Below are 61,622 nucleotides of genomic sequence, written 5' to 3'. Positions count from 1 at the left end.
GGAGGCAATTTTAACCAACAATTCGCTGGACCTCCAACCCCCTCCTCTTGGAAAATACCTTGAGATGAGAAACCCAAGACTCAAACCCGAGACCTTGGGGAAAACTCACCCCCAAGACCCACATAATGTATTTACAAAACTCTTTCTAGTTTCTATAAGTCTATAACCATAGAAATATACCATATGAAATTTGATAATTCTTATTATTCATATATTCAAACATGTCACCATCTTAAATAATATCTTAATATTTTTCTAATAATAACTATAGTAATAAGAGTACTATTATCATTATTATTGTTATTATAAAGGTCTGATTAGTGACAACCCATATGGGCTATTGTTAACATGTGTAAAATAATTATATTTTTATCTTAAAATCTTTATATATAATAAAGAATGATTGTTTTTTAAACTATTTTTAGAAACAATTATAATGTGGCATGTCTATAAATTTTTTTAAAATGTTTTTATTTTATTTATGATGTCATATCTAATTAATAAAAATTTAAAGATAAATAGTCAATTAAATATTTTCAAAATGTTTTATTTTATTTATGATGTCTACAAATTTATTCTTTTATTAGAAAACAAAATAAATACTTTTTTATATAATATCATAAATGTTTTTTTTATGTTTTATTAATGCAATAGGTAGTAATATATATAATTATTGTGTTAATCAATTTAATATCTTCAAGCCGAGTTATAATATATCAACAACGAAAATTATATACATTTTTTTAGATTTTTATTGCTTTTAAAATTTTATTAAAAATGTCCGGGTTGAAGCCGGACTGATTAAATAGTCTAAAAGTGAACTTAATTTTAATTTGTAAGTTACAAATTTTTTTTAGAAAACACCAACAATAGTCCTTAGCATTTTCCTTCTTAATAACCATAAAAAAACAAAATCCATTAATTGATTATTAAGCTTGAAAGAATTCACATGTTAAGGATATAAACATGAATATATCCTTTCCAAAAATAGACGATGATAACATCTACTTTGGATCTTTCTCCATGTTAGACACTTTCTTTTAAGTATAAAGTGTACGTAGACATATATCATTTTAATTTCTTTGATTAAATTTTGAATTTATTATCCTGAATGAATTATTTAGTGGTTTTAATCATCCAAAAAGAATATGTAATGGTCGCGTAAAGGGAGATCAATAGATTTTTTATTTCGACCAAATGTTTCTACATGAAACGGACAACTTGTCTTTCGAAAAACCGACGATCCAACAAGCAATACTTTTTATTCTTTCATGAATGGGAAAAACGTATATATATAATGAGTTACTAGGTTTGGGATAAAACTGAAAGTGAAAAATAAACCTAGACAAAAGAAAAATCACAGAAAAAGGTTATATTGATTTGATATGACATTGAGAGTCACGAGTACAATTTCTGAATCACCTACGACATGTATAATAAAAGTAAAAGTTTGTATCACGTCATGTTGTTTTTGTGCATCAGAATGAATTGAAGTGAGTCACTTGCGAAGCTTGCGAGACATACATTAGAACATTATCGGTTTAAACCGCGTGACCCGAAATTGAAAAACCCCGAAAAAATCGAAAACCAAAAAACCGATGTATACGGTTTGGTTATGGTTTTTAATATTCATTATCCACGGTTAATCGAACCGAATTTTGATATATGCCTACATATAATCATATATATATGAGTGTGTGTATTTACACATATATGTATTACATGAATATATCATTTACATACTATTTAACGAACTTTTTATATTTGATACCTAAAACTTTAACAACTTTACTAACTTTATTTCACATTCTATGATTACCTTTGGGTATTATAAGTATAATTTTTTTATATATACAACATCTTTTAAAGAAAAGTTGTTAACTTTGTTTAAAATATTTATCAAAAATATTAGTAATATTATATAAAGTGTTATAAGATGGAGAGAAGAATTGAGAGAAGAGAAGAGCTATTCTTATTATGTGAGGGATTACAACCAAAGTCTTGTATTTATAGGCTAGAGAATACATAAATATGGAAGTGAATATCTATCTATATTTAATATTATAATACTCCCCCTTAGATATTCACAATATATTATACGCAATGTGATGCTTGCTGCATCATTAAAAACCTTACCAAGAAAACCCAGTGGGATAAAAACTCGGTGAAGGGAAAAGAGTGCAACGCGTATAATACTCCTCCTCATTTGAATATCCGTCTTTGAAAATATCGAATGTCAATCTTGTATAAATGAATCAATAATCTGCCAAATTATTGCTCGATCAGGTTTGATGAAGATTGAATATGTCACCGTCTTGTTGATCATATGTCGAGATTAACTCTATCATTGTTTGAGCTTGAACTATATACACCACATTATCTTCAAATGATAACGTTGAACATTACTTGCTAGTCTTGAGGCTGCATTCTTCTTGGGTGTCTTCATTATTGATCTTTGACTATGACCATCTTCATAGCTAGATAATATAGTTAACGAGTGCTTGATCTCCATGAAATCTTGTAATATCATCACTTGTGAAAACTAAACTATTCATGACTGTGCTTCTAGCATCAACATATCCAATCACCGCAAGTGAGCTCTTTTGATCAAATAGTCTCATATCTCATGTATCAAAGTATGTCTTCGGTTTCATCCACCGATAGCTTGTTGATTCGGAGTCATTTATTGTTAACACATCTATAGAATGATGTAATATCGGGGATATGCAATAATCGTTAGTACTGATAAAATACATCAACATCCCATTTGCGGTTCGAAAACCGATAATAGCTTAATGAGTAAGCATTTCCAATATTAAAACTCTTTGACAATAGTCTCATTTAATTTATGCTCGATTTTTCGAGATAATACAACACTAAGTTGTATTGTAACATCCGCAAATTTTGACCCTTTGATTTTTATGTAAAATGCTTAGTAAATTTAAATAAAGAATGATTTAGCTCATTTGAGATTAAATAATGGGCAAAACGCTTAATGGGTCACTTGACCACTCGTTGGACGGTATGATTTTTAGACGACAAAAAGGGGCAACGGTTTATTTGAGCTAGTAGTGTGTGAAGCGGGTCAACCCATGACCCAAGACCCGTGACCCAACCCCATCCCCCTTATCCCCCTCCAACCTCCACCACCCCTTTCATTTTTCCCCATCTCTTTCTCTCTCTATCTTTCTCTCAAGAACACATACACACAATCTCTCTCTCTCTCTAAATTCTCTTCATCAATTAGTGTATCTCAAGCTAGATTAATGCAAGATTAAGTTTCATCATCATCTCATCTTCATCATATCAAGAGTTTGGGTTTCAAAGTGGAAGAAAACACCCATTCGGGTCAAAGTCGGGTTTGAACACGCGGTGAAGGCTTTGGTAAGTTAAATTCATCCCATAATTATCATTTCATGTTTATTTACATGTTTCTAGTTGATTGCAAACGAATTCGGGTCACAAATCGGGTTGGAAAGGAAAATTAGGATTTCTAGGGTTCTAAGGAATTAAATCCAAAAATCAAGCTTGGATCGAGTGTTTGGATTGGATTTGTGAAGTGGGTTGAGTCTAATTATGTTTATGTATGTACATTTATGTTCAAATTCGAGTTAGAAAGGTCTTTTGGTTGATCTCTAGGGCTAAAATGGTGTTTGGATGTGTTTGGCTCGACTTCCTGCTGCTGGTGCTGATCTGAATGGGCTGCGACGCAGTCCACATGCTGCGGCGCAGTTGAAAGGAGCTGCGAAGCAGTTAGATGCTCGACTTTTTGACTGCGGCTCAGTCTTATGATGCGGCGCAGTTGGGGACCTGTTTCATCTTTTCGTTTCCCAGCTTCTTTTCTAATGTCCTAGGATCGTCCCGACCTTTCCGGAATGTACTCTTATGACCTTATTGGTGCCATACACAAGACAAAACATCCGTTCAAAGTCGAGAGTCACTTTTGGAATCAAACTTGAGATTTTAACCCAAACTATATAAACAAATATACTTATAACTTTTGATCCGTAAGTCCAATCGAGTCATATGACCTATCTTTGGAATCGTATAAGAGTCTACTTTCTTGTAGTAACATTCATTTTTCATGAATCTTCCTCCATTTTTAAAAATGTCGAGTTGAATGTGTCTTGTACTTACGCGGGAAAGCGGTTAAACGTCTAAGAGTTGTGACTCGACCTTAATCTTACCAAACCAACTTGTTTAGGATCATAGAAGTTGACTTTGATGATAATATGATATTTATTGCTAGGTTGCGGACTCGTAGCGGTTGTTGAGCGTTTATAACTCTTTGTTAACTCTTTATCGTAGCTTGGAAGCCAAAGTGAGTTCCGTAGTTCCCTACTCGCTTGAGATTCGGGCTGGAAAGTGCACCCATACGTGTTTGTTTGTTTGATTGATTTATAAATAGTTTGATGTTTCTAATTAATTTATTTGCACTGGTTATGATTGATTAGTGTGTGTTGAATGTTGATTGAATTATGGATTGAGCGATGGATTGTTTGATGAATTGATTGATTGATTATGCATATGATTGGATTATAGTAGTTATTAGGATAGTTGTGCATACACCGGTTATACTTTCAAAGAGTTTGGTATGTGGTGGGAAGGCTGCGGGTGACCCTATATATAAGCATCGAGAACTCGTTGGAAGTAGAATCCTCTTAAGTGTATGTACGCATGGTTTTGGTTGGTTGGATTGATGGATGATTATTGATGGAATTGTGATAGAGGCAACACACTTAAGCTTCGATATGGATATTGGCTATTTTGTGGGACTTTGTGGTAAACCAAGGTTTGGGGCGGTTTGGGGAAATGCATTTGGGATGCATTGGTTGGTTGTTGATGGTTCTAAAGGCAAGTTGTTGAACCATAAGGCCACAAATGGTTCTAAAGGCAGGTTGTTGAACCGTAAGGCCACTCTACTAGTAATAGTTCTAAAGGCAGGTTGTTGAACCGTAAGGCCACTCTACGAGTACTTGGGACATTGGCATGCATATCATACGCATTGGACATTGACATGCATATCATACGCATTACGACATCGGCATGCATATCATACGCATTTGACTTTGACATGTATACGATTCCTATTTGGCATTGGCATATTATGTGTTTACCATCACACGCTTGTTTATATTGTGAAATCATGATGGGTTGATAGTGTGGTACGTGAAGGATACTTGTATGCTTGATCTTCCTTATATGTATTGTGATTATTGTCGATGGCTCCTTGTGATCCATCGCTACGAACTCATCAACCTAGTGTTGACTTTGTTTAGTGTACTTTTCAGGTATTCATGTGAAGTTGGAGTATTGATTGGCTACTTGTCGTTTCTGCTTGAGCTTGGATTGGGACTCCCATGGATCCATGATCCGTTGTCCATTTATGTGACAACCGTCATCTGAGCGTTTTTCCCGAGGTACTTTTCCGGTCGTTTTAGTTTGTTTTGTTTAAGTACGTCATTAGACTTTAAGACTTTATCGATGGATTAAGTTGAATTATGTTTCTTTTGGGCTTTATGAGCACCTAGACTTTAGAAAAATTGCTTGTGGACTCGAGAACAGAAGGAATACTAGTTGTCTTGTGGAAATGCCAAATTAAATGAAATACTTAAAATATAATCAATTAAAGATTTAATAAACAAATATGGTCATGTTTATATCCGTCTGAAAGCTATTGAAAAATTACATTTAAATACATCGACAAAATATATTTACGGGTCTCGAGTTTTCTTAAAATATCGAGTCAAACGAATTTTGTGAGGGTCAAAGGAGAGTCAACTCGGTCAAGGGTCAAAGGTGGGAACTAACAAAACCCTAATTCTTCCCACTCCTCCCCTCATTTTTCACACACACACTTCCCACACTCCCTCCCTCTCTTCCTTTTCTCTCTAGGCCGTCCCCTTCTCCCTCTCCCTCTCTTTTCTTGGCCGCCACCCACAACCACCATCCAGCCGCCGCTCTACCACCGTAAATCACCACCACTTCTCATCTTTTCTTCTTCTTTTTCCTCTTCTTTCATTACTTGGGTAATATATGCTTGGATCTAAATGATTTTATGTTTGTTCTTCATCAAAAGTTGATTTTGTTATTTATATATGTATATTTCGGATATGTGTGCCTACATACACATAGATCCGAAAAGTGGTACAAATATATACGTTTAGATCGGTTTTGTACATGTATATATGTATATAAACCCGAAAACCCTTTTAAAATCTGAATTTCTTTTATATACTTTTAATTATATTTTCAGATGTATGTATGTATGTATGTACTCATAGATCCGATTTTTCTTGATAAATACCTATATTTCGGTTATATAAATATATATAAGGCTATAGATCCGAAAACCTTCTTAGATCCGAAAAGTATGGACCAAAATCATCCAAATCCGGAAACCTTATAACCGAGATCCATGAAATCCGTGAACAAAGATCCTAAATCCATCATCTTGGGTAAGAGTTGTGGTGTTGTTTCTGATTTCGGTATTGTATGCATTGTTATAAACCGAAAATTGTATAGATCCATGGGTAAATTTGATTTCTGAGTGGTTCTTGTTGATTTTGGGTTAGATTTAGACTTGTTCTTGGTTATTTTGATTAGATATTACTTAGATCCAAATTGTTTTTGGTGAATTTGGTCTAAGAATGTGTTATTCGGGTCGGTCAAAGCTGTTTTCTAGTCGGTCAAAGCTGTTTTCTAGTCGGTCAACATCGGTCAAAGCTGGTCAAATCTGTTTTCTAGTCGGTCAAAACTGGTCAAAGCTGTTTTCTAGTCGGTCAACACCGGTCAAATCTGCCGGATTATGATTTTGGGTTCAAAAATCAGATTTGTTGTTAGTTTAGGTATTATTTTGGTTTGATGTGGATTTTTGGTTAAAGTCAAAATTTATTTTAGATTTGATTAAGTCAAAATTAATGTTTTCTAGTCAAAATTAAGGTTTCTTGGGCAAAGTTAATTATGATTAGTCATTTCGAGCCGTGCTTATAATTGAATCAAAAAATTGTCGTAATATCGAAGTGATATGGACTTATATATTTATATATATACAATAATCAATTTAACATGGACCTAAACATATATATATCATCGATTTAATAAGGACATTGAATATATATATATATATATATATTTTTATATAAATATAAAAATTAATGGACTTTGTAAAGATATAACAATAATCAACGTCTATCGGACCATAAAGACTTTCCATACGAGGACTTGACGTGATATAGACATTAAAATGTGACATTATTAAAAGATTATTTCATTTGGACAATCTATAAGGACAACATGACTATTATATATATATATATATATTATGACATTTGACGAGACATAATGGCATTTCCTAAGACACTAGTATAGGACATGGACTTGTGCAATTAAGTAAGTACTTACTGGACGACTTGCGAATAATGTAGGACTTTTGGACAGATAGTAAGCTTATTTCAGGTACATCTGACTGTTCGTGTTCTTGTTCGTTGAACTAGGGTACTTATACTTGTGCTGCTTTCAGGTGAGTTTCGTAGCCCCTCTTTTTATAAGTTTTTGGGGTGAAAAGTATATTTGTTCTTTTTAAACAGTTTTGTCGATTTCTGTTTATGTTCAATATTGCGCCTGTGCGTATAGGGTTACTTATGCCATTTGACGGGCTTCTGTCTTGTTGTATGTGTGTGATTATGTGTTTGTTGTTGTGCTTGATGTCGTGCTTATTTAACGTGCTTTATATGGAGATTTGAGACTATGGACTAAGGCAGGTACCGTAAAGCCAGACTTTGAGACATTGAGACTTTGAGTACTTCGGGTACATTGAGTACCTTGGACTTGAGACTTGGACTTGAGTCTTGTGTACCTTGACTTATATGGCGTAACTCTGCTCTTTATATATTGAACAAATACTTATTTTGACTTAAAAGAATCGACAAAAGGACTTCTTTCTTGACTAGACTTTTTGACAAAAAACCTACGAACTCACCAACCTTTGTGTTGACACGTTTTAGTATACTTTTCAGGTACTCAGGCTAATCAGGGATAAAAACTTCTATGCTAGGACTGGACTTTGGAGATTTAAGCTCCATTGCTTATTGTCAGACTTTAAGGCTACATGCCTTGGACTATACCGTTTATGGACTTATTGTATTGAGTTGTTCCAGCATAATTATGACTTTGAACTCATGTTTTGGGAATATATTTATTATATTCTATTTCATTTAGCAGTATCTATGTAATTTCATGTCGTGCTGTACTTTTTATGACACCTCATGTTTCCGCCATAGGTGGGGTGTTACAGAATGGTATCAGAGCCATGGTTGTAGAGAATTAGGTGAAAAAGCCTAGACTATAACCTAAGAACCCCGTATAGCATTTACGATAGGAATCATAGATGCATTCTAGACGTGCTAACGTCGCTTATATTTCGAGTTCATATCCTATTGAGACTTATTATCCCTGTGTTTATTTGACTATGGCTATCATTTGGTGACTGTGTGCTTTCGGTGTTATTGTGATTACTTATGTGTATTAGAGCAAGATGAAGTGATGGCGCTACCTAGTATCGCATAACGATAATCATAGAAAAGCCTGATCAACTGTTCTATGATTACCGCCATGCCTTGCGACAGTTATTGACATCAATGATTGCACTTGTAGTGAGAGTGTGGTAGCTACCCTGGGATGTTTAACGGGTGTTGGTTAGGTGGAGGGTTAGCCGCTGGTATACCCTGTATACATACCGAGCCAATACCTAGAGATCATACCAGTACCGTGATCCAACCTTGCATTAGATGTACTAGGGGTGTGGAGGGTTAGCCGCTGGTACACCCTGTATACATACACCACTAGTGCAACGAATGTAGGTGTTAGATTCGGACCACATTTTAACTACGATTTAGGGTTATATATTATTAGTATATACATATATATTGCATTGACATGAATTGCATGACTAGTTTAAGTTCTAGATAGCATCCCTTAGACCATAGGACGAGAGAGCTTGCTGAGTGTAACATGTGACATAGACGTTGACATTTTCGAGCCTTTCATCGCGTCTAACGTCCTAGAGATATACTAACGTGTGTGGAATAACGGTAAGAGGAGAGCTACTGCGAACGGAGACGATGGTCGCGGTTATTCAAGTCATCAACGCTGTCCTGACACAAAATACACGGATTGCAACGAAGGAAGGACCAACTTGTAATGAAACAGAGGATGCACAGTATGAGGAAGCAGTGAATGAAGAGACCAGTGGATACGATGAAGATGCTGACGAGAGAGTTCGTATTGGAAATGTACTAAGAGAGCCTATAAGTGGTGTGAGATATTTACTTGCAAATACTTCAAGATTTGTGGTGTGCAAGATTATGACCACAGAAGTGGAGAAGTCAAGATTATGACGACAGAGGGTTATTATAAAAGGTTCATTGAAAAATTTTCTAAGATTACGTTGCCGTTAGCGCAATTGACGTAGAAAGATAGGCCGTATGTTTAAGACGAGAAACAAGAAAAAGCGTTTCAGATTTTGAAGGATAGGTTGTGCAATGCGCCGATTTTAGGTTGTGCAAAAACTCGGGATGGTCTAACCGGTCATGCCAAACAATAATAACAAAATCATGGTTCATAAACTTTTAGTTATGACCATATGTTGATTCAAGTGCATTTTGCATTATATAGTTCATATACAACGATGATACTAAAGTGTAACATTTACTTTTAAATGTTGTCCCTTTTGATCAAATTATATTAGCTATCGAAGTAGCTCTTTATGAACCAACAATATGTCAATAATATGACAATCTTGAATACATATATAAATGTCTTTGAAGTGAAATAACGACATATTGTATATAGTCGTTTTTCTTTAGTCACTGATAATTTGGTCACTCATTGTGACAACTCGTGTTCATAACGAAAACACTATGATAAGTGAACTCTCATGATCATTTGATCATATAGAAGTCGATCATTGCTAGTGTCATCTTGTGTTCTTAAGAAACACTTTGATTTTTAAATTTCTATGACCATGACACATATTGATCATTCCGATCACATGTAATTGCATTCACTTTAGTGAATGGATACCACACCGTTAAACGGCTTTAGAAATATTTTATCATATTGCTACTTCATGAGCATCCATGTGAAGTTGTACTCGAGTATATTTGACAAATTTCAACTTCATGTGCAACTATTTGTAGTGAGTCTTTGGAAGAATCACATGTTTATGATTATCATAGAATTCTTATGACCATTGTCACAAATTTTGATGTGCTCTTATAATGGATCTTCGTGATTATATCACACATATTTGGTGATTCTTTCTTCAAGAAAATTGAGGTGTTTCAAAAACTTGAAGTTTTCATATGCCAATTCATTATAGTATTTTATGTCAAATTTTTGACATAATCATATGGATATTGATAATCCAACCAAACTTTGATCCAACAAAATCAAAAGTTGTATATTGTTGCACAATAATTTATAGTAATGATTCCCAACGAATAATCATTAAGAACTTTTGAATTACATGACGTAGTTTATTGAAATGACAAGCAATGTCAAAAAAATTGATAACTTATAGCTATTTATGCTTTGAATGTGTTCAAAGAATCACACAAGAACCTTTTGTTCTTTATTATTTATAAACTACAAGTAGTGGTAATCAATGGCATATCCATATCATTCTCTACGGAGAATTTTAAAACAACTTCATGTCAAATAAACATACTCTAGTTATGATATTTTTTAACACCCAACATTTAAGAATAAGGATTTCCAAAATTTTTTGCCTAACGGCGTTAAAAGAAGCGGAATTAACTTTAAAAGTCCAAACCAGTAAAATCTGTTTGGTTTATTCATTAAATGGTGTTACTAGCCATATCATCAAAATAAGTCTAAATGGAAATCCATCGGTTGCCTAACATTAAACAACCGAGCACATCATCAATACAAGTCATTATTATCTAAACAATAAGCAAATGTCTAAAGCGAGCAGCCACTATGGGTAAACTATAACCAGCTTCAAGATCATCTACCCATGCCTCACATCTTCTCACATCTACCTGCTCACTATTGTTGGACCTGAGGGCACAACACATTTTAAAAGAGAAAGTGTTAGCTAACGAATTAGCTAAGTAAGATAACACATAAGTTATGAAACGTTTGTCCATTTAAAACATTATATAAAAGTCATATTAATTCGTTAAGGCACATATCCTCAAACATATCATCACACTTACATATCATATCATCAACATCATTCATATTAGGATGGGTCATCCTAAATGTGCCTAGTCATCTTTTGTATCATCACATATCACATTTGAACATCTTTATAATTGTGACAAAAGTCACGCGTCTCATATAACATATGCATCTCGTTAAGTGTGACATAAGTCGCACCCGACTAGATGAACCACCATTCAGTAGTGCATCAATGTCGTTAAGGAATGGCAAGCCAATCCAGGAGTAATCCGTATGTTCAAAGACATTGGTGGTTAATCACGCCACCCGGAGGTACTCAAACCACGTAATTATGTTGCAAGGAGCCACCCAAGCAACCATATACGCACTCACCGGGCAAGGGCAAGTATGGGTTAAGCTTAACACTTTCACATCAAATTTACGAGCTCGATTTCACATCACATATAGTTTAGGTGTTTACACAACCTAAACAATCATCACATATACATCATTACGTTTGGGCCCTTAAACGTGCACGTGTCATGGAAACTTAACAAGTCTAGTGAACTAGATGAACAAGCCATGTAATCATGCACATTTCACATATCATCATCATACATCACATTTCATAGCGTTTCATTTCATATCATTACATCGCATACATTGTTACATCACGTACATCGTCATATATCATTGCATATCGTATATCATTACAACATTGCATAACATTTATCATCTTAGATCGTACATCATTTCATATCATATCATCTATTAAGCATACATAACATCTCATAGCAATACGTATCATTGGGGTAGCATTTCAGGCTTTTATATGCATCTACATAGCCCATATCACCTCCCGTATAATCCCGAATACCCATAAGCAACCAAGATATCATTAGGGGAAGTTATTATATGAAAACTATGTTTTTGTTGAACCCTCAGCGTGTCAAAGTAGTGTATCTTACCTCAATGGAGTGCACAAGAAATGATAACGTAAGTTACCGAGCTTTGCAAGTATTCCGACTACCTATACTCATTAAACGACATAATGAGCTAATAAATACCCACTCACTTAAGGTCATGACTCACGTCTAAATACCTATAAACATGACTTATGACAATGCTTGATGCATCGGACATTCGATTAATACTTTAAAGCTTACATAACTCGACGAAACTCGGGATACACTCACTAAATTAACCTTTCTGGAAACTTGACATTACAATCATCTTTCAAAAACATTTCCATTAGAAAGTAGACTCTCTCACGATTCCGTGGATATCTTATTTGTCGAAAACGGAGTTACGGTTCAAAAGTTATGGCCATTTGAAAATTCCGTCGCTATTGCGTCGCAACTACCTAGTTGCGTCGCAGCTATGTGTCACTGGTTTCCAGTTGCGCCGCAGCTAGCCCCGATTCTGCACAAACCTCATTGTTTAACCTCCAAAACTTAACCAAACACACCCCAAACGACCCCAAACCTTATGAACGACTTTAACCCTCAAAATTCATCATTTTAAGACTCTAATGATGTCATGAAAACAACCCTTAACATCCAATTGATTTGCAACACAACAACAATCATTTTAGGTTACCGAATTGATTAAAACTCACGTTTTTGACTCCAATCAACCCTCTAAAGACCTAGATCAGTTATGAATCGAATCAAGGGATTGAAAGGACATGAAATCAATGTTATTATACCTGGGATACCTGGAGATTATAAAGAGAATGTAAAAACTTGATCAAAACACTCTCGAATCAACCAAACGAAGATGAAATCGAACAAGGAATTGATTATGGCAATGGGGAATGGTTAGGGCTCAAAGAGAAAAGGATAATATGAGTAATTAGAAGCTAATGGCCTGCTCCAAGACCCTAATCCCGTTTTTTTAGTTTCCACCTATGTCAAAACTAGTCCTTAGGCTTCTTTATGGCTCATATTTAGCTCAAAACACCTATTGGGAATACTTACAACACATTAAACACTTTAAGCACATCAAAAGGCATATAAAACATATCTTAAGCACTTTAGCACATTAATCATTAAGGCACTAAAGCTTGACACATATAACACATTAAACACATATAGTCATTAAATCATTTATAGGCTTAACGGACACGTAATGTTGACTTAACGACCCGAGTCAACCGTTAAATAAAATGTTTGGGATGTTACATATTTCTTTCAAATATTTGACATAATTGCATGGTATTCGATAACCATGTTGCGTAATAAACTGATGTTATTACCAAATCATATAATTTTTGATCCAACAAAATCAAAAATAAGTTTAGTCCATTTGACATAACATGTAGTTATGATTCTCTATAAAGAATCATTAAGAGCTTTTGATTTGTAATAATTGTCAACTAAACATTGAGATTTCTCGTAATTGCAACGGGTATTTCACCGTTAAATATTCAAGCGTTGACACGATTCCAACGAGTCTTTCATCGTTATGTATTTGCTTTTAAAATCCTCATGGAGGTGATTGATGTGTCATATTTTATACCATTTCCCACGTGACTTTAGAACCAATTATTCGTCATTTTGATAGTTTTATATCCAACTTTCGATGCTTTGAAGGTGTGTTGAGTGTTTTCAGGTTGGAAATTGATTAGACGAATGAATTGGTCGATTTTGATGAGTTAAGGAAGAAACGGGAGAAAGATTCGGGTGAAATCAAGCAAAAGATGAAGAAAACAAAATCTGGAAGTTGTAACTGCCGTTAGCCCAGTAACGGCCGTTACATAGGTGGTTTGTGGTTTCTCTTGTAACTGGCAGTTATAGAACTAACGGCCGTTAGAAATCAACTGAAGAGTAACGGTTGTTAGCCCAGTAACTCCCGTTAGACCTCAAGTATAAGAGTAACGGTCGTTATCCCAGAAACGGCCGTTACACGCGTGTTTTGTACATAGGATTAGTTAGGGTTCTGCACATTTGGACGAAGATATAACACAATTTCATGAGTTTTGTCATACTTAGGAATATTTTTGGAGCAAACAAGTGATTAGGGTTTCGCCTGTTTTCAGCTTTGGATTGTAATCATCATTGCTACCGGATTATCATCATTCATTTGGTATAATATGATTTCCTCTTTATTTGTTTGTTCTTGCGTTTATAATATGAATAGCTAAATCTTTAGCACCCGCTTGGGTAGTAAGCATGTCATAGGGTCGAATTGATGTTGCTTGTGAAGGTTGAACGAGGTTTATATGTTTAATCGAAGATCCACATTTACTTGGATTTAAATATTGTTTTCAACTTTTATATTAATTGATTGATAATTGTAATTAGAAGTTCGGGAGAAATTTATGTCATTGTCAATTGATTTACGAAATGGTTAATCGGTCTATAATTAATCTGAAATCGTTGGAGTTCGGGAGAAATCAACGATAAAGATTAAAAACAATTAAATTCATTTTAAATGTGTAGACGTCTATGATAGAGGGATCTGATTAGGCGAATAAGCAGTTCGGAAGAAAGCTTTCAAAAGATTAAATCATAAAATCAACTCAGGAACTTAATGCTTAACTGTTTAGAGGAGAAATTAAGTGCGGGAGCAATAATTATCTTTTGAGCAGTTAAAGTTTCAAGTATAACGGGAGTTCATCTTGTCTACTTTTTGAGTCGTTCAACAAATGCAAGTAACATTTAGACCCGATGATTGGCATGTGAGCTGATCCAAGTAGGTGTTCATTTTTAAATCTGTGTTAAGATTCAACAAATCAAATACTCTTTGCGATTAATCCTATGGGATTACTGACTTTCTTCACTAACTTTGCAACATGACAATTCGGTCACAAAAACCCCCCTTTTATCTGAATCATTTTATTGTAACAATTGCTTATTAAGTCCTTGTGTTCGACCTCGGTTTACCAAGTCAACTATATTGCATACGAACGGGTTCACTGCCCGCAAGTGTGTAGTAGTCAGTAGATAGGTATTTCGTGTTCATAAATTTAAGACTAGAAAATACACATCAAGTTTTTGATGTTGGAGAAAAATCATTGATTTTTCATGCTCTTGCAAAGTGGTTTTATCCAACTTTAATTACGTCTCCAAGATTATTTGGAGATTGATGAATTCGATATATCAATAATAACTATTTCCACCTTTGCAATATTTTTTTTTATTGTAACTACAAAATACGAGAATATGTAGTTACTTGTAGCTCTTGCATAATAAACCTTAGTTTATTAGCCCCATATTAAATTCAATTGTCATTGTAAATAACCGTTGTTATTTACTTTTATGAGCTACAATTATTTATGCTTTGAATAAATTCAAAGAGTAGCAAAGAACTACATGATCTTTTAACATAACTTTGATCATGTTATTTTTTATTCAATCCAAAAAGATGAAACTTTTAAGTTTCTTATGCATAACCATAGTTATGATTCACCTTAGTGAATAACGAAAATATCAATTAGTGAGGAAACCTTCAAGTTTCTTATGTATAACTTTAGTTATGATTCATCTTAGTGAATAACAAAAATAACCACATTCCCATTCACAAAATTAAAATATTAAAAACACATATGATTTCACTATCATCAAATATCACATATGAAAATAGAGGCACCAAATTGAAATAATCACACAAATATGATGCGCTTTATAATATCATCATAAATCATATATAATCCAATCTTGTGAATTATCTAAAAAATGTCCATATATAAATAACCGTAGTTAAATTTTAGCACTTTCCAGTTATATATGTGAAATAGTGTGTATTTTCTGTCTATAATTTTGAAAAAAAAAATAAAAAATAAATAAATAAATCAAGCAACATATCCGATGCCAAGATGAATTTTAAGCAAATCGGCCCATTGGGCAAGCGACTTAACTAAAGGATTAAAACGATCATCGAGATAAACGAGTTCAACGAACTTGTTTTTTTTTTACTTTGTTATGTCTAGTTGTATACAAATAATCATTTATGTTCATGCAACACATTATCTTCTTCTTCTTCGGTAATAATCCAAATACTTTTTGCAAATACAGTAAATAAAAGCAATAACATGATAAAGCAATAAATCTGACGTGATAATGTGAGTAAGAACACTTTAAAGCCTTTCTATCATATTACTTTACCATTTAACCCTTGATGACAAATCTAGCAAATATCCTCTTCTTTTAAAGTGCAAGACTACTTAATAATGACCACTCTAAAATTTTACGTAGTATTAAATTTATGCCATCTTTCTTCAAATATCCACCAACTAGTAATTAACAATCAATACCGTGTGTTAAACCAGATCTATATTTAGCTGTACCACTTTTTCAATGGTTAGCAAAAGAGTAACAAACATATGATTTTACATCCTTTTTTTTATTATGATTTTACATCATGTTTAATAGCACGTATGGATATATAATTATATATCAAGAATTCGAAATCACATAGTGCAATATCAAAGATCTATTTGTATAACACAAATAATAGAAGCATAAAAACATATGTATTAGTTTTTTTTCATATATCCATGTCCTCAATTAAATTGTACTTCAAATATACTTATCCAAATCGAACTATTTGTCGAGCTAAATATGATCGTAATCAAGTTTAGCTACCGTTAATGGTCAATTCAGATAAATCATTCAAACATACATATGTATAACACAAATAATAGAAGCATGAACAAAACATATATTTTTCTTATTAGTTATGATAGTCACCCAAATCCAACTACTTGTCAAGATAAACAAGGCCGTAACCAAGTTCAAATACTGTTAGTAGCGAATTCGGACCATCATAATTCAAAAGAAAAAAACTTGTTTCATTCGATAACTATAACAAATATTAACAAAGATCTGACATAGTATCATAAATCCAAAACGTGATTAAAATACTTGTTGACGAATAATGATTATGACTATAATATAATATGGGTAGCAAAATTAAAGTTTTGTTAATGAAATTATAAGAAAAAAATGATTGAAACCATGAGATGAGTTGCACCTTGACTTGACGTTTCGAAAAAAAAATAATTAACCATACCTCAAAACTTGTTTAATAATAACAAGTGCTAATCAATAAGAGAATCTATTTAATAAATCCAAAGTGATGTTCCTGGAGTTCAAAGAAATCGTATACCTCAATATGAATTTTCAACCGAATTTTTATTATTAGGGTTTTAGAGACTTCGTGCTGATAACGTGTTATAAGATGGAAAGAAGAATGAGAGAAGAATTGAGAGAGGAGAAGAGCTATTCTTATTATGTGAGAGATTACAGCCAAAGTCTTGTATTTATAGGCTAGAGAATAAATAAATATGGAAGTGAATATCTATCTATATTTAATATTATAATATAAAGGACAATGTAAGTAATGATAATGTTAGATAGAAACTTGCATTGCATAAATATAACATACGTATTTAAAATTTAGATGTAATGTATATTTTATATATAATGTAGTTAAATGACTATTATACATAGAAAATTTAATTAAGAGTAAATTACATTTTTCGTCCCTAAACTTGGCGCGTTTTTCACTTTTCATCCCTAAAGTGAAAAAATTATAATTTTGACCTTAAAGTTGGCAGATTTTTGCAATCGACGTCCCTCGCCAAACGATGTTAAGTTTCAGCCGTTAAGTCCCACATGTGCAAAACACGTGAGGGACTAAAAGTGCAAAGGGTGACTAGTTCAGGGACGAAAAATGAAATTTACTTTTCTGTTGTTATCATCTTCATCTTCTCCGTCTAATTTTCGTCGGAAAACTTAAAATGCCGATATCTGACTCGTTTCATCGAATTAGACCACGAAACCACCACCTTACTTCTCAAAATTATTTTTTACCAAAAATAAATGCCTTATTATATATATATATATAATATATATAGGGGAAAGATAATTTGAGACCAACTAAAAAAAGTCCAAAAAAGGACCATTGATTTTCGTAAGTTATACACCACCATCATGATCTACTATGATATACAAGACTTTTTTGTAAAAACACTAAGACTTTTCAGCGACGGGCCCACAGAAAAATCATGTGTAAGTTACTCTTTAATTATCTTGAAAATCATGAAAAGTGAAAAACACGCCAAGTTTAAGGACGAAAAATGTAATTTACTCTTTAATTAATTACAATATAATTTGACTATTATAACTGAAAACTTAAACTTTATATAAGCATAAATTTAATAAATGGTTAACCGAAAATCGAACCGAAATTAACTGATTTTTTCGGGTAACCGATTTGCGGGTAACTGAAAAAAACGGTATATAATATTTAGGTAACTGAACTGAACCGAACCCAAAAAAATAGTTCAAAATTTTTAACTAATCGAACCGAATTGAACCAGTCCAAAAAATGAACATAGTGTAAACTTTTTACAATCTACTGTGAAAATATATTAAAATATTGTAAATTTTTGTTGTAACATAATTTATCCCATTATATTATCTCAAATTATTGACCATTTGGGCTAAAAGTTTTTAAAACAACTACTTTTATAGTTTTATTTATTTCTTACACTTTTGTTTAAGTGTCAATTTTATTCTTTGTACTTGTTTAGGTGCTACAATCTAATTAACTTTAGTATTTGTATTTAAAACGATATACTAACAGGTTATCTATGCATTGCGACGAGAGACAATCAAAATTTATAACGATAGTGGCAACGGTGAAATGTAGGAGGTGAGTGGCGAGTGATGGCGGAGGCGACGATGTCGAGATGTGGGTCCGGTATGTTTTAATTATTTATAAAACGAATGTAAGTATTTTAAGAGATGAGTGATATATGTATAATATGTAAAATGGTATAAATGATAGTAAAAATATGAAACATGTGGCAAGTGTTGAAGAATCTTTTATGCAAGAATTGAAAATAGCAGTTCAAATAATAGAGGATAATTCGATGTATGTAAGTTATATGTAATTTTCAATCTATGAAGCTCACAGTGTTGCTTTTTTAATAGTTAATAGTATAAGTTTAATGATGTTGTATTATATCAACTTTAGTTAGTTACCCATTAATGAAAACTAGGTATTTCATACAGTTCGATGGGCGGTTTTGGTCTCTGAAAGCTTATGCGTTGATGGGTCGACGCTAAAGAAAACCACAAACTTTTTCAAATAAAACAATATTAAAAAAATCAAGTTGCAACGTGTTCGTTTTCTCTTTTAAGGACAATACTACAACGACATAATCATGTTTATGTTTACTCTAAAAAATGACCCAAAGGAAAATCCAAAAAACAAACAAAAAACAAAACTACAACAGAATGTTAAAGGGAAAAGTTTTTTAAAAAAATAATCTAATAATATAAAAGGAAAAAAAAAATATAATGAAAACAAAAAGGTTTTAAAGAAAAAAAATGTTAAAATAACAAAGAGTTAAAAAACGAATTTAAAAAGAAAAACAAATTATTAAAAAAACCTTCCAAAATAAAATCAAAATAGACTAAAATGTTTAAGAAAAACCATCAAATTTAAAAATAAAACAAAAAATGTAAGTAAATGTGGAAAAAAAAGTTACATAAAAATAAGAATTTTAAATATATAAAAAAGGCCCAAATGTTATTTTGAAATCAAAGGAAAAAAAATCAAAAATAAAATATGACGGGGTAAAATGTAAAATACGAACCTCCCAAAATATTGAAATAAATCAAAAAATAATATATGAAGGGGGTAAAATGTAAAACCAAACCTCCCAAAATATTAAAAAAAAAAAGAAAAAAAAAAGGGGGGGGGGGGGCAGTTAGAGTTTAGTTCTAGGTATATTGAGAAAATTGAATTTATATACAACTAAAAAAAACGAATTTAACAGTATAAATAAGTTAAAAGGACAAATGTTGATCAATAATTACGCTCGTTTCAAGAATATGTCAATCCTGTTTTTGTTTATTGGTAAAATTTTATGCCTATGTAAAAAATAAATATAAATCATGTTTCATGTGTGAACATCTTGTTCTTTTCTGTATGGTTTATCATAAAACATGACTTCAACCAAGTTTTTATTTTGTATGTAAATTCTTAGTTTTTTTTTTTTATCTTAAAACCTAATCAGCTGGTAAAGTTTTTTTTAATTGTAACGTTGATGTATATAATTTTTAATCTTTTTATACTGTATCATAATATGTTTGAACTTACGTAAGATTTCATTTGAGCCCATTTACTATTCTATTTGGGCCGTCTCAATAGTCTAGTTGGTTTTGATTGATCTTGAGAGTTGCGTCCAGTTTAAGTATGGACCAAGGAACTTTTTTGTAGCGAACCTTAATGAAGCATTGACGTGCGATATAAATTAGTTTTCATTGAAGTACAAATATATTTTACATATAAAGATTATTTTAAAAAACCTGTACAGTTTAGCAACTTAAGTAAAGTATTGTACATTTTTTATTTTATTTTTGCCAAATTTTTAGCTCAACCGGGAAATAAACTTGCCACTTTTGCTGTTAAAAAAAAAAAGAAAAACCTTACCACTTTTGAAGTGAAAATTGATAAAGAACAGAAGAAAAAAAAAACCAATTTTAAGAACATCACAATATATTTACGACTTTTATATTACAGTAACTAATTAATAACCTATAACGAAGAAAAAATCAAATATAAATGTAACGACTTACTGCAAAGATAATCTAAGAAATTGCCTTAATTACGAGTATTTAGTGTACCTTGATTAGTCAAGGCAAACCATTCCTTGATTAGTCATCGACGTACGTGGCACCGATGTAGCATATAATGCTTAAGATTTATACTAAAGTTAATTAAATTGTTAATCATGCTGTGTGTGATATGGACTTGCATAGAAATCAATAATAGCAGAGCAAATGGAACTTTTATTTTGGTTGGTAAATTATTTATCTATAAAAGCTCAAGTTGATTACTTTTAAAACAATGCAAACATATATGAGGTGCAATGCTAGCATTTTGATATGAACTATGTGAGCAAATAAATCGCCATCAAACTATCTTCTTGTATTTTGCGATTTTTTGGTTCAAAATGTCAACCATGTAAGTCATGTACATGACTTCAATTTCGTTACAAATTTTTTTTTTTTTAAATCTTATATATGCTACCATAAAAAACAGATAAATCTAATATATCAGTAGGAGTTCTATTCTGGACATATTTAGAGGTGGTCACATCTACTATTGTGAATTTGAGTGAGTTTTCCCATCTGGATTTCTGGGTAATAGATTTTTCATCGATAGATTTTAATTGGACATCGTTTACTCAAAATACCTTTTCATATTTCACTATTTTGAAATTTGATTTTAAGTCTTTTTACTTTAATTTAAGGGCATCCTTTCCAAAAAAGACAAGGGTGCAAATATCGCCACTTTCTTTATCTCCCAATTCTTCTTCCTTTCTTCCTTTTTTATTTTTCTTTATTTGAAAGGACGTAGCCATAAGACTTGGGGCAAAGTCCGTTAAGTAAATCACCCAATCACAAATCACGTACCCTCAATGACTTATATATCCCTCATTCCCTCACTAGCTACGTTTTATTAAGATCCATAATGACGAAGCTCAACCTTATCAAATCGAGAATTTTTTTACCGTTTATTGTTTGGGTTAAAATTTTAAGAAATAGAAAGTAAAAATGAAAATAATATAAAATCATACTAAAAGGGGGAAGATAGAGAGGAAGGAAAGATGAATGAGTGAGATTTATCCTTTAGGTATTTTCGGAAGTTGTTTTCAAATTAATCCATACCTATCCGGCTATCCGCTAAGAGATATTTGGCTATAGATATTGTCTAGACTTTGAATTAACGATATGGCCTAGCTTAGAAATACAATTATCAACATTGCACACAATTCGCACATTAATTGCACACAATTCGCACATTAATTGTCCATCATGCGTGGAATTAATTTAAATTCACAACATGATGATCAGTCGGTCACTCATACCACTAGCTAGCAGCAAGGACCTTGCTTTGTGAGGCGAGTTAATCTTATTTGGAGATCATATATATATATATATATATATATATATATATATATATATATATATATATATATATATATATATATATATATATATAAGGGTTGGGTATTGTAAAACAAGTATTAAAGTAAAACAAATAACACATGATCTTGACCCTTGGATCATGGTTAAATTGATGCACAATGATTTTTATGCTGCACGGTGATCGTTAGTGAAAAAAAACCTATTGTTTTATTTGTTTTACTTTAATATTCGTTTTATTTTACCTAAAACCTATATATATATATATATATATATATATATATATATATATATATATTGTAGTCTATGTCTTGTAATATTGGCTAGCTAGGGAAGACGTGCACTATTGTATATCGGCTTCTCCACGCTTTTTGGGAGTTTGGCAATTAAGCAATGTGAGTATGTATATATATGCATAAATAAATTGTGAGCTTGTGAATTGTTGACTTGTGATAATTGTGAATTTATAGATCGAGCAAATCTTACCAACTTACTCATTTGTCGTTGTGTACTTTTAATGGCACGAGAGCAAACCCTGCACACCACATTAAATATATATTTGAAATTTGAGTATATATATATACATGTTGTTGTTTTCCTTAATTTGGGTTCTTATAACAAGTTAAGCTAGTAACATTAATGAATGAGAAATTAATAGCTTCAATCATTAAAAAAAAAAATAATTTATATACAAGTAAATGCAGGGGTAATGAGTTTGTTAGTGATGATCAAGTTACAAATGATTGTTTAGTTGCTTAACTAATATATAGTTACAAATGCTCATATGTATAGGAAAATACAAATGCTCATGTGTATATGTTCCTTCCGCCTCACTATTTCTTAGTTTTACTTTTTGAATTTTTTTTATTTTAACTTTGATCTAAATATATATTTTTTTATCATATAATACTAGATATAAAATATACGAATACATTGAGTGTTTAACAAATTTTCCAATGATATAACTTTAATGAACCACAAGATCACCAATTTTTATAAATTTCGCATGGTTAATAATGGACAAGTTTTAATCGACTCGTTTGACTCATACTCAGGCCACACAACGAAATTGGCATCTCGATGGTCCATCATCCCATATATTATTGTCTAGCCTCTTCTTCTCTGAATATTATTCGTCTGTATGCATGTTTGCACGGGCACATACATTTTTTATTTTGTATATATATATGGACACGTTCAAGTAGAGACGGTACTAGGAAAAAATTTTAAAGGGGACAAACTTAGAAAACTTATGAAAAATAAATCTAAAAGGGGGCAAAATGTTAAAAACCTATATAAAATTTTTAAAATTTTATGAAAAATTTAAAAATACATGACAAAATTTAAATTTGGAGAGGGTCATTGGACCCCCTTGCCCCCCTTTAGTACCGCCCATGCGTTCAAGAAAGTTGTATTATCATTAATTTGTAAATGAATTTATATATATATATATATATATATATATATATATATATAATATGGTTCACTTTATTTAAAATGGATTTCGATTAATTATATACAATTTTAATTGCATGGTAGGGGCCATGCATGCATGCATGCTAAATTACTATATCGTGATTCTATTATACATATATTTAACACTAATTGTTTTAGGGTTAATATATATGAAAGTTAGGTACTAAAGATTTAAAAAGTTGATTAACGTTAACTATAAAGCTTAATCAACATGTTAATGTCATCTTAGGCTTCCCCTATAAAAGCAATACCATCTTCATTATCTTTCTTCAACAATCTCTCCTCCATCCCATTCTCTCTCTACCTTTCTCCCATATATACTTCTCTTTTAATTTGTTTTTTTTCATTTTGAGCTAGCTAGCTATAGGAAAATAAAAAGGAAGTTCTTGAAACATACATATACATATATAAATGGAAAAGAAATCGAGTAGTTCTTCTCAAGACGTTGAAGTTCGTAAAGGGCCATGGACGATGGAAGAAGACTTGATTCTTATAAACTACATAGCAAATCATGGAGAAGGTGTTTGGAACTCACTTGCTAGGTCCGCAGGTAATTAAATACAGTATATATTAAGGCTAATTAACAGTTTTTAATTAAGATCGTACGTATATATACCAGCCTTTTGTTTGTTTGTCAATATATAACAGTTGTAAGTTTTAATTAATTATATGTGATTATTAAAATAGGTCTTAAAAGAACCGGTAAGAGTTGCAGACTTCGATGGTTGAACTATCTTCGTCCCGATGTAAGGAGAGGTAATATTACACCCGAAGAACAACTCTTGATCATGGAGCTTCATGCTAAATGGGGAAACAGGTTAGTAATTAATTTTATCATCATCCCTATACTACTAGCCATTTTAACTTCTGATCTTCTATCTCATCCCTCTTTCTCTCTAATTTAACTTCATACATGTTCGATCGAGTGCCCTTAATTCGGTATGGTATTATGTAAACTTTACATATAGTCCGCAAAGGAGATCGAGTTTTGCAAATTAAATTTAATTAAGTATAACATTTTTGTACACTTATTAAATTCTTTGCCTTCTGTTTTTATATTTCATTTTCAATTAAGTCGATCATTCTCGGGCAATCCATACTTGAAAACAAAAAACTTTAAGTTCCATTAGTTAATTAAACTGATCATGGGTAAAACGACGATTATTCAAGGACAATTGGCGTAAATATTAAGTGGTTATATAAAGAGAACTCTTTAATTACTATTAAAATGTTACTAGCTAGAAACTAATTAAAGGATAGAATAATAAGCTTTATATATAACTTGCACATCGATCACACCAACTACCACAAATTGTGAGCCATAAAAGATCATATCGAGATATATATATTTTTTTCCTGTTTTAGAAGCAACCTTTTCTCATTCCATCATGTGTTCAAATTTCATTTCTTTGAGTCGCAAAAGAAGGTTTGCCACTTTAATTTCCTAAGGAATTGAATTGATAGATTCCTTATTGTATTGGCTCATCAATACAATGGTGGTCCTTTACGTTTAGAGTTTCATAACTACCGTGCACTTCATTTCAAATAATCGTTTATATTTGGAAAACAAACATGAAGCTTTTCGCCATTTTAGTTGTGTATCTAAAAAATTATACATAATGTAAGAAAATTATTTATGTACTTTCTAACCCTGTTTAACATTTACGAAAAACTATCTTTTTTCTGCTTTGAGCGATGTATTTGTACTACAATACATATATATAGTTCTAGAAAAGTAACTCTAGATATAATAACAACATTAAATTTTCCAACATAAAAACTTAAAAAGAAAACAAAAAAAAAGAAAAAGGATTCTCCCAACATTTCTTTTCATTCCTTTTTCTTAAAAAAGCTTGTATAGTTTTCGTTTTTTGACACAAAATAAATCTCTCACATTTCTTTACTTACCATATAAAAACATGCATGTAGTTTTTTTCTTCTCAAATGACGAACGCATCGATGCTCTTGCCGAATGACTCTTTATCGACAAGGCGAATTTTGGGGATCCAAACTTTGGCCAAGAATTTTGAAAAGACTAAAACTTTGAAAGCTTCTTTCTTTTCAAATATATTGATGTGGTTTTGCTACATTTATGAAATAAAATGTGAACCGAGTCTCCTTTAAATATACATTGCTTGAACAGAAAGTGATCTATTTGATGAAATTGGAACGTGGAACATGATAAATTTTAATTTGCATCGTGGAGCATGTTGTATGTTTGGTCCTATATGAGTTTTACATGATACTTTTGTGGGCCATACCATCCATCTCAAATTGAGGGAAAACATATATAGTACGTACGTTGGTAAATATATATATAGATTTGTTTTTAATTTTAAATTGTGGTATCCATCCGAATACTCTTTAGATATATATATATATAGGTCTACAGCTTTATCAAAAAGAAGATGTAGCCACAAAATGGTTGTTATAAACATTATCTTTTAAGTACAAAAATTGGTTATTGTTAGTATAAAATTTAGTTGAGAAATTGATTTTCACAGACACAAATCAATTGAGGATCAAAGTACATGTATAGTATGTATATATAACATGTTTGGTTGCATTTTAGTACGTGGGCCGGTATTATTTTAATATAAAAAATGCTAACGTGAATAAACAGTTTGTATCTTTTATATTAAAACCTCACTTTTTAATTAAATTTTATGTTATGTATACATTAAAGATTCGTTTAGCAAAACTTAATTAATATTACATGTGTACATATATTTTCAAGATGATCTGCGGAGTAGTGATTTTGACATGTTACATATGCATGGTTAATGTTACGCCTTAATTAATTGATGATCGACATAGATCATATATATGAGAAGCTCTAAATTACTCTCAAATTCTTTTGTTACTAATTGTTTCAAGATATAACGTTTTGTAGATGGTCAAAAATAGCAAAACATCTTCCAGGAAGAACGGATAATGAGATAAAGAATTACTGGAGGACAAGGATTCAAAAGCATATCAAGCAAGCAGAAAATAACTTCAGTGGGCAAACTTCTTCAAGCCATGCCGATCATCAAGCGACTACAAGCTCAACACAAACTTGCAACGCGATGAATCCACTGGAAACGTACTCTCCGCCTTACGACAACTTTCAGAATTTTTCAGGTCCATTTCCCACCGAAACGAATGAGAACATGTGGAGTATGGAGGATTTATGGTCAATGCAGTTACTAAATGGCGACTAATTAAATCGTTTTTTACAACACACATACAAGAGTACTAGCTCTTAATAGGTTTATATATATAGCACACATATACACATATATATTATGTTATTATATAAAACATATGCTCGTACTATATAAATGATCACAACAGGTGAAAAACTTGTTTGACTCGTCTTTGTTTATATGTAGTCAAACAAGAACCATAATCATCATCTCGAACTATATATATATATATATATATGTGGTCATTTGTATTGATATAACATATAGTAGTAACTAAAGTCCTTATACATGCATTTGGTTATACAATAAAACCGGCGGATTAATTATATACACGTACGCACGTACTTTTCTTATCCCAAAAACGATTTGATTTTTACCTCTTGACTTGTCTTTTTTTTTTGTGTGTTTTTTAGTAATGGTACTTGATTATGATACTTGCTAAATATATCCACATATGATTTCATCTAATCTTGTTGATTTGATTGGTGGAAACTCAAAAGTACACAATCTTTTGAGAAAAAAAAAATTATAATCATCAAACTAACCATTTTTGCATAAGTTTAGTTATCTAAACTCATAGGTAATTTCTTTTTGTGTTAAGTGGTTAATTATTAATTTAACTTTAATCATAGTTTCTTGATAGTACGTTTTTTATTTTAGTGTAAATATAGGTAAGGTTTAGTGTGGGCTGTTGCGGACTTAATCATATATATTGACACAATATATATTTTCTCTTTTATATATCAAGCAATCTTCATCGAGGCTAATTTTGAGTCGGCATCTAGTTTAGCAAAACGACAAATGAGAACACATACCAAACCCAACCAGTCGGAGAGTTACACGTGGAAAGATGTGGAATGATTTTCATATCTATTTTGGGAAAGTTCAATCGTTGCTTTCCGTATTTATCCGAACTATTGCATGAGTTTGTGAGTGTTGAAGGGAGACGTAAGCCTAACTTTTTATAACCATTTAAGGAAAGTCTTCACATGCATTAATGATGCTATATTTTCACCTATATATTACAATTTATTTTTCTTTAAAAACGGCTTGTTCGAATAACCTCCACTCATTATATAAAAGGTGAATGATATCACTCAAGGTAATTAATTAACTTTATATTATAAATTATCGATCAACTTTATAATTCAACTCATAATCTGTAAATAAAAAGTGCATTTGTCAATAAATCCGGTTTCATTGTCATATTGCAAGCTAATCAAATTGGGAAAAATAGCCATGGTCTGAAAAAAAAAGCCATATATGGTCTACTTCCTGTTAATGTTATCTGTGCTATTAGACGTCTTTAAAATTTAAACTTTTTAAATAATTATCATATTATCTAATATTTATACTATTTAACATATAGTTATTTAATCAAAGTAGTTAGTTTCAAATTAATTAAACTAAAATTTAATTTAATGTATTATTATAAACCAAAAATTTAACATAACATGTACATGCAATACGTGTGAATATATTAAAATAAATCGATTTGTAGCATAATAATACAACTGTCTCGCTCTTACAAAACTATTACTGAAACCGCTATTCAAAACTAGTTTTGGCAAATTAAGCCTCTAGCCGCCACCCACAAAACCTTCTAGCATATATTACTACTAAAATAATTTGAAACATTTAATTCACCCACACGTACGTACGGGTATATGCATTTTTTTAAATCAAACACAAAGAATGTAAGTGAATATATTTTTATTCATTTTTGCACTATTTTCTAATCTCTAAAACATTTAGATTAGAATGCTCAAATATAAATAAACGTAAGACCCATAAGGAAATTAATGAATTGGACCATTTATTTCAATTTCAAATATTTGGAGCTGTAGTGTTGAAACTAAATTATGAGTGGTGATGGAAATTATGAATTACATTGGCATTTGTTAATTATTAAATTATACAAAAAATAGTGTCATTACTTATCAAAAATAAAGATAAAGTTGAGGAACTTCTCATATTACTTAAATATGAACTTAACTCCTGCATTGGTTTATTTTTTTTTAACTTAACTCGATCCTACATTGGTAGTGAAATAAAATTGAGCAAGTATATGATTTAATGTATTACACATTAATTCTATCACCAGTTAGTTTTAGAGTAATTAAGACCTACTTATTGGGTTTTGCATGAACTGGAGGTTTTGCATGAACTGGATTGAAAAATTCACTATAAATAATGTTATATTCGTCTAACACTTTTAGTTATTGTGAACAAATTAAAAATTTTGTTATGCTTTTATATGTGTAAAAATATATAGAACTAAAGGTATGAAGAAATTTATCCACACTAAGAAGTGTGTAGAACTAAATATTCACACGTGGACTTTCATAATTATTTTGTAACACCCCATTTGTTCATAATAATTTTTTGGTTAGCGTGAACAAATGAGATGTTACAATATAATTATGAAAAATTTGAAAAGTCAAAATAGAACATTTAAAATGAGCCGAAAGGTATATTATTGCCTGAAGTCTAAATATTTTGGTACTAGAGGAAGATAGCTATTTTATTACGGGATAAATTGGGAACATAACATGTATACAAATCTTTACCTTCGCGTATTTGTCAATGTATTTCTTTTTGATGATTAATAATCCATGTGTCAATGTCAACTATTAATGTTGCTCACAACTTGACTGCTTGATCAATTAATATTTTAACTAAGACATACAGTACATAACAAGATTTCACACAAAAGACTTTTATGTATACATCTAGCTATATATATGTAAGTCTAAAATTCAACCACAACATTTACTCGTCACCCCATCCACATAACCAAGATAACATATATACACTTGGTTTAGACCTAAATAATTAGCAGAGGATATGATACATAATTACATATGTCATACTTTTAATTTAATCAGGCATCACTAATTTATGATTTGAATTGCCGATTATACAATAATCAAATAATTAATTTATATTCTTATTGAACATGCAAATTAACTTTATGGGTACCAACAAAATACCAGCTCTAATTCATTTTGTCAATTTCAGAAAAAAATGACCATTCATTAAACTAGTAAACTATGTTCTTTCAAGAGTACCTATTACTCCACATTGTCATTTTCAAGCTTATTTTCCACAGCTAGATATGCATAAGCTGAATTACCAAGGACAAAGATTTTATTTATAATTGGAGTTATACGCAACGTGTGATGTCGATATTGAACCGCAAAGTACATCATTTTTAATGTCGTTGTACGTCATTAACAGTAGTATAGAAAAGAAATTATGAATATTTTTGGGGTGAATTGACAAGTATTATTATTTCTGTGGAGTTTTATGGAAAATTTGGGAAGTTTGTTGTGGGCCTTTACTACTACTCAAAGGATACGGAAGCAACTCTCATCACAAATAGACTTTGTGTTAATGTAAATTTATAAAAATTAAATAATAAGAAACTTAGGTTATTGTTTTATGTCACGTGTTTTAAATGATAGAATCATTTGAGTTTTTGACTATGTAAAGGGGTATAGTTTTGTCACGTGGAGGATAAGGTGAATTCACATGATGGGTCGGTTATGATCCGAATATATGCTACAATCTTTTTTTTTTTTTTGGGTGCATCTTTCAGAAAGTATTTTTGAGTCAAAAAGAGAAAATTATCAAACATAAATTGCAGAGTTTGATAAAGGGCCCGGGTCTTATTGGGCCTTGTTTCAATATCCGGCCGGTCCATGCCAATTCGAGTGCTGCTATTAGGGGTGTTTGGTATGATGGAATGGAAAGAGAAGAAAGAGAATGGGAAAGACTTCCCTTATTTATTTGCGATGAAGAAAGGGAATGAGAATGGAGAAAAGGGAATCAATTCCATTCTCTCCATTCTCTACAAATTGTGGAGAATGGGTGAGAATGGAAAAAAAAAATATATATATATATTTTAAGATGTCATATGTAATAAATGTATTATTATTAAAATTTTTAATTTTTATATATATTCATTCTCTGTGGGTCCAAACAACGAAATCTATTCTCTTTCTAAATACTCATTCTCTTTCTTACTATTTTCATTCTCTATGATTCTCTCTGACCAAACACCCCCTTAGATCGAGAGTTTTATACTTTTATCGATCAACACTCAACAGTCTTCTCAATTTATCGACTTCTAAACTAAATAAAGTAACAATAAAAAAAAAAAAAAAAAGAAGAAGAAGAAGAAAACTTCACAAGGTTGAAAAAAAGTTGAAAGCCCAATAGATCCCACTTACTCTTTATCACATAGCTAGTGACCCGGCATTGGAAGGGCGGATGTTGGTTTTATAATTTGTTAAACCTTTCAAAAGAAAAAATAATAATAAAAAAATTAGAATAGTCTCTAAATTTTCTTCAATCATTTTATTTTCAATTTTTGTTACTTTTGTCTTTTATTTCTATTCTATAGTTATCAAATTTTTGTAACCACGATGGAGATGCATAGTAAGGTAAAAGATTTTTGTACTAAGACCGTAAGAGTGCTGTTATGGGTGATAATAAGGCATCTTTAAGAATTCCAAGATGTTTGAGGCCCAAGACAAGAAGAAAATTTGGGCCTTACAATGCAATTTAATTATTTTTAGGCTTAACACAATAAAACTAAATACTATTGTTTCATGTTTCATGAATTTATGAAGGGTGTCCATCTATGAAGGATGAGGAGAGATCATCATATTGTGTGTATAACTACATCATTGAAAATTCTAACTACTAAAGTCGAGCCTTTAGTGCCTCTAAGTTACATATATATTTACATATACTTGTAAGGTCTCCTTCAAGTTTCTTGATGATCAAAAGGTTAGCTTGGTAATTGAAAAAGCATAAGAATTGTATACTTTTCTTTTCTTCCATTAAAGAAGAATGAACTTTTGTAGCATCAATGAATGGAATTGCTTGCTATATATGTATTCACTATAAACTTTAAGCTAATTAAGTCATATCTCATCATACTCAAACAAACGACCACATAATACAAAAACAAACACTAGAAGAAAATGGGAAGATCTTTTGCGTATGTGATCCTTGGTGGTGGCGTCTCTGCTGGTTATGCAGCTCTTGAATTCATTAAAAAAGGCGTCTCGCCTGGTGAACTTTGTATCATCTCCGACGAACTTGTAATTTTCCTCTAAGATATTGGCTTCTGTTTACATTAAGGTTTAAAAACATGCTTAATAATTTTGCGATTATTACAATTCAAATCAGTTTTATATTATATTAACCGGGTTTGAAGCCTTTTTACACTAAAAAAATTCTGTTTCATAGTGTTTAATCACTTTTTACACATTATTTGGTCATTGTAAATAAAAAACTAGGAACAACGTATTTGTATGTGACATACTATTAATTCCAAGTTTTTTATATGTAAATAAAAGAGATAAAAGGTCACATAACACGTCATCATGAAGTATGTCAGAAGACGTAACGTACATACGATAGTAACAGAATTTTGAAAGCATGTTATGGTAGGGAAAACATTTCCCTTGTGCAGTTACTAGTTGCATACTTGCATACATGGTGATCTACTACGTACTCAAATCTCAATGCATTATCTTGTGTAAAACATATATACTAGTATTATGTATATCCATAGTAAAACAGCAAGTGTGTGATAAGGTAAGCAAAAGCAAATGCGATTTACCTCGAGTGTTTGATGCTTTGATTGTTCCAATCTTGAAGTAAAATTTGTTTAATATGTTTTTGCAGGTGGCTCCTTATGAGAGACCTGCATTGAGCAAAGGCTTTCTACTTCCAGAAGGTATCCTCTTGATATATATCTTATGTCGCAAATATAATTTTGTTGAAAGTCATTGATTTATATAAAACCATGCTATTTATCAGCAGGTTAAACTAAAATTCATATTTCAAGCAACATTCCTGGAGTTACAAGTGATTCATAACTAATTCGGTACATGATGTGACAATCTAACGTTATAAACCTTTTTTTTTTTTTTTGGGATTCAGCTCCTGCACGCCTTCCGGGTTTTCATACTTGTGTAGGCGCCAATGAAGAAAGGTTAACACCAAATTGGTACAAGGAACATGGTAAATGTTTCTGATGGTGGCCTTGATTGAGAGTCATTTTTTTGTAGATTATGTTGGCTCAAATATTGATTTTGAACATGCATCAGGAATTGAATTGATCCTGGGAACTCGAGTCATTTCTGCAGATGTTAAGCGTAAAATATTATGGACAGCAACAGGAGAAGCCATTATCTATAATTACCTCATCATTGCAACCGGTGCTCGGGTACTAAAACTTATTCCAGGAACACCGATGGCCTGTCATCCACTTTATTGGGAATTATGTGAATACTTTGACCATAAGTTAGAGGAGCAAGATGGGCGGGTCAGGGATTTGTTAGAGGGTCAAAACTCAAAACAGATTGGGCTGTCATGCTAATACATTTTGACAAATAATTAAATGATCTCCTAAATAATTGAATAGCAAAGTTCACGACTTAGGAGTTTGTATGCATTAAAAATACAATGTGGCAAACTTTACCCGTCTGAGATGTCCCCCCTTTTAAGTCAAGTTTTCTTTCATTTGACCCCAGATCAAGTCTGAGTAAAACACTTAAAGTCATGACATCATAAAATAAATTATTGGTTCATTTGTGTGAACTATTTGTATGACCTACTTATAGGCTTTGAAACTTGAAGAGATTGGCATAACTGGATCAGATGCTGAAAATGTATGTTATCTTCGCGATTTGGTTGATGCAATGAAGCTTGTCAACATGATGAGAAAGTGTAGCGGTGGAAATGCCATCATCATTGGAGGTGGCTATATTGGAATGGAATGTGCTGCTTCTTTGGTAATAAACAAGATTAATGTTTCCATGGTATTCCCTGGATCATATTGCAGTAAGGATTCCAGATTAAACTATTCTTTATAATAACTAATGACCATTACCAACTTGTTCTGTTTCACTGTTTTATATGAGTAAATGACAATGTTGCTAGACAAAGTTTCGGTTGATTTGATTTTCTTAAATGTTTTTTCTTACTGTAGTGAGTCGTTTATTCACCCCCAAGATCGCAAACTATTATGAAGATTTCTACAAATCAAAAGGGGTGAATTTCATCAAAGGCACGGTCTTGTCATCATTTGTGTTCAACTCAGAAGGGAAGGTAAATATTAACTCATCAAGTTTCACGGATTTGATTGTGTGGAACTAGGATTTGAAAATGAAGCTATTAAGTATTAATATGCAATATATGTAGCAAAATGGGCGGGTCAAATGTGTGGTGTAATTATTTAGGTTGGCCCATAAAAGGTTGGTTCTTACTGACCCATTTTTAAAAAATGAATACACAAAAAGCAAGATATGATACTACATAAATGTAAATTAAATGAGCCGACTTCACTTTTGATGACATGTAAGCACTAAACATTAAACTGTTGGACTCAAGTCTTTTTCAATCATCTCTCTTTTCTTCCTTTAAGTTTACTATATAGACTTCTTAACTAGAGGTGCCAGTTTCAACTTTCAACCCGTTTACAGGTTGAGTTGGGCTACGTTTTTCCTCTAACCCGTCAACATCTGCAAAAACGTATTGTAAATGAATAACACTTCCTAAGTTAGTTTATTAAAAAAGATTTAGACTATTATCCTAAATCATAAATTGGTAATTAAATTTAACACTGTAATTAGTTAAAATTTGAAGAAAGATGGTAATAAGTTGTTTGACAGGTAACAGGACTTAACCTTCCGGTTCTATAACATTACTCATATTGACATGAACTTGTTCTGACATAGTACCCAAACTGGCCCATTTCCACTTCTACAGTGTGCCGATAGACTTGTTGTCATACACTAAAAGAGTTCAAATTGCCATGTCTAATATACAGGTGATCGGAGCTAATATGAAGGACGGACGCTATCTTCCTGTAGACTTGGTTGTTGTAGGAATCGGGGCCCGTCCCAACACGAGCCTCTTTGAAGGTCAACTCACTTTCGAGAAAGGAGGAATTAAAGTCAACAGCTGCCTAAAATCAAGTGACGAATCAATTTATGCAGTTGGAGATGTTGCATCTTTTCCAATTAAGCTTTTTGGTGACACCCGAAGACTAGAGCATGTTGATGCAGCTAGGAAAACCGCTAAGCATGCTGTGTCAGCAATAAAGCAACCAAAAAGCACCTCAGAAATCGATTATTTGCCATTTTTCTACTCAAGGGTGTTCTCATTGTCATGGCAGTTTTACGGAGACAATGTTGGGGAAGTTATTCATTTTGGTGATTTCTCGGGGACTAAGTTTGGAGCGTATTGGGTGAATAACGGTCGTTTAGTTGGGTGTTTTCTTGAAGGTGGACGTAACGAAGAATACGAGGCTATAGCTAAGGTGATCAGACTTATGCCAGTTATTACAAACTTGAGTGAGCTTGGGAGGGCCGGTGTAGATTATGTACTAGCCGTGAGTCAAAAACCGCTAGGGTCTCAGTTTGTTCAAGGAGGTGGTTCTAGGCTTGATGTAAAGAAACCAGTATATATGTGGTATGCAACTTCTGGGATTGTGATAGCTGCATCTGTAGCTGCATTTGCATGGTGGTATGCTAACTACTGGCCATAGATCGACAAAAAAAAAGTGTGATAGGTAATTTGTACTACACAATTAAAATATGGTCAAATAAAAAATAAGATGGAAACAAGTCAAACAACGGGCATTTGATCTAGTATGATAAAAGATTGATCTTTTAAAAAAGCCAATAAATTTGTTTATCTGTTTAAACTTTTGAAATATGTGTGTGACTTGATCCTACAATTTGGTGGTTAGAAACTTCTTTTCAAGATCACGAAAAGTCCATTTGAATTTTGAAGAGTACAACCAATTTATATTTATAACGAGCATGGTACCCGCGCAATGCGACGGCGGTAGTAAGGAATGCGGTCTGATGGTAGCGGTGATAGGGTTTCACTTTGCTAGAGATGAAAATGGTTGAAGGGCATAGTTGGTATATCACGTGAGAGGGTGCTTAGCAAGGAAGATTATTTAAGGGTATTTTTATCTTATCAGGTTCTTAATTAAGTTAAGGGGAGAAATCCAATTTCTTTTATAAGGTATTATAGATAGGAGTATATAAATATAACTCGACAAAAGGTACTGTCATATGCAAATACATGAAAATTTGAAAGATTTTAGAACTCTACTCTTAAAAAAAGTCAGTAAAACTTCAACGTCATAATAAATTGCCAAAAACTTAAAAGTGAAGCCTAAATTGATGGATTTTGGACCTCATCTCACGATCGGCCAGCCGCCATCAAAACTACCTTTCCATTGATTGTATCAAGGTCACTTATTTTGACCGTTTCATGTGGTGTTTTGCACTGTCCACGTTTACAAATCAGCAAACTATTTTTGTTAGTTTTGTATCGACTATTCAATGGTTCCAAACTTCTTGATCCTTTTAACTGTCTCTAATATACAAATACAAGGAGTTACTCCATCTTATATATCCATAGTACTTCAAAATTTTAGATGAATGTTTGGTTTCGTGTATCGTCATTGTTTTTTGATTTGATTTATGATTAACCGCGAGAAGGTAACAGTAGTTGATCATTCGAGACCTTTTTATGAGAATGACCATCTAACTACCTAAGTCGTTGAACCTATTAAAGCAGCCCTATTTAGCCAAATCACTATTTCACTAGCCCAATTAGATGTAACTGTGCTGTTACAAAAACTAACTGCTAACTACTAATTACCACTCGCTGTTAAAAAAGAAAAAAATTTGTTTCTTTTTCTAGGAAGACTTCATTTGCATGATTCAATAATAAATTTTGTTAGAAACACAACTGTACAATTTAACAAATTGAACACGCATCTGCGACTTCAAGTCACAAGGTATATAGGGCTAGGTTCCACATGTTAAGGGTTCAAGTTTTTTCAGTTTTTGAACTTAGATATCTACAGTTTAAGCTTTATGTTAAATTTATAAAACAAATTATCCATTTAGAAAATGAAAAACCTATTAACATTATAAATTACAGCATATTCACAAAAGAATATTTATCTTCAGTTCTCAAACAGTAAACAAAAAAGATTTTGAATTCCAACACTTGTAAGGTCTTTACTCTTTAGTCTAATTTTGCCAGCTTTATACCGGGATAAAAGAGGCAGATTTTTGTTAGAGACTAGAAAAAAAAAAAAAAAACCCAAAATTGATCCCGCATAATGTCACCAAAAGGTACAACCGGCCCTGATCACATATATCACAAGAGCCAAAGCCCAAAGCTATCTAAGGTAAATAGTTAAAGCATTTTGACACTCGGATAGTCGGATGTATAATGTGAATGGAACAATTTCGATAATTGACACTTTTACTTCTCATGTTGCCGACACTCGTGTATCCATTGGAAAATTTTGCTAGGAAGTAAGGAAATGTGAAAATCAATCTCATCATTTCTCTATAAATGCTAACTTACATTCGTGCATCTATTCACTTGTGACATTAACCTATCAAGCTTTCTATTTGACAACTCAAATCTAAACAATGCATCATTTGAGCTTGTGTTTATGTGAACTCCAGTTTCCCTCTCTAGTCTCTGGACCTCATCCGGGCAACGAATAACTTTGTCAAAGCACACATACCTTCCACCGCCAGTTTTGTTCATTCCCTCAAGTACCTTTACATGTATCTCTGCTAATTTATTAACATCAATCGTCGCCAATAGACCATCTGCATACATATCTTGACCACCTGCATACCCCCATTACTGTGAGCTTTGATGATTTTTCTAAAACTTAATATAACTGTCAACTCAAGTAAGAAAACAATAAAAACTGACCTTTGAGGTACGCTATGGTGGATGATGGATTTGTACAGATGTAGCGAGGTCCAGTAATTAGACCCGAGCATATTGTGGCCAATTTCAATTCCTTTTCCACGGCTATTCTCCATGATGCTTTCTCTGCTTTCAACTTACCCAATGCATACCATAGCTGTAATAATTTAAAAATAAAAAGTCAATATATATATATATATATATATATATATCAGATACTACCAAGCTTAAATGATGTTTTTAAAACATGTTTGGGAAAGTCAGAAATTTGGGCCTTGGTTGTCTGTCTAACCTTTTTGCGAATGCAAAAGGATTCGTCGCTCCAGGTATTATGGTCTACTAGAGAAGAGAGGCTGCTTTCAGACACATCTCTCCATATACATGTCAATAGAGATGATGTTAGCACATACTTCCTAACAGAAGGCGTTGCTGCGCACGCCTCTGCTACATTTTCGGCTGCCCTTGCCTCTATTTCCGCCATGTATTTCTACGAATTTCAAAAATCAATCATCACATTTCCATATCCTAAGGGTTGTCACTAACAAAACCTTACTTTAAAATGCACAATTTAATTCATTTCAAAATATCTATTGACGTACATGTTTTTTAATAAACAATAATAGCTTAAAAGAATTGACAAAATCAGATAACCTAATCAATACAATACTAAATAAATGATTTCCATAGCGGACGTCAACCCTTTGGAAAATAAACAAGCTTTAGTATTATTGTTTCCCACTAGCAAAATGATTCTAGAAGGAAATAAGAAAACCATGATAACAAACCAAAAGGCAAATACATAAATAAATAACTACACAGTTATAAAGAATATAATGATTATTACTCGTAATTTTTATATTAGAGATTATAATGATTCTAGAAGGAGTAGCATTATTTATATTAGATTATACAGTAATAATTACTCGTGATTTTTAAAGTCCACGATTTTCATGTACAATTGGAGTATAATAATAGAGTAAAAGTAAATTATACTATGCAAGTTGCATACTTGCACAATGCACATGCTGTCCTCATAGATTTTGCCATAAATTTGTTTTTATTTTTGTCGCCTCCTGCTATAAGATACTCGCAATGTATTAATATGTAAATGTAATTAATTTATAAATATTGACGTTGTCATGTTATATGTCATATGTACAAAAAAAAATTAATATAAACGTGGACCTAATAAAAAAGAAAAAAAAAACATCGACACGCTACGGTTTTAAGGTTATAAAATCTCTCATCATCGAACTCTTAAGAATGATGTAATTCATATAAAAAAAAAACTGTATAACAAGAGACAGACTAAATCAATTACTCCATCCGTCCCATTAAATTTGTCCACTTTTAAATTTTCAAAGTTAAACTTTACAAACCTTAACCATTAATGTTTTTATTTGTGTTATATAATAGTTGATGAAAATTATACAAATGAAACACACCTCTAAAACAGAATCAATTTATATAACTTTTATCAAATGTCATATAGCACAAATAAAACTATTTATGATCAAATATCGTAAAACTTAGTTTGAAAATTTAAAAATGGACAAAATTAGTTGGACGGAGAGTAACACAGTAGTAATTAGTTAGTTACCGAGTAACCGGAGAAGCCGCTTGGATCAATGAAAGCAGTCGTATGAAATACGGCATGACATCCATCGAACGCTTCCATTAAGCTTTTTAATTCGTTAAGCTTTGCAACAACAACTCCAATCTGATTGATATTATTATTATTATTGCTTGATGTATTTCCCCTAATAATAATCTCTTCTGAATTTTCAATCTCCCTTAGTCGCTCTACATCTTCTGTAATAATTTCCAAAACTTTTTTAAGTCAACGAATTCACCAAAATAATCAGTATAAAAAAAAAGTCAAAACTATTTATGAGAGTACCTTGGTTATCAACGATGATTCGAACCGCATAGCCTCGAACCAAAAGTTGTTTGACAATAGCGATTCCAAGAAAAGAGACACCACTCGTGACACAAACAAGTTTCTGATGTGTCGCCTGTTCATAAGCGGGGTTGTCGGTTAATAATCGAGGGTGATTGGTTTCATTTTGAGTAATTACTTTGAGAGCGACACCGCCATTCGAACATGATAACAGCATCTTACGGAACTCTTCGATCTCGGCTCTCCGGGACTCATCTGTACGTACGACCCCCATTGATTAATTAATTAATCTCAGCCGAGGAATTGTACAAGAAGAAGATGATGTTGTTTGAGAAGGAAATAAAATGTAGCAGCCGGAGAAATGGGGCATCATACGTAAAGTGCTTCACCTTAATATATAGCGAACGCCTTTGGGCTTATTTCTATATACAATGTTTATAATTTAATAATAACTCTACAATATGTTTTTATCGTATACACTAATTACTATTTTAACCAGTTGTATATTTGGCAAAATTTTATTATAGTTTTATCACTCCCTGGCTTGATTTCTAATTTTCTATGTTTGTTATTAATATAATTTATATTTAAATGTATTTGTCGTACAAAGATAGATTACTTTATATTAATTTATGCTACTAATACATTATACTATAAATTGTAAATCCAAAAATAAATTTAGACATAATAAAATAAATTTTGGAGGGGCTACAACCCCCGTGGTCTTAATTAAGTTTTGTCATGAGTGGAGGCATTAACTCATTAAAAAAATGTCTCTCACCCATAAGATAAGTAACATGTGGATATCTAGAAGGCCATGCTTGTTCCAAATGGAATGGGTAAGGCAAATTTAAGGTCGAAAACACCCTGAGGATGTTCAGGTGCATTTTTGGGCGTGGGAATGCCCCATAACGAGATACCTTGCATAATCTTACTTAAATTAAGCAAAGCGGGGTCTATAAGAGATATGATTAGACAATTTTAAACTTACTCAAAGGTTGAGAAGCTGCTTCAAAAATGACATTTGGCCTAAGATTTTACCATTGAAAATATATATACGACACCAAGGCAAAACTAAAGCCGAAAGGGAAAACCAAGAGAGATCTTAATTAGTCTTAGATCTAGAGAGTGAAAAAACTTCTACAAACAAAGCTCTACCTAGATGACTAGATCTATAATTCAAATTAGGAGGTTTCACGCTACATGATATGCAGCGTCAGTTTGGGTATGCGATGAGAGACCTCATGTTTTCGTTTGTCATTTATGTGCTTTTACAAACAAAGAAAAAATTCACAAAAAAAATCATCAAAAAAAAAAAAAAATCAATGACAAATGCAATAAAAAAATATATATGCCTATCTAACGTCAATATCATAATCATGTTTAAAAGGGATTAAGATCTCATCAAGTTTAAAGAATCTAAACCATTTGATGGAAATCAAAAAAATTTAAAGGATAACCTTTAAAGCATAACCCTTAATTTTGATATTAATGTCAAGATCAGATACTAACTTAACTCAAATTGTCCTAACTTGAAGGGATCCAATCGTTTTATAAAATTGTCAAAACAAAAAAATAAATTAAAAACAAACAAAAAAACCAAGTCAATAATAGATAAATAAATAAATAAATTTGCCAACATTTGTTATTGATCGATATAGTATGATTATAAAACAATTTCACAACGACACCAATAATCACTAGAAAAATAATTAAACGGCAACTAACAACAAGAGGACCCAATATCTATGAACGGGATAAACGGCAATCACCACATTCACCACAAATATCTATCCAAGACAATATCAATATCAAAATCATATGATAATATTAAAATGTGTGTTATATCAAATACTATATTTTTATTTTGTGAGGTGAACATGTCAACAACCACTTCGATCAATGTGGAGAACGAAAAATCCAAAAGAGGAGCACGTGGCTGAATGCCTGGCACACAATAGACGCCACCTTCTTTCAGACCCATTGTAAATTAACAAACTCTTTTTTATATGTTCGATACGTAACAATTAACATGTATATATACGAGTAGTATTATATCAACGATTTTCATCGTCCGCTTCTTTGTTTTTGGGTTAATTTTATACTCCAGTCCATTTTTGTAGCCCTCGGCAAATGCGTTGTAGGAAAAATATAAAGGACTTTTGTAAAACAAAGTCATGGTCTAAATTTTGGCTCACTTTATAATATACTCGTAGTACCTTAAAAAGGCTACCCAATACCCTCGTTCTAGGGCTCGTTCGACATATAAAGACGAGTCCAAATAATTGGGTGTGACTAGTCCCACGCTTGTTTCTGTCACTCGTCCGCCGTGCTCGTTCCTCCAGGGACGAGCTTGAATGGTGGATTTGTTTTTTTTTTTTAATAGCAACGGTTGTAAATGGGAAGAAGACAAAATAATTCTTTCAAAACTTGGCAAAACAGGTCCGTCTAACGCCCTTTTCGATCAAAACAAGTTTAAAAAAATGACACTTTTAGTCTTTTAACGGCTAATTTTCCTAAAATCCTATATATACACTTCAATTCCATTAAAATTCATACCAGTCTTTCATGTATTCATAAATTCTTCCCTTTCTGCTATACACAAACACATTTTCGATGTATGTTTTAGTAATATAGATTTTATTAGATTATGTAAAATGGTAGAATTAAATAATTAGTGGGTCCAAGACTAGTTCTTGAGGGAAGAGTGTATTGAGTGTGTTTTGGGGAGATTAGTCTTGAAGTATTTTTTGCTGATGTAGCACTGACATGGACTAATCCTTGAGGGATGAATGCTGACATTGGGTAGCTTTTAAGAGCACACAGAGTTAGGGATGATTTCTTCGCTGTTCCAAACCATTTATGAAAATTTGAAATTTCTCGAAAGAATAATGACTCAACTATAAGATAATAAGGGAGTGTTTGGTATTGCAATTACAAAACAAAATCTGCTTTTTCAAAATAGATTATGCGTTTTCAAAACTGTGTTTTGAAAAAGCATGCAGGTACATGATTCTCCAAAACTGCGTTTTCATAGCCAATAATCACTTTTTCATACAAATACTTTTTTAGATTATTTACATTTTATAAACGTAATAATCAGATAATCATTTTATAACGCAATCCCAAACACCCTCTAAGTAAATTTTCTCAAGCTAGCATATGTGGTTGTTTATCAAGAAACTATATAAAGTGGTTTTCTGATTTTTCTTGTCTCTAAAGCCTATCAAGAAACTATATAAATTACCATTAAGAATGTTACGTCAAGAAAATATAGATCATAAAGAATGATCTGTATAGATATTAATTTCATTTCCTATTTAAACTACCCGACTAAAAATACCTCAAATATATAGTTAATAAAATGGGGTTTGTTAAATATAGCCCTTAGGGTTGTGTTTAAAGTGTATAAATTATTTTTATATTTACCATGAAAATCAGGGGCGGACTTTTAATATGGAGGATACAAGTTTTTTTATGCACGTTAAACAAAATGACATATATTTAGCATTTCTCTAATAAAATAGATAGTTAAACAAAATGGTGTCGCAAAATGGCATATAATTTACTCTAAAAGAAATATTCCGTAAATAGATAGTTATACAAAATGACGTGTGTTGCATGCGATTTACAATCACATTGGTATGTTTTTTCCTCCTTAGCTCTTTATTATTTCGGTATCACATAATTTTGTGATCTTTTATAATAACTTAATAGATTTTAGACTCGTGTCCAACACTGGACACGAAATTTACGATATTAACAATATTAGATCTTCATACATTTAATTCATAAAAGCTTATAATTTTAAAAAAACACGGTTTTAAGTGTTATATTTTACAAGTTGTAGTACAATAATTATAGGTTGGTCACTGTCATTATTAACCTAGACATACTGATGGAATTGTTTGCCGTAGTCATTCCACAAGGCACATGCTATATATAATAATTTCTCCATTATATTATATTTTGAAACAGATGTACTCATAATGTGATATTATTAGAAAAAATAATTAAGAATTAAAATATAAACATATTTGTGATCCCGAACTTGACATTCAAGTATATGTATTTAATCATGATGTGCGTTCATAACACGCATATGTTTATTTTCAATCACTTTGTTCTATGATAATATGATAACAATTAGGATTGATTTTATATATTGATTGATAACAATTAGGACTCTTCTAATATTTGTTAATAAGTCATTAGGTTTTCAAATAATTTTTTGTAGAAAATATTTCATATGTTACATTTTTTTTATTTAATTAAATGATTGTAAATTTTAAAAAATTCTCTCAAGTTTATGGCTAAAAATAATTATAAATTAAGTACAGGGCTAAAAAGTGTAAATTATTGATGAAAAACAAAAAAATATAAATTAATGAGACTTTTTTTACAAATTAATATAATAATATAGTTTATCTAAATGATGATATCATCAAAAGTCAATTTGATGAAATTCAACGATGTGATTGGTTAATTAGCCATTAGTTCAACTGTCTTATAGTATATATTAAGATTAAGATTAAGATTAAGATATTTTCGTGAAGCGTATATCGTAACTAGTATTATGTGAAAACAATATTAATTTTATACTCCAAATTGACATGGTTCCTCATTAAAAAGAATGGATGTCAAGGGGTGTAGATAAAATCAAGTTATTCGTGAGCAATTCGAGTTGATTCGCTAAAAACTTGTCTCGGAGCAAATTTATTTATTACTATTATAAACCAAATGAAAGGACCTAATTTTCTGGACTTTCCCAAAAGGACAATACGATCGGTCTTTGACGTTCATCGGGTTCAATGCAGACGTAGTCACGTAACCCGGCTGCTAAGGCATGAGTGCTTCAAGTGTCCATGTGACTGACTGACCAATATATATATATATATCCATCAGAACTAAAAAACAAGGATCAAATGATAAAGTTGTCTCAGTTTTTCAATGACGGTCACAATCAAATGGACCATTTTCTAATGCGTCCCCATCCCCTTCTCAATTTCTTCTAGACCCTTTTGCCTAGCTTTACTTTTAGAATTTGTTAATAATGAAAAAAAAATATGTATGTATATACGTTATGTATAAAAATAATTGTTTCTTAAAGTAATAATATACTGTCATAGTGTCATGAACAATACTCTTTCTATGAGTTAATCAGAGTACTAATTGTAGGTGTTTAGGTTTGGAGAATACTGTATTTCCCTTTAATTTCATATTACTCCGTATTACTTTTTTTACTATAAAGTGTTTCGATCCTATTATTTGCTTAGCCTTCAAGGTATAATCTTCACAATTCACAAGCTAATCCACCATCTTGAATGAGCTCATATAAATGGCGACACGGCACTAAACAATTTGTAGTCGTGCTTAACCAAAATTCTTTTGCCTTCAAGTAAATCTCAATCACACCTAAAATGGCGTTATACAAAAATCAACAACTCTAATAGTCAAAAGAATCCCTTTCTTTTGAAGAACTTTAACTTTTTCTCTCTCTCTTTTTTCTTTTTCTTTTTTTTTGTATGGGTTTTAATCCAGAACGAAGTTACGATGATAGGTGGTAAAAATCTCATTGATTCTTGAATATTCAATTAATATTTAACAATGACTGACTTGGAAGTTGTTTGCCATCACCATCGCACTTGAAAAACCAACTTATAATGACAAAATGAAAAGCATTGAAGTCATTATCAAGTTGATTGCTACGCTATATAATAAGGCTTCAAATTTATAGCGTATTTGAATCGGAGGCAGGTTAACAACGGGCAACTCAAACTGGTCCACGATCAATCTCAAAATGTGGAGGCATACCTGAATAGCTAAACGATTATGACTATGAGGGGTGCTCAGACTTGAATCCAAGACTTTATGCTTGGCTAATAAAATTAGATATGTAGAACTAAAATGACAAGTCAAAAAGACTCACAGAACAAGGGAAACAGGTCACAGTCTGATATATATGTTGTACACAATGGTATATATGTATTAGAAAAGTTGGTACTAATATCACCCCCATAATCAATAGTCACGATCGCTAATAATTTTGTAAAGTTAAAAACCATCTTAGATGTTTAAAGTTGTTATAAACATATATAACATGCCAACCACTGTAATAGAAATGATACAACAATAATGTCATACCGCCTTTTATTGAATGATGATCTAAAAATATCCTTCAATCACGACATAATCCAGTTTGTGTATAACTTTAATATCAAGGGCAATATGATTACAACAATAGTCGACTGCTTATTTAGAGACCGGATACACTGCCACTAACAAACTCATAATTACCAGGCTCCCTTTCCTTATATTCACATTTATGTTACACTTTTTAAAGAATAAAATTACCTGATAAGCCATTGCAAACTTATGTAGATGAACGATCGGAGGACCATCAGGTTCAATGTCAGAATGTGTCATGAAAGTTTTGAACTTTAAATGCAGACATGTATATTGTCATCCTGTTCGAGTGGTCGTTATCAATGATCATTCTTGGATATTTTCTTTCTTCATCAAATCACTCAGTTTCATTTCCAACTACAACACACCAAAACACAATATATTACGACTAGAATATATGATTAGAAAATGTATGGCCAGCTGGGAAGTGCTTGTATGTTTTCGTGTGTGTATGATTAACTATTGAGCAATTATTCAGAGCCAACCGTGCATGTATTTAACTGTAGAAATCATCAGAAAGAACTAAAACATAAGATCTCCTTTAACCAAAATCAATTGCATGCCTAGGCAGCAACCGGAAATAAGGTTTGCTTTTATCTAGGTGTCAAGATGGGCGGGTTCTGAGTTCTGATTACACAGTGACATGAGTAGGGTGCCAAAAAGGGCTGGAGACAATTGGGTTGACCTGCAGACACCTTTTTGTGCACTTATCACTTTATATAGACAATCAACACGTCAATCATGAGTACAAGAATAATATTACTAAAAAAATATATATTTGAAAAAACAACAATTTAGGAGGTGTATGCATTCCACTTCAAGTACACTTAGGGAAATTTTCAGCCCAGTTGACCCATTCCCGTTTTAGCTAAAATACTTTGTTTAAACTGGTTGGGATAAAGACACTCAAACTGACCCATTAAAAAGTATATGGGTCAATATCCCCACCTCCACCAGGGGTGGACCTGTAGGTTTTTTTATTAAAGCGCGTATGTTGTTACATTAGGAATGCACATACTCTTGGTTCCTGAAATAAAAAAATTGTAGTGTTTTCTAGGTAGCAAAAATAGTCCCCGCCGAATCAAGTTACAGTAGTGCAGCTTAGACCTAACTTCGAAAGCTTGGAAAATACGGAAAATACATAGGGGTAACTTTTAGCCATCTGTATTCAGAACGTTTTAGATATTAGTGCTAAATATTTGTAGTAGTCTGTAAGTTGTAGTACCCTCGAGACCAAAAGGGGATAAGGTGGCAATACAATTTTATTTTTTAATTTTTTTTTGTGGCAATACATATTGTTTTTACTAACTGGATTAGTCTAATACGGAATCATCACGTAAACGTAAAAGCAAGACAGGATTTCAGCGCAAGCACATAACCATCATATCAACTTAGTGTCAAGATACATCATATAATATCTCTGTGCTGATGCTTTGATCTTCCATAAGTCCATAACCTTCCTTAAATTATTATTTACTGTAAACTTAAAAAAGCACTATAAACTAATTCATGAATAGATTAGACAATCAGCAGAACAGAAAGATACAAACCCCGCAGGTCACCACTTCCTTAACGACATTTTAACTAAAAAAGTTGAGGAATATAAGATCCAAAGAGAAATAGTCTAATAACCAAATAACACAAATATACCTGAGCATTTCTCATCTTCTGCTTTTGCAATTGCTCAGCCAGAATGCTATTTCTGAAGAACAAGAGTTTTTAAATATAAAAAACATGTAGGTATGTATGCTATGAAAATTGCACTTCGAGAACACCAAATGGATACCTTTGTTGTAATTGGATCACTTGCGACTGTAGTTCTCTCTCCCTTGGAGAAGCCAGAGGTATCTGCATGTGATGAAAATATAATCAATTAAGCAATGGCTGGGGCTCACACTTGGTATCTTCTCACAGTTATTGAATTACTTGAGCAAAGAGAGTTTCGCAGAAAAATGTAATCATGCATTTACTCACAGATGGGGTGACTCGGTATAAGTTTAACCTTTAACAGGTCAAATAAACAAGATTAGCTTAAAAGGGAAGATGTAACAATGGGTTGAACAGGTCAAATGTCTCCCGGAGTGTACTTTTGGTAGACAAAACCTCCTAAATCATTATATTTAAGAACTCAGATCAATACCTAGGCAACAAAAAATTTGTGATCATATTAAGCACTATGTTTATGCATTTCGTTACCCGACTGGCCCATTTATTTCACATATAATGTAGCAAAGAAATAGAAATGGTAGACAAAGGGTATGTTTGGCAAAAGTAGTTGTGGTTAGTAACTGTAGCTGTAGCTTTTAGTTGGAGCTATAAGCTGTAGCTTTTAAGCAAAGCTGTTAGTTAGAGCTTTTATTTTATAGAATTGTTTGGTATGGTAGCTGTAGCTGCAGCGTTAAGAAGTATTTGTGTACTATTAATGACTAAAAGCTTCATCGAAAAGCTAAAGCTTTTGAAACGCTACTTCAAGAAGCGTTTCATTTTGGAGCTTTTTCTTTCAAATAAAAACTAAAGCTAGTTGCATCCAAACAAAGCTTTTAACACAACAAGAGCTTTTTGTTTAAAATTAAAAGTTAAAGTTCCCCAAAAGCTCTTGCCAAACATAGCCAAAAGAGACAAAAAAAAAATAGGGCCATCCTACTACATTATATAGCATTTGTTCCCTCCATTTTCTCAACTTTAACTAAGTGAAAACCCCAAAATACCCCTATAACTTATTGATAATATCCTTAGAATAAATCTCAACCACTCATTTTTTTCTCTCTCCTCAAATCTCAAACACTCATTTTTCTCTCTCCTCCATAAATCATTTTATTCCTCTAATTCATTCAAATTCTTTTATCTCAAAAACCATATATCGATAAATTATAAAAATTATATGGGTGTTCTTAAAATTTCATGCTCTTTCATTAGAGATGTCATTCGATAAACTTTCAACGAATTTCTAAATTCGAGGGCGGAGCTCGTACGGCTAAGGCATTTGACTATCACACTCTATGACCTATCACACTTTTTGACCTATCACCCCCACCATCTCACCACTGCAACGTGCGGGTACTTACTCTCGTTAACTATAGTTGGAATTGAGGTAAAGAATGCCATCATGCACATAAATAATAATAGTGGAGACAGAATAGAATCATTGGTTAAGCAAAAAGGTTTTCAATCTAAACTTGCAGCAGATATTTAGGTTACTTATTAAAAGATATAGGCCCCAATACCTGTAATGATTCATTGGTTCCTGCTTCCACATACTCCATGGAATTACCTGCATTCAGAGAACAGAGATAAATGTCTGGTTCATATGTCATTGGGTGATTGCACACACAGACTATATAATGATGCTGGAAACTGAAATACCAGATGCCTGCTCCACAAGCTTGATTAATCTATGAAGTTCTTCCTGAGCATAGACACAAGTAGAAAATTTGTTGTTTATCAGTGATCATTTAGAAACCATATATAATCAAGTTGAACTGATGCATACCTTTTGCAATGTGCTATGGTACAAAATGCTTTGCAAAGATTGAACAACTGGAATAGCTATGCTTGATGCTGATGGACTGGTAGTTCCACTGATGTTTGAATTAACAACAGGAACCTAAATTAGAAAATAAAAGCAAGGTCAAAAAACCATTTCATAGAAGATATGTAGTTAAGTTCTATCCTCAAAACTCACTGAGCAAGGGACAGAAATTTAAAAAGAAAAATAAATACAAAGAACTCCTCAAAGTCAAAAGGTAACTGAACAAGTGGTGATTTAACCCACTTAAATATAACCGGGTCAATTGGGGTTATGAGTTATCTCAAACAGGTCATGAGAAAAGTTTGCTAAAAGGGAAAGAGTCAACCATGATGAAAGTTTCCCAAAGTCAACTTTATTGCAAATAACCTCTTAAATTGTTTCTATTTGGGCATGAAATGAAAAGCTTAGTGACAATTAGATTTAATCGCGACAACCACCACGTCCCTGAATACACAGTGAAAACCTAACAAGTACTTTAAGAACCTAAGGTGACGATAGTTATCCTGGAACATGAGAAATGTGTTTTCTCCTGCATTCTAGCTAGAAGGATTGAGATGAAATATGATTTGATTATGAATTGAGTGTCTTGTAGAAATGCAGTGAATATGAGTCACTTGTCTGCAACAATGGGTATTTATAGGCAATAACCCTTTTGTCGTTTATGGACAGAGGCCAAGGCTATGTTGTCCGGACCTTGTACATTGTTAGTAGGATGTTCCCTATGTATGTATGTTAGTGTGGGATAAGTATGTATATACACACACAAATAGGGCATGACAATCAAGAAGCTAGGCGGAAATATCCCTATCCGAGTTGGGCTTAGCAAAAAGGGCAGCCCATCCGGCCCATCGATATCCACTTTTGTCATCCATTCACTCATAAACACATATGTTTATGTAGATACTCTAGGCGTTTTTATATCAATACTCTACCCAGCTCCTGATAAGCGTCCATTTTGTGATTATTTCCCCAATTATTAGGCCGCATTTTAATGTCTAATTGAGTTTAATATGTGAACTCACGGTACTTAATGAGATTTACTATTAACACAGGTTCACAGATAATACCATGTATTGGACTCGATGGTGTACGTGACTTGCGGTCAAGAAAGTCAAAGAGCATTTATGGAATTGGAAATGAAATGAAAAGTGGTGGTGGTATACTGGTATCGTGCGTGTCCAGCCAAAAAGAAGAGAAAGGCCATTGGGCCTGGTGTCTCGTGAGCTCAACAACAAAGAGAAGCAGCAGCCCAGAAAGGGGCTTTAGCCCTTTTGTCTCGTCTAGCCCAGAAGAAAGAAAGAAAGAAAGATTGGGCTTTGGCCCATCCTTGTGTGCGTGAGCCCGGCCAAAAGAAGAAGAGAGGCGGCTGCCTCTTTGCACCGACATATATATAGATATAGAGAGAGAGAGCAATAATTACGTAGCCTACATTAATTACTAGGTTACAAGCAGCTTACATTAATTTAGGAATAAGTCAATTACGAATAGGTTTTTGGTGGGGTTTTGTTCGTGTGAAGTCAGCGGCCGAGAAAAAGAAAAGGAGCAGCAGCTCGGGTCTCGACTTCGACATCATCACCACCATCCGCATCGTTTGATCTTCTTTTTCTATTTACTTTTATTATTATTGTTAGATACTATTGCAAGACTAATTTATTTGACAATTATTTTTATGAATCTCTTTATATTAATAATTGTTAGTAGTATTTGTTTTGCCATGAGTAGCTAAGTAATTTGCATCTGCTTGGATAATGTGAGCATGCCTTTATAGTGATATTATGTATTTATAATTGTTGAACTGTTTTTATGCTTGACGTAGATCCATAATTGTTTAGGTTTAAATACTTGAATGAATATGAAAGTATAGTTAAAGTAGGTTGGGGACTTGACAGGAAGCCAAACTGCTAGGGTGACTTAACAGGAATCCCGTAGACTATAAAGGTTAGGTCATAAAAACATGCTTAGGTTATAATCATAATTAGGGGACTTAACAGGAAACTTAATAAAAGGGTTAGGTGACTGACAGGAATCTTAACCATTTAGACCGGGGGACTTGACAGGAAACTTGGTCGTGATTAGTCGTTCAACAGTTATAAGTAATTTGGTAGATGATCTAGGTGGCATGTGAACTGTTTCCAAGTAGATGTATCATTTTTAATATTATTGTCATGAATTTACTTTTCAAAATCTTTTTGTTGTGTCTTCCGACACAGCCTGCCCCGGTAATACCGAATTTGCATTTTATTTTTAATAGTTAAATTAGTGACAAACCCCCAACAACCTTAGAATTACACCTAGCTGCATTCTTAGACATAGTCCCGGAGAACGATCCTGATCTTACCGATATGCTATACTATAAACGAACGGGTCCACTGCCCGTGAGTGAGTGTAGTAGAGAAGTTAACTTTGTAATATAAATTTAAAACTTGTCTGAAAATTTAGTTAAACTTCAAACTCATCAGCTCCAAAGAAAGGTAGGCCGGCCAAGCCACATAACAAACCAATCTGGATTCTTCTCGCCTACATATATATACTTCAATCTGATTCATGGTAGAGAGAAAGGGATCAAATACCGACCCGTTTCGGGGCCAAGAACAACGGCACCAGGTCATGCGCAAGATCGATCCGGCCATAGGGCCTCTGACGAATCTATGCGTGTGTACTCGTCCTCCAACCCAGCACATCTCATCACTCTCGTGCCCGATCCAAAAACTTAAAATGCCAAAGCGACTAGCCTCTTTGTCTCAAGTGGCGACTGACCTAGTCAGAATTCTGGATAGCCGGTTAAGGTTCGGCCTGGTCTGGCTACGCTTTGTCCAGCTAGACTACTTACTTTTATACGGAGAAATCTATATACGTGATTAGTTTCATAAGAAGATTTTAGAACGTACCCATATTGTTTCCGTAGTTATAACTTTGTATTGGTTACAATAAAAGAAGTAACAGACAGAGTTACGAGGGTCAACCAAAGAAACCCAGTGATATGATCCCACGTGGCCACATCGGCCAAGTATGGGATTGGTTGGTGGTTTATAAGCTATGTTATCAATAGCGGTGCTATAGCGGTTAGTGGTCCTCAAACAAATTTACCGATATCGGTGCTATCGCAGTCTAAAGAGTGGTAAAATAGCGGTGCTATAGCGCTTTTTTTTTGTGGCCCAAACTTGAAAGAAGCACTGATTTTTGCCAATAGTAACACTAATGTTTTAAATATTGACACTTTTAAGCTTGATTTTGCTATTTCTATTAAGTATAAAGTATTAATTGATATTTTAATTAAATATTAAGTATTAAAAATTATATATATAGATATTGCAGAATATTTTAATTACCGTTATCTCACCGCTATAACCAATATAGCATATAGCGGAGCTTGACCGCTACACCGCTATTTTAGTAATTAACTACTTAGTTTATAAGTCAAGGTGTCCCCTCCTCCTTTGAGCTAGCTTTTGGGAGTGAGTTCTACACTTAGCTTAGCTTATGGCATGATGCGAGCCCATTATGGGAGGGGTTCGTATCAAATGGTATCAGAGCCAGCCCTACCTTTCAAGGTTCCAACCCTCGGAGTAGTGGCTTGGACCCAAGGAGAAGGGTGCCAACCGTGACCAACATAGCCGTGACCAACGAGGACATTGGCTCTTCAACGGGTAGGGCATTGATATGATCCCACATCGGCCAAGTACGGGATTGGTTGGTGGTTTATAAGTCAAGGTGTCCCCTCCTCCTTTGAGCTAGCTTTTGGGAGCGAGTTCTACACTTGGATTATGCCATGATGCGAGCCTAACATGGGAGGGGTTCGTATCACCCAGCTGGTTCATGAAGTCACCAGTAACCCAAACCACTCGTCCCACACAAAATATAAAATGAAGACAATTACTTTTCTGAAGATAGAAGATGAAACCTATGAATGCCAATAAGAAATGTTACTGATAGAGCCAATGATCTAACAGATTTTGCCAATGTAAATCAGTTATAGCTTATACTATTATTGTCCAATGCATAGTTTAAGTCAAAGAAGCTGTTGGAATACTAGCGCCTCACATAACAAAGATCAATTAACCAACTGTGTACCTTGTAATCTGCTGCAGTGACTTTGAAACGTCCCTTGCGCTGCACCACAGCTTCCTCTGGAGCATCCTCTATACCAACAGACAACACAATTAAAAGGTAAGGCGGACATGTGAAGATAAGGGAAGAAACTTACCAGACTCCTGAAATTCTAAAAATACATGGTGAAGTAGGAAGTGAAGGATGGCTTACCGGAATAAGAGTTTGTTGCGTTATTCTTTTGTCGACTCTGTAATGGACCACTATAACTGCGTTCAACTCGAAATCGCCCTAGTGTTTGTTCTCTTCATATTATTAAGAATACAAATTAGTATCCAGAATATGATATCATACAAGCCTTAATGATGTAATATACTAGGATTTCAGCCCATCAATAGCATTGCGTCTTCAGTTTTGAAAAACAATATATACAAAACAAGCTTTCCTCTTTATTGGGGATTATGCCCAAGGGAATTGAACCAAAAATAATGAAACTAAATTATAATATAATCTGTGTACTCTGGATTATAAAAATTAGCAATGGAGACACCGGTACTACACTATGTAATCGTTCTTAGATCTGGAACAAAAAGGGATAAAAAGAAGAGCTTATAATTTAATAGATTATGAATATCACTGTCTCTGATGATACCAATTTATTTGATCTGGCTCAATGAGTATTTCAGTAACTAATTTCTGTATTTTTAAAGAGCCGATGGGCATTTATAATATGTGAAAGGGAAACATCCCCTTTCCATATCACTAAATAGTGTATAAAACATATTCGCTCTAGATCATGAAAAAAGCAAAAAAATCTCATTTTGGTAAGATTGCAACATTTCCTTTTACGGTAAACTTTTAAAGCTAATATCTGATATTATCACATAGGCAACACTACAAATTCAGATGAAATTGCATTTCTTCCACAGGATTTCTCCACCCAATCATTGTGGCCAGAGGACCTTATGGAAGCAGTCTCTCTACCTTTGGGTAGAGGTTATAGTGTCTACAGCTCACCTCCCCCATACCCCGCTCAGGAATTGGGTCTTGTTGTAATCATTGTTCAATGGCATTTTAAGACAATTGGTAAAATGATTTATATTATAGGAAATGTTGTGTCAACCATTGCAATATCAATGTGGTGGGAGTACGTTAATTATTCCGAATAAAACTCCTAGACAGCTGAACAAGCATTATAGTTACCTCTCTAAATCGCCAACTAACTTCTTAGGGTAAAGTGCATTATCTGGTAGCAGTGAACCACTTGAATACTTTTTTGGGCCATTAATAGTTGGCTGTGGTGAGGACTTTCTCTGTGCATCCTTTAATTCAGCATGGTTCTCAGAGTTTAGTGACGGCTTCAAGTCATTATGCTGTTCGGTATCTGATAAATTTTCATCATCCTCTCCAACATCAAAACATCCCCTGTATTGACATAACACTCTGAATTAGACGATAAAAGAAACAAACAAGTCATCAGATGTCATTCAGATATAACAAGTCTTGCACAACAACACAAATAAATCACGCAACTACAACAATTTATGTCCACAAATAACTTTCTTTCATTGGATACACCTTCATATATGAATGTTTATATAGGACCAAAAAGTTCAGTTGAAGAGGTTTTCAAACTTCACCACAATTCCAATTCAACATCAGTTTCACTTCACGAAAAACAGAAAAAACACTCCGAAATTTGGATGCTAAATATGGTCTTACTTGAGTGCTTGAATAGGCTTCATAGGAAACGCTGCAAAGGATTCCTCTAAATTAGGAACTTCATTAATTTCATCCTGCAATTAAAGAAAGTTAATTTCATTTATATTACAATTAATCAACTTGGAAGGACAAAACGGTCCAGTACGTATGAAGAGACAAATGCCAAGGGTAGGGGAGATCAGATATAGATAGAAAAGGTGAAGGCGTGAAGCTGGCACAATCAATATTTTACCTCAAGGTCGGATGCTGAATCTGAATGATCAGCTGCCTCAGGGGATAACCTCTCTGCTGGCAATCCAACATCATTGAGCCCATTTGGTTGCTTTGAATTTGCATTTGGATCTTTGACACTAGAATTTTCATCATAGTCCTTGATCTGCCCACAAAAAAGTTTTGTGATAAAGTAGAACATTGAGCGTTTAATCAAAAGTGATCAAGCATTTTTACAGATTACATACCAGTGCAGCCTGATTCTTCAAGTCCTCCAAATTAAAATTCCAGGCACTAATTCCTCGAATGTACTCTTGCTGCATGTTATAAGACACACTAGATCAGGATACAATTTGAATAAGATTAGATACTATATAAAGACACCATAACTAATATGTGAATATTAAACAATAGATTAATGAGTGCATTTTTGTTTCACCTGTGATAAATGTTCTTTATTTCCATTTAACTCACTATTCTGTCGAAGAAGATCTGCTTCTTTTGCCTGAACAACAAGATCATCTGGAGATTCTTAAAATACATATAGATATCAAAATAGATATACACAGCATAACATGGCGTAAGAAAAACACCTTTAGCATCCTGTAACGATCTCCTAAGGGGGGAAGACCCTCAAGGATGCTACGTTGAAGATAATCAGTTGTTCGTGCATGTTTAAAAAAAGGATGTTTCAATAGCTTATCCGACGAGGGACGTTTCTTCGGGTCTTTCACTAAGCAAGCAGCAACCAAATCTTTAAAAGACTGCATAGCCACTGCAAGTTAGCACGTATTCCTATATATGGAATTTGTGTAGTATAGCACAAACCTTGGAAAACTTTTTGTCTCTTTCATAATCAAGACCTGGTGGTGCATTTTGCAGTGTCATAAGCAAAACCTGGAGGAAATGAGATGAATTGGGAAGAGTTATGATGTAACTCAGTAATATAAATAAATGAGTGCAACTGTTTGATAAACAGATCCTTATTAATTACTTTCATTGGTGGATACTTTGAAAAGGGTGCATGGCCATGAGCAAGTTCAAGTGCTGTGATTCCAAATGACCAAATATCTGCTCTGGTTACATACATCGCAGCTGTTTAGCTTAAAAATATTCAATAAATACTGTAAAAGAACAAAGTAAATCAGATTTAGCACTTACTTGAAGTCGTATCCATGTAGTTGTTGCATAACCTCCGGGGCCATCCTAGGGAAAACATTATTGCGAAATGAATAGTTTTGAAGAAGGTAACAGGTAAACTTAATACATAACAAAGTGACACCAAATAGCTGAATACTACAAGATGTGAAGGGTAAGAAATAAAACATACCAGCAAGGAGTTCCGACAAAGGTATTTCTGGAACGCTGCCTATCCCCAGTATCAAACATGCATGCAGATACTCCAAAGTCAGCTAACTTGATAGTCCCATTGTCATCAGCTAATATATTCCCTGCCTGAAATGAACGAACCAAAATTATTGACTACTAATTAAATCAATGTGACTAGGGTTGCCAGAAAAGAACAAAGAAGGAAAATTAGATAAATTCCCAGGGTGGAATTTAATTCAGTGTGTAGGTTCCTTTGAGAAAGCAAGACATGCAGTTGTTCCTCATATAAAGTAATAAAACTATGAAATGCAATGGGTGGAAATATACAAGGAAGGTGTTCCATTCTAAATAAGGAATCACTATGGTTTTAAGTAGAAATGGGAATGGGTTTGTAAACCCACCACCCTTACAACATGCCTAAATTAACGGGTTTGATTCTCAATTATGATTCCAAAGTCATAAACCAAACACTTTCAATGGGAATGAAAGCCATTCTCTCATTCCCAATTTCCCATACCCATAAACCAAACACACACAATGTGTAGGAGTGTTGGTATCTAATATCATAGATCAACATAAAACTGTTGATAGGGAAGTTGACCATAAAATTGAAATGGCCCAAATGATACAAAAGTTATCATCAAATATGTAGGAGTATGTTAAATTTCAGTCAACAAAAAAGAAACCCTCATATACATACTATAGTATAGTGCATAAATATGTTCATCTGAATATTGTCAACTCCTTTTATTGAAAAGAGTGCATTTAAAACCGTCTAATTTGTGATATAATATTTATAGAACCTTTTAGAAGGATCAAGTGTTGTACCTTCACATCTCTGTGAATATGTCCATGTGCGTGAAGGTAGACCAAGGCTTTGAGGACCTCTCGCAGCAATGTAGCAATAACAGGCTCTTCAAAGCCTTCTGGATAAGAAGTTTTCATTATATGGAGACACGATCCCCCAGCCATATATGGCATAACAACCCAAAGGTTGTGGCTGGTTGTGAAAGAACAATACGCCCGTAATAAATTTGGATGATCGATCAAGCTCATGGTCTGTACCTCACGGCGTATGCCATCCTATTTTATTTTAAACAATAAACTTAGATAGGGGCAAAATGCAAGATGATGTTGAAACGTTACAAGAAAAAGCTAATAAATTGGAATACATCTTTTGACGAATTGTAAGGTCATGAAAGATATAATCAACAAAGTAATGTAAAAAAAAGCTGATTTGATCATCTACGTACTCAATAGGGCAACGAGATCAACTAATTAAATGACAATGTGATCAATTCACTGTTTTAATAACCTTATATTCGGCAACCAATGAAATAAACTTCTATAGGGTTTAAAACATTCACCTTTTAGGTTTTGCTTTGCTAAAGACTGTATATACATGTAAAACCCAATAGCTAGAAAGAGAATACTTATTAACACATAATATCCCAACGTATGAAATGAGAAAGTCTGAAAAGGAAAGCAACCTACCAGGTCATTATTACACTTTTCCAAATCAAGAACCTTGATCGCAACTATCTTGTTTAACGGAATACACAGCGCCCTGTACACGGAGGCACTAACACCTTCACCAACTTCCTCGTATAACTCGTAATCGTCAGCATTGACAGGAAACTTATGTTTTTCCATATTTTATTCTAAATCATAAACATAAAACCGTTGTTACCATAAAATGCCCTAAACACATAGATCTCCTATTGTCAATTCGCGCCAACATTGTAACGTTGCCATTCTACCGATATAATGATTTCATCAGTAGCAGAATAATAATCTCTGTTAAGTATAGAATCTGTTATCAAGAATAAAGGCACCAACTTTAAGCTCGGTTACGCAGACTAGAACAATCTGTCAATGTGAGCTGATTGATAAACCCTTACAAGCTGCAGATTACGTAAAATTTGCAGTCAGTAACACGAGCAAACCTCGACGATAAGCTTGATAAACTACTTTAATTGAAGTTTCACGGAAAAGTTCGATTTTAATGTTGAATTGTATATAATTAAAGCTACATTACATTCTGATCACCTCGAAAACCTTAATAAACAAATGCAAATTCCATTGACTGAAGTCAACATTTTTATCATCAAAGTCAACACAATTTCCAAGAATCACTTCAATTTCACAAACAGATTCCGATCACAATTTTTTCATAAATATATAAAAAAAAAAAACACACATGAAATTGATTAACTCGGTATATAATTCAGTTAAATATAAGTATATATATTAGATATCTGAAAGTTAAGGATCATAATTGTGAGAAATGAAATGAAAACGACGTCGTTAGATGTACGGACCTAGGGTTTTGTAGCGGAGAAAAAGGACTGAAATTGAGCTGAAATTTGACCATAAAAAGCTCAGAAAAGGAAATGAAAACGACGTCGTTAGAGGATAGGTAAAGGCTTTGGGCTAGGCTAATCCGCCATAACAGCTGTCGTATAGTAGATGACTTTGTCCTTCAGATCCAACCTATATATATATACCGTTTACACTACACAAATATTACAATAAAATCGCGGTTCTGCCAGTAGTCAATAGTGGTGCAAAACATTGATTTTGATTTTAATATACATATAAATAAACTTACATATTCTGATATTCATGATGATGATCATATCATTTAAATTACTTTTATCTCAATAAGCAATTTAATAATTTTAATTTTCTTACAAACTACAGTAAAGTTTTCAAAAAATTGGAAACATTTTTACATAGCTAAATTTATTATTCTATTAAGTTGAAAATATATACTACATATACATATGTATTCATATTATGTAATGTCAAAAAAATAATAATATATAATGATACTAATAACATATTATATGTTAAAAAACTTATACATTATATATTAAAAACTGTTCTCTGATTTTTTTAATAACAAAGTACAAATTTTAATGCACCTAATTAGATTTTACTGACAACCCTAAAACCGGTCGCTAACAAAACCCATAATAAATATGCAAAGCTGTTATAGAGGCCATGTGGGCTTTGATATGGTTTGGATAACAATACATTATAATAATCACAATGGTCCATTTATATATAATTAAAATAAAATAAAAAAACTAGTTGTCTTATAAGTTATAACTTATTAATTAACCATTAATATATCTATCCATCTTCTTACAGTAACCTTTACTTACATCAAATTATTCTTTTGTGATTATTAAATCCTAACTCATTAAAACACAATTCACTATTATCACATTGGTCATCACTATGGGGCTTAGACATAAAACAAAATAAACAACTACACGAGGTTAGATTTTTTAGAGGTGGCGAATTTTTAAATTTTATATAATCATATATATGTAAATTGTATTTTATATACTCCGTAGTATCTATTACTCTATTAAGGATGGTTTTCGGTACGGAACCGTACCAAAACCGATTAATACCGAAACCGAAAATGATCAAAACTAAGAATCGAATACCGTACCGATTATATGGATACGGTACCGGTACCGGTATAATCGGTTTTGTACCGATCAATACCGATTTTTAACTTGTTTAAACAAAAAATACCAATTTTTGACGATTTCTAAGTATAATTGAATGTTATGTACAATGAAATATATAGTACAATAAGAAATTCAAAAGATGCAGATTTTTAGGTTGACGTATTTTGAGATTTGAATACAACAAACAATTGATGGAAAAAACATTAATTCCTTTGTTCTTATTTCTACCTTCTGGACTAAAACAAAGAGCTATTAGTCTATTGCATTCAATTGGTTTTGTTTCATATATACAAATCAATATTTTGAAGTTTCAGAAGCTAGGTAATTAACTTCATTTGTTTATGACAGCATATGAATGTTATATTTATAAAAAATAACGCAATAATAAGAGCAGAACACTTAACAGATAATCCACTGAGGGCGTGATCAAATAAGCGGCTTGTATTATATGTCATGAAGCAGTATGTTTTCAAAGAGATGGTAGTATATAAATGTATAAAACTAGTACTGGTAAGAAAACCAATAGAGTCTAATACTAGTACTAGATACTTCAAAGCAAAACGATATTCATATTCGGTTTCTCCGTACCGAACCGAATAGTATCGAAACCAAACTTGTCCCAAATCAATAACCGATACCGAACCTCTTTCAGTACCCATTTTTGATACCGATACCGGTTTGGTTTCGGTTTTTCGGTTTTTTCTCATCCCTAAAATCTATCCCTTTAATAATTAAATATTAACAACTTGACAAAGTGATTAAGACGTTAAGTATAAGTTTATTTTAATTTTTAGTCCTCAAGTCGATTTATCTTCAAACTTGTCCAAGGCCTAAAACCCTTTGACAGTGTCAACTTAAGGTTTTTAAAGGCCTTAAGCGAAATCAATTTTGAGGGCCTTTTATATAAACTTGAATGTCATAATCAACATATCTATATTCGAATATCTCTAGGAGAGTAATAGAACTTTGATTTTCAAGAAAATTGTTGATTGTTGTTCATAGACAAAGGAAATATTTTCAAGCTCTAACTATAAAAATTATTAAACTTTAGGAAAAATCTAGTTGTAATCGTGTAGTTATAGGCTAAACTATTGAAATTTTGAGGGCTTTGTTATTGGTGGGCCTTACGCCCATGCTTAAACCCATACAACTATTAAGCTGGCTCTACCCTTTTGAGCCGGCCTGGCCATCACACTTAAAGCAATGCTCTAAACTAAATCAATATAGATTTCCATATGTGAATATGTGACATGCCGACAACCAGCTTATATTTCTTTTCCTCAAATACCGAATAAGAGCCTGATTACCCTGATGGCCTGATCTACCCTGATAGGAGACATAAGCCAAATACAGAAATGTGAGCTAATACTATGGGCCGCTGTTACGTGTAACAAATTTAGAGCCCAAAACCTTTGTTTATTCCACCTGGCTTGCCGCTATTATTAGGCTCCCGCTCATTATTATATTGATAATTTTTATTATAACTTCTTAATCTTCTATTTTCTATAGAAAGAAAAGGCATTTTAGGTTTTTCCATATTGTTAAGTTATGCTAAAATTATTGTTGTTTAACTAAAAGTGATAATGTTAACTTGTTGTAGAGAACATGTGTGTTCTGGTCTGGTTGATT

The 61,622-nt window shown here is 32.7% G+C and overlaps 4 protein-coding genes across 7 annotated transcripts; 2 read left to right on the top strand and 2 right to left on the bottom strand.

Moving 5' to 3' along the window:
* Positions 1–24,014: 24,014 nt before the first annotated feature.
* Positions 24,015–26,838, top strand: LOC122579304 (MYB-like transcription factor EOBI). Its single transcript, XM_043751453.1, has 3 exons — positions 24,015–24,159; positions 24,297–24,426; positions 26,503–26,838. The coding sequence occupies exons 1-3, from the start codon at positions 24,021–24,023 to the stop codon at positions 26,810–26,812; spliced, it is 579 nt and encodes a 192-aa protein (XP_043607388.1). The 5' UTR covers positions 24,015–24,020; the 3' UTR covers positions 26,813–26,838.
* Positions 26,839–31,791: 4,953 nt separating this feature from the next.
* Positions 31,792–35,539, top strand: LOC122580018 (monodehydroascorbate reductase 4, peroxisomal-like). The gene is made up of 7 exons (XM_043752289.1): positions 31,792–31,911; positions 32,501–32,552; positions 32,759–32,839; positions 32,926–33,044; positions 33,442–33,661; positions 33,810–33,928; positions 34,650–35,539. The coding sequence occupies exons 1-7, from the start codon at positions 31,792–31,794 to the stop codon at positions 35,367–35,369; spliced, it is 1,431 nt and encodes a 476-aa protein (XP_043608224.1). The 3' UTR covers positions 35,370–35,539.
* A 1,640-nt stretch (positions 35,540–37,179) lies between these two features.
* On the bottom strand, positions 37,180–39,846 carry LOC122578508 (cinnamoyl-CoA reductase-like SNL6). Of its 2 annotated transcripts, XM_043750482.1 has the most exons (5): positions 39,483–39,845; positions 39,183–39,394; positions 37,875–38,069; positions 37,586–37,739; positions 37,180–37,497 (listed from the first exon to the last, which is right to left on the bottom strand). In XM_043750482.1, the coding sequence occupies exons 1-5, from the start codon at positions 39,754–39,756 to the stop codon at positions 37,214–37,216; spliced, it is 1,119 nt and encodes a 372-aa protein (XP_043606417.1). In that variant the 5' UTR covers positions 39,757–39,845; the 3' UTR covers positions 37,180–37,213. The 2 variants fall into 2 exon arrangements, with proteins under 2 accessions (XP_043606417.1, XP_043606418.1); XM_043750483.1 differs by lacking the exon at positions 37,875–38,069 and having other exon boundaries at positions 39,483–39,846.
* Positions 39,847–45,607: 5,761 nt separating this feature from the next.
* Positions 45,608–59,060, bottom strand: LOC122578164 (serine/threonine-protein kinase BLUS1-like). 3 transcript variants are annotated; one of them, XM_043750065.1, is made up of 22 exons: positions 58,827–59,054; positions 58,196–58,409; positions 58,000–58,103; positions 57,334–57,588; positions 56,507–56,631; positions 56,338–56,382; positions 56,171–56,252; positions 56,005–56,073; positions 55,770–55,940; positions 55,616–55,681; positions 55,425–55,493; positions 55,199–55,342; positions 54,967–55,040; positions 54,448–54,669; positions 53,458–53,549; positions 53,269–53,336; positions 49,159–49,272; positions 49,032–49,074; positions 48,893–48,939; positions 47,455–47,516; positions 47,319–47,370; positions 45,608–46,025 (listed from the first exon to the last, which is right to left on the bottom strand). In XM_043750065.1, exons 4-22 carry the CDS (start codon positions 57,559–57,561, stop codon positions 45,975–45,977), a joined length of 1,824 nt encoding a protein of 607 aa, XP_043606000.1. In that variant the 5' UTR covers positions 57,562–57,588; positions 58,000–58,103; positions 58,196–58,409; positions 58,827–59,054; the 3' UTR covers positions 45,608–45,974. The 3 variants fall into 3 exon arrangements, with proteins under 3 accessions (XP_043606000.1, XP_043605999.1, XP_043606001.1); XM_043750064.1 differs by having other exon boundaries at positions 58,000–58,409; XM_043750066.1 differs by lacking the exons at positions 48,893–48,939; positions 49,032–49,074; positions 49,159–49,272 and having other exon boundaries at positions 58,000–58,409; positions 58,827–59,060.
* Between the last annotated feature and the right edge of the window lie 2,562 nt (positions 59,061–61,622).

The sequence above is a fragment of the Erigeron canadensis genome, chromosome 8, assembly GCF_010389155.1.
Source record: "Erigeron canadensis isolate Cc75 chromosome 8, C_canadensis_v1, whole genome shotgun sequence".
NCBI lineage: Eukaryota > Viridiplantae > Streptophyta > Magnoliopsida > Asterales > Asteraceae > Erigeron > Erigeron canadensis.
The sequence above is the reverse complement of the archived record's forward strand: the minus strand, read 5'-3'. Positions and strand labels throughout refer to the sequence as shown.

Bases quoted from the DNA above. Each gene is read 5' to 3' on its own strand.
- LOC122579304 (XM_043751453.1), top strand. From the start codon at position 24,021: ATGGAAAAGAAATCGAGTAGTTCTTCTCAAGACGTTGAAGTTCGTAAA. The intron at 24,160-24,296 runs GTAATTAAATAC...TTATTAAAATAG, and splicing joins CTCACTTGCTAGGTCCGCAG to GTCTTAAAAGAACCGGTAAG. The intron at 24,427-26,502 runs GTTAGTAATTAA...AACGTTTTGTAG, and splicing joins CATGCTAAATGGGGAAACAG to ATGGTCAAAAATAGCAAAAC.
- LOC122580018 (XM_043752289.1), top strand. From the start codon at position 31,792: ATGGGAAGATCTTTTGCGTATGTGATCCTTGGTGGTGGCGTCTCTGCT. The intron at 31,912-32,500 runs GTAATTTTCCTC...ATGTTTTTGCAG, and splicing joins GTATCATCTCCGACGAACTT to GTGGCTCCTTATGAGAGACC. The intron at 33,045-33,441 runs GTACTAAAACTT...ACCTACTTATAG, and splicing joins TCATTGCAACCGGTGCTCGG to GCTTTGAAACTTGAAGAGAT.
- LOC122578508 (XM_043750482.1), bottom strand. From the start codon at position 39,756: ATGGGGGTCGTACGTACAGATGAGTCCCGGAGAGCCGAGATCGAAGAG. The intron at 37,740-37,874 runs GTTAGACAGACA...AAATTATTACAG, and splicing joins CCTTTTGCATTCGCAAAAAG to CTATGGTATGCATTGGGTAA. The intron at 37,498-37,585 runs GTCAGTTTTTAT...GGGGGTATGCAG, and splicing joins CACCATAGCGTACCTCAAAG to GTGGTCAAGATATGTATGCA.
- LOC122578164 (XM_043750064.1), bottom strand. From the start codon at position 58,158: ATGGAAAAACATAAGTTTCCTGTCAATGCTGACGATTACGAGTTATAC. The intron at 56,632-57,333 runs GTACAACACTTG...CGTTCATTTCAG, and splicing joins ATATTCACAGAGATGTGAAG to GCAGGGAATATATTAGCTGA. The intron at 48,940-49,031 runs GTATTTCAGTTT...CTCTGAATGCAG, and splicing joins GCTTGTGGAGCAGGCATCTG to GTAATTCCATGGAGTATGTG.